General features: G+C 46.7%; 1 protein-coding gene across 2 annotated transcripts; it reads right to left on the bottom strand.

Annotated features, from left to right (window-relative positions):
- Positions 1–27,983: 27,983 nt before the first annotated feature.
- Positions 27,984–64,128, bottom strand: IGF2 (insulin like growth factor 2). 2 transcript variants are annotated; one of them, XM_069623941.1, is made up of 4 exons: positions 63,779–64,128; positions 40,536–40,695; positions 34,227–34,393; positions 27,984–33,396 (listed from the first exon to the last, which is right to left on the bottom strand). In XM_069623941.1, the coding sequence occupies exons 1-4, from the start codon at positions 63,881–63,883 to the stop codon at positions 33,157–33,159; spliced, it is 672 nt and encodes a 223-aa protein (XP_069480042.1). In that variant the 5' UTR covers positions 63,884–64,128; the 3' UTR covers positions 27,984–33,156. The 2 variants fall into 2 exon arrangements, with proteins under 2 accessions (XP_069480042.1, XP_069480041.1); XM_069623940.1 differs by lacking the exon at positions 63,779–64,128 and adding an exon at positions 55,451–55,653.
- Between the last annotated feature and the right edge of the window lie 7,961 nt (positions 64,129–72,089).

Below are 72,089 nucleotides of genomic sequence, written 5' to 3'. Positions count from 1 at the left end.
TACCTCCTTTGACTCCCGTATCTCCCAAGCTAGTTCAAACATGAAGGAACTATTATCTATTCTGAAAGAAGTCGAAACCCCCATAGCACCTCTAGATACCTGCATTAAAGATAAGAACTGGTGTACCGAATTCCAAAATGCCTTAGCTAACAAAATCACTACTCTACAAAATAAAATATCCTGTAAAAAAGTATCCTTGAACAACCCTGTCATGTCCAAGCTCCCCCGTGAAGCAGACTACAAGTGAATATACCCGATTCAACTTCACCAAAGTGACCACACTCGAAGTTGAAAAAATCATCTTGTCCCTGAAGCCCTCTAACTGCCAGGGAGACCTATGTACAGCACAGCTCATAAAAGACGCTGCCCGCGACCTCTCCCCATTTATCACTAAGCTTATCAATGCCTCCTTCTCCACTGGGTCCATCCCAACCAATCTAAAACAATCCTGGGTATTACCATCACTAAAAAAACCTACACTTGACCCAGCTACCCCTACCAATTACAGACCCATAACAACTGTACCATTCCTCCTGAAAATCCTGGACAAGGTTGCCTATGTTCAAATACAGAAGCACCTGGAAAAACATCACCTGTTAGGAGCCAGACAATCAGGTTTCTGACCCCAACATGGGACAGAGACAGCTCTTATTGACCTCAAAACACAAATTGATCTGCTCAGAGACAATGGCCAAACAGCCTTACTCCTCCTCCTCGACCTCTCTGCAGCATTTGACCTGGTCGACCACTCGGCCCTATGCACTCACCTACATACGGCCGCCCACTTCTCCCCCGAGGCCATTACATGGATCAGATCCTTCCTTAATGGCAGAACCATGAGGGTTTTTTCACCCACAGATGCTGCAGACTCCATACCCATCATCTGCGGCGTACCACAGGGTTCCCGTGTCTCCCCTACACTGTATAACATATTTACCAAGCCCCTTTACGATTATCTGGATGATCTCGGTATCACCTACACTAACTACGCGGATGATACCCAGATCCTCCTTCCGCTTTCTGGAGATTATGGAAAGGATTTGGTCTTGGTGAATAGGGTTTACATCATCATCCAGGCATGGATGGCCACTCATAGACTATGCCTGAATGATGATAAAACTGAACTCATCACCTTGGGTACCACTGCCAGCCTAAAGAAATTAAGCCCAGCTTATTCATCTTTTATAATCGATGGCAACACTATTAGAGTGGGACACGAAGTCAAAACATTAGGCTTCTACCTGGACTCCAACCTCTCCTTCAACAGACAGGTGAACTCACTAGCCTCCTCCACGGCTTACACATGTAAATTGATCCGTGCAGCCAAACCTTTTCTATCAGATACCAGTTGCCTGACCCTGGCCAGAGCCCTCATACTATCCCGCTTAGACTATTGTAATGCGCTTTATCTTGGGTCCTCCAAAGCCACCACCAGCAAGCTACAAATCCTCCAGAACAATGCACTCAGAGCGGCCCTGGGCATCTCGAGAAGAGACCACATCACAGCACATAGCCAGCGAAATAATTGGACCCCTATCATAGACAAAATTTCACTAAAGACTGTCTCACTCACCCACAAGTCCCTCAATAACGCGGCCCCTATCTACCTGATTGACAGATTTTACAGACAGACACCTTTGAGACCGATAAGGACAGCATACAGAGACTGCCTATCCGTCCCTTACTACAAACGTACTACCATAGGAGGTAGTAGCTTCCCAGTGAAAGCGGCTTATCTGTGGAACTCCCTACCACCCACTCTTAGAATGGACTTACCCTACCAAAATTTCCGTTCCAAGATGATGTCTTGGCTGAAGACAGCCGTTGTCTAAACATACGTACTGGACATACCGGACACACAACTGTTAACTGTATTTATGTATATTTTCCTTGTTTTCCTTCATTATTACAGTGTATATGCCATGTATATATTTTATTGTCTGCAACTAAGCTTCGCAAATTCCTGTATCTGCTGCCCTTGTTACCCTAGGGTATTCCGGCGCATTACAAATAATAAACAAACAAACAAACAAATAAACAAACCTGAGTCCATTCATCCTCAGACTCAGTACTGGCATTTGAACACCAGTCCCCCTCTAATAGGTGCTCTGTATCTCTTTGAGATTGGGAATATCTTTCAAAATCATGGGATCTGGACTCCTTTCACCTGTGCCGCCTTGAGCTCTCAGGGTCACTTTCTCTATCTTCACTTTTTGGTGCAGGATAGAACACTATCTCTTCTTCCGACTATTGCCAATTGTACTATCCCTCGTTCGAGGTAGTCTGGGTAATCTGCCCACTCACCTGAATACCTAGAGGTTTTTAAAATGCCCCTCCTGGGGTGAAGGTTTGGCTTTTCTCTTTCAGCTAAGCAATCTAGGTGTTCTCTTTGCAATAACATTTTCTGTAAACATAACTCTCTGATTATCTCTTCATATGAGTTTTCAGGGTCAGATGTACTCACAAACTATTTTTGGTCTCCCGTGACTCACTGGTCTGGCTACCTTCCCTTTTGTTTGGAAGAGGTGAATATTCATCATTGTCATATAAGGACTGGCTTTCCTGATCAGGTTGGCTAGGAATATGTGAGGCCACCTGCCTCATGTTTCCCTGTTCTATATAAGTGGAATGCATGAAGTCAGATCTAGTCTGTACCAAGGATTTCGTAGGTAACAGGCATAAGGTCCTCAATGGGAGAGGAATTTAACTTGGATTTAGGGCCCTATCCCATACCCTGATTGGTCAGGGTGTCTCAATTCCTGTTTATATATTCAGATGTCAGTATTTAATTTCTCACAGATGTTCTCTCTGCCAGGATTTCCTGCTTATATTAAAGGGAGTTGCACTTTTAACTCTGACACTAAGGCCTGGCAGGCTTTAATACATGGAGGTTTCTAAAATGCCCTTCCTAAGGTGAAAGTTTGGCTTTTCTCTTTCAGCTAAGTTGTCTAGGTGTTCTCTTTGCAATAACATTTTCTATAAATTGAACTCTCTGATTTTCTCATCATACGTGTTTTCACGGTCAGAGGTACTCACAGGACTATTTTTGGTCTCCCATGACTCACTGGTCTGGCCACCTTCCATTTTGTTTGGAAGAGGTGATTATTCATCAATGTCAGATAAGAATTGGCCTTCCTGATCAGGTTGGCTAGGAATATGCGTGACCACCTGCCTCATATTTCCCTGTTCTATATAAGTGGGATCTGTGAGGTCGATTCCAGTCTGTACCGGCGACTTTGTAAGTAACTGGCATAAGGTCCTTGACGGTAGAGGAATTTAACTTAGGCTTAGGACCATATCCTATACCCTGATTGGTCAGGGTGTCTCTATTATTGTTTACATATTCAAATTTCAGTATTTAATTTCCCACAGGTGTTTCTGTCTGCCAGGATTTCCTGCTTATATTCAGAGAGTTACGCTTTTAACTCTGACACTGAAGCCTGGCTGGCTTTAAGCACACTGCTCTGAGCCAAAAATCAATCACTCACTGCCTGAACCTCTTCCTGAAAGATTTCATATTCTCACTGAGAGGCTTGCATTATGTGTGCATGTTAACTGTGCTTTTCTTTCAAGCTGACAATTTCTCTCTCCCTACTATGCACTGCCTGTAATAGGTCAGCTTCTGCATGTCTGAAATGCTCCATAAGCTTTATACTGTCTTCCCTGATTCAGGTCAGTTCCTGTTAAACCCATCTGACCCTTTTCTGCGTCCATTGTCAACTGATTCACTTTTTGTAATGGGACACTGTTATCCTGGTTTAAGAGGTATTTCTCCTTAATCAGTTGTATTTTCTGTTGTTTCAGAATATTTAAATCTTGGTGCATCTTATCAAAATCGCTTTGAGAGTCAACCCCTTTTATAATTAACAGAATGGTTCCTTGTTTAAGCTCCTTTATGGACTGTTTGAAAGCCACAATGTCATCCAACAACACTCAATGGTGAATAATCCAGTCATTCAACTGGTGTTGAAGTTGGCTTATGGTTGTTGCATTCACTTTATATTTATCGTGCAGTGCTGTAAACTCCTTTTCTCAATCTGCACTCGACTGTAGGTAGGTGTTTACCTCATTTTGAAGTTTCATGTTTTAATTCTAAAATCTGGCTTTGCAGTACTTTTTCTTCCAATTGCATCAGTGATTCCTTGGCCTTTTCCAGGTCTCCAGTCTGACCTGACTCGGTATACTGACCTATTTATCTTGCACTCACTCGTCATCCCAGTCTCCACGAATGAACAGTTTGGCTAGGAGATGTGTTCTGGCCTGTTCCATTTTAATGGCACTAATTTTAAAGGTGGCTTTTTGGAACCTTTTAATCTCTCTATCTAGACAGGAACAAAAACCTTGCACTTTATTCCTGCTGGATTTCAACAATCAATACTAAATCAGATTACCATTGCATTACTCTGTACATCTCCCTGACTCTCAGGGTTCCAGCCAACATTGGTATTTTAACAACGCATGAACAATTGCCATGTACCCTACTGACTTTGCACTAGACTGAATAGTCTGTTAAAATGCACTTATCATGAAATAAAAATAGAGAGCTAGATCCCAGCCACAAGCCCCCATTTATATGTTGGAGATATTTATGCGGTAACAATCAATGCATGGAGTTCAGTCCCCCCAATCAAAAGCACAACACCAATATTCCTTTTCTGTTTAATCTAGCCCTATCTATGATTCATATAGAACCACATAGATCCCTCACCATTTAGCCATAGTTAAGCCAAGAACCAGGCTGGCACATAGAAAGAATATGCATGTATTAATGAATAGGAAAATCAATATTTATGCAAAATCACAAATCACACCAACTCACTCTGTGTCCAAAATGCTCTCTTTCCTAAGAAGTCTTTTTTTTTCACACAAACTGAACATCTAGTGGGTTCAGGATAACACATATCACAGAATCTTTAACTCCACAACATGTGTAGTCAAAACACTTTACATGTGGTTCACTTTTAATAACATCTAGCACCTTGAAACATGACCGGATCATACACGTAGTACAATAATGTACATAAAGTTTAATTTAAATGACATGCAACACTTTTCTATTTGCAAAAGCAATTTCACACATGCATCGCTGTGTCTTTTTAATCTCCCTGCACACTTGGAAATGCTAGCAGTGTTGGAGAAAAACAGACTTTAAAAACAAAACTCGTTTTTATAAATATAGAACCCTTCTTCCCTCACCAGAATTTAATAAAGAATCTCTCTTCTACCTGGAGTCACTTTCCCACTATCAATAGAGAGTATGCTTTTCAATCAGAGACTTCCCTTCATTGAATTTGGCAAGACACTTTTCTGCCCCAGCACAAAACCCAGATATTAAGTTTACATTCAGCACCCCTCTTCTTTAAGACAGGGTCTGAGGAACAGTTGGGATTTTATGTTTCAGCACCCCTCTCTTTAGGGAAGTTTGGAGTTGGCAATGAAAAATAGGAGTCTCCAATTGCATTACCAGACTACTTTTTTTATTCACAGTGGAAGCGATATTGTTGATTTCGAATTTCAACAAAATCACCCTGTGTTAGTTGGCTATAGGAGAGTTAATTAAGTTATAATATGGCAATAATACTAAGGATCTACTTCGTCTATCCACCCAATCAATAATGGGAAGATATTAAATACAACAGATCCCAACAAGACTTGGTTCAGTTGGACATGTTTACTTACATAGAATCTCTGGGTTTTTCTGTTCTCAGGGAAAAGGACACCACCTCAAGGCTCCTGGATATCTCATAGGGAAAAAACAAGCATCTGGTCGGATGCCCTCAGTCATGGGTAGACTCAGCATCAATCCCCTTGATTTGCCTCTCCTTGTATGGGCTCAGATAGCTTTTAGTATTTCCCTCATCCCCTCCAGCTGTTTAGACAGCATTTCCACCTCAAATCATATCAGACAGCTCTCCCTGATTCCCATTGTGTGTGACCTTATGTACCCACAATTACACCCCAAATTATTAAAATTAGAAAGTGGCAGTTTATTGGCTCTTCATATAGATTGGACATCTGCTGTGCTCCCCTTGAAATGATTGGTTCCTGAAGTTAATGGGTATCATCGCTCTGGACTCATAACTCAACTCTTAGGAAATTACAGTTTTTGTTTCTTCTGTTATGCCTTTAAAAACTACAATGTGATAACTTTCTCTAATTTCTAAATAGACCTAACAATACATATATTGTTTAATTCGTCTCATCATGCCGGTCTTAACTGAATGAGTCCCATGAGGTTGTAGGTTCAAATGATAGTGTTTCGTGGTTTACTCAAAAATAATAAAAGTCAGTGTCACAAACCTTTACATACTGTTACATACTTCACTAAGATACTGTATCCCAAAATCTTTGTTTCGTGACATTTGCTGGGAAGTCATAATTACATTTCAGGTTGTAACTCTTGCTGCCAAGGTTGAATTTTGATGAGAGTTAAATCATTGGATGTAGCTTTGCATAAGCTTTCTAAGAGATATTTGAATGATTTCTGTGTGACAGCTGGTTCCTGAGGAAATAACAAAATGTGATTGTCCATCTGAATGTATGCCAATCTCTAGACATATATGCACATTTTGACTTCAATTGCACATTACATTTAATTTCAACACTTAACATGGGATGTAGACCATCTGCTTATTTGTTGATTCTGCCTGCAATTAATCCATTTGGGCTCTTTCTCCCAGGACTAATGGATCATCTGTTGCATATCGTTGATGGCAGAGAGGCAAAGCTATACCTCCATGCTCATGTGTCATTTTCTGTAACCCATCACTTGTTAGTTAGGTCCTGTGCTACACTATGAAACACATTTAAACCCATGAATTTTTAAGAGATCAACCCATTAAGGGCTGCCTTTATTTACCCAGTTGCTGGCCCCAGCCCACCATAAGGTCCTTCCTGGTCATTGCTGTGGCTTCAAAAATATGTTTTTGATAGATAAAAGGTAGGGAGGAGGTGTGCAGTCCTTGTCCTGTGAATCTCCTTAAAAAAAGGTCTTTTGGGCTGAACCCAGCCTTTTTTCATGCACAAAAAACAGTGTTTTAAAGGTTAAAATTTCTTCACACAAGAGGGCTTTTTCTAATATCTCACATAAGCCATCAATGTTCATCTTTACATCCTGATATATCTTCACATTACTCTGGCAATGGAGATTCTCTTTCCATGTGTTCATTGTTCTAAACTGCAAATGCACCTCTTTGCATGGTAACTGTTTCTTTCGTTGCAAAGTGTGTTAGCAAGGCTACACATTAGACATCTGTAACATGTAATGCAAAGTAGTTTCAGGCCTTTGGCCTAGTCACTCAAATGCAAGGCCCATTTCGTTTTTATATTTATCTTGCTCTGAAAACAACATTCTGATATTTGGCACTTGCAAGTGAAATGCTGCCCTTTTGTCTGTCAGTCAACTGTGTGCCTTTGAATTTTCTTCTGCAGTGTAGTCTCATTTTCCATGTTCCTGGTTTTCAATTTGAAGAAGGCCCACATTTCCATGGCCTTTCTGCTGTATCCAAGAAAACAGTGTTTTCGTGTTCTGCAGTTTGAAAATAAATGAATTGATGGTCTCTTCTGTGCCAGTCCACAATGCGTCCAATGCTCTTCACTTTTAGGCCCAATGTCGCCAGGGCAGTTTACTTTTGTCTTGGGCCTGAATCTGAACCCCACAGATTGTAGAACATTCCATAGTTGTGGTCTGAGGACTCAGAAGTGACAGTTGCCTTGGTTTTCGCAGCTTGTCAATGTGGAGGTAAGGAGGTTCGAGTCTTCAGGTGCAGTTCCTTGCAGATATTTGTACATGAGGCAGAGGTTCTTGAAAATGGATCCTATAGTGGACTAAATATCAGCAGAGGTTCTGCAGCACATTGAACAGGCTGATTTTTGTGAGTACAATCATGCACACGTCAGCATTTCTTTACTTTTTGTAGCTTTTGAATCATGTTTCCTGTAATCAAGCATTAGGAAGCTTCCATAGTTGATGCAAGTTTATTATAACCCTACCAATACAAAATGAATTCCTGGATTTATAAAAGGAAGGATCTAGCTCACTAGCTTGAGGTGAAAGAAGGAGTTCTTAATGACAGTATTAATCTGATTATCAACGCTCAAGTCACAGTACCAGATAAATAAGAGTTTTTTTCACTTTTTCTTATTTGGACTGTTTGCACAAAAAAGGCCAGTCGAGGGTAGAGGTTGTAGATCTTTTTGAGAAGGAGTTTGGGAACAAAGAGTTTAGAAACAAGACCAAGGAGTGGAAGATCATTAATATTTGCTTATTCATACATTGTTTTTTCAGCTGGAGCTAGAGTTTTTTCAGCTAGAGCTGAGGAGGTATGTGGTCAAGTCTTTGAAGTGCAAACTGGGATCCCATCCACCTCTTAACTAAAGTGTGTGATTCTGTGAAAATCATTTAATCTCACTCTGCTGTATCTGCCAAAGTTGGTATGGGCTTTATGGTGTGAGAGGTGGTGTGTCAACAGGAGACCAGAATTGGGTTTTGTTTTATGCACGTGGGGCAGCAGGACTCCAGGTATGGGTCGTGATGTGGGTAATGGTGAGACGGGACACTAAATCTAGGATTTGTATTGTTGGGGGACAGAATGCCTTGTGTCATGGCCCAGGCTTTGGTTCTCCTCTACCTATGAATTATCTGGCACCACTCAACTTATTGTTGAAATTAATCTTGAGGTATTCTTTTATGTAGGAGTTGTGACAGGGTCAGGGGCTTACTGGCCAATACGGACGGCCAGCCAACATTAGGTGGAATGAACATAGATCCTGTGTTTGTAACGCAAACCTCAACTCAGCAGTGGCCAGACATTGGCATGAAAAGAGGCATATCTTATCCCAGATTAGTTTCCTGATAGTTGAAACTGTTACCAAATCCAACTCCCATGAAGACATCAGCATCACATTGGACAGAAGGGAAACATATTGGATCGGCCGGCTAGGAACTCTGACTCCTGATGGGATAAATGAGGAAGTTAACTATCTATGTTACATTTAACTGTCCATCTCATGATATGTTGTGATTCCCCACTATTACGCATTTCACTAATCACACATGAATGTTGGTATACTATGGTGATCAGAGGAACTACACTAGGGTTGCCATTATAAATACTCTTAACAGCACTGCTCTTAACCTTTTCACAATAGCCATTGTTGTGCACACTTTATATTATCTCATCATTAGGATGAAACTGGAGACATTTGCATGACTGTTTCTGACATTTTCTATCATCTGTCTTTTTATTACCGGCATTAGAATTGTTTACATAAGGAACGTAGTGACACAGACAGTGGCCATGCACAACACTGTGTGATTATAGTTACCTTTTGTTCTATGACTGCTTGTAAGGTTGCATGTCTTTATCACATTGAGTGTTGAATTCTAAGCTTTTTGTAGCATTCACATCCAACCGGGTATGTATTCATTTATTTGCTTATTCATTCATTCCCTGTCATTTTATTGACATTGGATGTTTTCATCAATGTATTAGATGTTTGTTTACATTAACTACAATGCTGAAATGATTCATCTGTGACTGCACCTAATAGGGCTCTGCCCTGATGAGGGAGGTTAACTCTGAAATGCTTTGGCTAATGAGCCCTTTCGGATGAGACGGGCCTTATCTGTTCTGTCATTAAAATTCATACAATTCTACTCAAAAGGATCCTGTGTTTAATTCAGGAGCATCTAACAGTGAACCATCAGCAATACAAAATGCTTTTTGAGCACCATTATTTCCTTCAGAATCTATTCCAATCTATATACAACTCCTTTTGGAGAGTAGAGTGAGAGCGACAGGCTGACTGTGCCGTTTCCACTCAGTTTTTTCTAAATTGTGACCTTTTGATCCTGGTGTCCCTGGATCATATTCTCTGGTCCGCTCCTTAGAACATATGCGTATCTATTTGGAACACTAATTTTATTGAAGATTAATAACTTGAATTAAGTCAAGTTGTGGTGCCCATCAGGGTCAGGGGCTTTACCATGTCAGGTGGAACAGGAGCCCCTCCAAATCTGGGGTAGGAGGCCTACTAGGGTGTATGCCTGAGCATGTTCTACCCTAGAGGTGAGGTGAGGAAGTTGGGAGGGCCTCAGTCCTTGAACCCCCTAACTCTGCCCTGATGACTGATCTTGGTACTGCTTGTCTGTCATCCAATGCCTTGACTATTAATGCTGGCCATACTTCTCTTTTCATTTCAGGGCCATACGAACCAACATGCAATGCAGCATTACAGGAAACAAGAGGACTGAAGAATGAAATCACTGACATAGAGAATTACTCCGGAACTGGTCCCTCTCCAGCAAAGGCCAAAGTGAAATAACGTCCAACTAAAAAAAGGCAGCCCACCAAGAAAACACCAGCCACAGCAAATAGAGACTGATTTGAAAGCCACGCTTGGAAAGGGGTTGCGGCTAAAATGGGATTTTCAAGACTCTGAATGTACAGACCCCAGTCCCTGAGGAACAGTGTAGGCATAGATTTGCCAATAGCGCAAGGTAAGACACAGAACCAGTGGAGGGGAAATAGGACAGAAACATTGAATTGCAGTTATAAAATAACTGTAGGAAGGAGACAGAGTGGAGTGTGTTCAGTGAGGTCACATGGTGTAGAGGAGGGCTGAAAGACAAGGTGAAAGATATAATATTAGGCAGAGTGCTGAAGAGTCTGTGGAGGAGTTGGATGAAGGTACATCTGAGGTATTATGTGTGAGAGAGTAGTACCAAGTGGAAAGGGTGTCACTGTGATTGTGAGCTTGTATGTATGGAGGAAAATGGGGAATTGAAAATGCTATGTACTACCCGGCTTAGCATTGCAGTATTATAGTGGCTAGGCCCTGTAATCTACCAAATCTATCATGGTATAGGATGTACTGCGAAAGTCTTTCCATTGAAAGCCACTCACCTAGCTTACTGGAATGCTCGCTTTTTCCATCTCTCACTTCTGATGTTTCCCTTTTGGCATATAAAAGCAGCATCTAGGCTTTGGCTTTCTTAAGAAAAGCAGCAAAGGGGAGCAGAAGTCGGCATAGTGTGAATGCTCTCACTTGCCTCAAAGCATATGGGAATCTTTAAGGAGTGTCGGCACCTTGACTAACTGTGTTACGACAGCATAACCCCACTGATAACACTGGGTTACATGAAAGAGCACAATTGGTGTCAATGGCTGATATAATGAGGCTTTGTTTTTTGCTAGCAGGATGAATTTAGTATGCAACCATGACCTTTTTTGATGACCCCTTCCATTGGAGAGCATGGGTCCTGTTGAGTGTAAAGATACAGTGCTTGAAGGGGAGGGGACACCCTCCAAATGTGGTGTCTTGTGTTGCTGTTGGGTTTGTGCTGTCACTGTTTTCTACTAATAAAGTGTTTACCAAACCGCCAAAAGTCATGAGTGATCCTTTTTCTTCGACATATGTGAGTGAGTGGTAGTAGAGAAGAGTATAGAGGTGAAGTGTGAGCATGTAGAGGGTGGAAGGAGATATTGTAGTGTGAGAGTATAGAGGGTAAAGACAGTAGCAGAGGGTGTGATTGTCAGAGAGTGAGACACCTGGAGAAAGAGGGAGGGGGAGGAGAGAGAGAGAAAAGGGTTTTAGAGGGGTTCATTGGAGGTAGGAGGAAGTAGTCCATGGAGGAGGGAAGTGATATAGATTTAAAAAAAGGTTAGGGGAGTTTGAGAAGACTGTAGACAGAAGAGGAGAGAGGTAGGAGAAGAGAGAAAAAGAGTGTGCCTGAGACTATACCGACACCATTCAGAACATTACTGAGACCAATCTGTTTTGTTTTGGTTTGCTTTGCTTTATTTATTTGGTGCACTTAACAAACTTATGTGTATCTAGGCGCAGATGTAAACAATGTGCAGAAAAAGAAGATGAATGGGATAGCTCAATACCAACGGGCTCCAGCAGTATCTAGAGGCTACCTACACATTATTCTAGTTTAACAGGTAGCTTTTTAAAGCTTTTACCAATGAACTATTAAAAGAGCATACCATTAAGAAGCCCCAGAGTAAGTAGGTTAGTTATGGCCCTGTTCTTCAGGCACCCCCTGACACACAGGGGTTAGCTTTGACAGTAGGGGATGATCGTTGAGCTACAGAATCCACACTAACCTTGGGTACTAGCGAAGCCTTGGCTAGGGAGCCCACAGGAGGTTGAGGGGCCGGGCAGAAACACATCTTAGCCAAGTAAACCTGTTAGTACAAACCCTGAACCATCTACTGGACGCTTGATATTTGTAATGCTATCTGTGAAATAGTGAAGATTAATTTTAGAGTGGCAAAAGAGGGGGAAGTGATGGCTTTAGGGTGAGGGAAATGTCATAATGTTAGGTTTGGCAGGGATTACAATTTGGGAGTGTGTGACCATCCGACATCTTATGGCAGAAAGGTCACCCTTTGGAATAGATTGGGTTGATTCTTTGATGAAGGGAAAGGAGACGGGAATATGTTTTTATCAATTAAGAAATTGCTGAATAATTTCAAAGAGAAAATATTGATGCCAACAGCTTTGAAATAAATGTTGAAAGCATAGGAATGCAGTAAGAATCTCTGGGGTTGTCCTGGTGGAGTGGGAGCAGAGCTAGCAGAACTCCAGGCAGCAAAAAGTATGTCTGTGAGGAATGGAGAGAGCTCTAGGTTCACTGGGTCAAAGGTTGGGAACAGAGGACTAGGTGGGTTAGAATGGAAGAGATGTAGTCATGGTGGGGGTAACTGATTAGGGCTGACACACGAAACAGGGCTCTTCTGTGAAGTGCAGTTTCGGGAATCCAGATTGAAGGGATCTGCGTGCGCTGATGGCAAGGTCAATTAACCACTGGCTAGATAGTAGGAGATAAAGAATAAATACATAGGTAATAGAGCTGTACAGTGCATCTCTGAATTCCTACAGCATAGAGAGCAGTGCTTAACCTCCGCCTTCGCTACCACTTAGATTAGCATGAAGATAAGCCTGACTGATATGGTTGCCGTTCATAAATGCCCCTCTGAGATATGAAGTTCTGAGCAGGAGAGTAACACGTCCCAGAACAATACCCTTGCATGAATATTATCTTACCATAGCCTAATTCTATCATGCAAGATTCCAATCAATGTGCTGTATTCAATGCTGGAAAATTCTCTCTGGTTCACCATTAAACCTTCCTAAGCTAGGTGTGTCTTGACCACAGATTGCGTGGTTGTGTTCTGGCATTAGGCCTTTGGGGCATACCTCGCTATTTTTCACATGATTCTGATTGTTTCTGCAATGGGAGGGACTGATCAGTGAATGACCCCATCAGAAATGGTGAAAAATATCAAAAGGGCAGATTTGTTAGTCTAATTTTTGGCACTACATTTCAAAATGTGGTGGAACTGTGTAGCATATTCTGAACAGGAATGGCGATATATGTGATTTTATGGGAAATGTATTTGTGCTACAATTGTTAAACTTTACACACACATCCCTATGATAAACACACATATTTGTGGAAATTTGGAGAAAGTTTGAAAAATGTTTTCATGGAGAAATGGACAAAATGCTGGAGAAAGGCGAAAAAAGATCTCACAGCTGCGGGATTTTGATGAACAGATACTACATACAATATGGAATCCTTGTATGTAATTTTCATAGAGGTTACAAATGTATAAATATGTATTTAGGACAAAATTTGATTTTGATACTAGTGGCTAGGGGAGGTTTCTACGGATTGTAAAAACCAAACCATAAACTTGACATCACCTGTGTTTGAGTCAATCACTCAGATGCAAGGCGGAGATGAGGCTCTGATCCAATCCTGGTAAACAGGGGTGAGTTTAGTTAAGCCGGCCCATACACCCATTTTTGTGATGTCATTTGAAAGGATAAATAGAGACAGCTGACAACACATAGGGACTCACTCTTCTGATTCCAGCGAAGCACTCTGAGCCAACATTCAACTTCCAGCATTCAACATCCTTCCAGATCCAGATGCCAAGGACCAGGCCAAGCAGTACCTGAACCATTTTTAGCAAGGGCAGCAATCCTCAAACTTGTCCTCACAACCCAGTGTAGTGCTGTGGTGTGGGAAAGCATCCTGAAACTAGAATCCTGAAACTATCTGGCTTGCTGCCATAATGCTTGTCTGATGAACTCGCCATCCTGCTGATTGAAATACCCAGAAACAAGAAGGGCAGATCCTGTGCAGTTCTGGTGACCGGCCTAGCTGATCCAGTCCCACGCCTGATGTGCTGTCTTTCCTTGATAGATCCAATCCATTGACCAGAACCATGACCGTCCAAAAATCTTAAAATCCCAGTGGATTGTGAGTATTAATAGGACGCTAGAGAACTATTGTATTTGTTGCTTTATCTTGTTCCTTTCTGATCTCTGAACTATCGCTACTTTCCCAGCCAGTAACTGTGTCAAAATCTTTAGTGCTATCTTATTCTGTCTAGTTGCTAAAGCACCATTTTTACAGCCATCTTTATTTGTGTAACTCTGATCCATAAATCCCACTTTGAGTGTTTGGACTGGTACCGCCGGGGAAGGTGATGGGGATCTGTTACTGGAGTCATGAATCAGTCTCAGAGCTTACTTTGTCCCGACTTGGTTGCCTAGCCTGAATGCTCTAGCCTTGAATGAAAACATAAGCCATATTTTCTGATTCTAAACTGAAGTCAGTGTCCAAATTTGTGTCTTTATTTTCGAAAAACACCTCTCACTAAAACCTCTGTATTTCCCTCAGTTTTTAAGATAGAAGCGAATTTCAACTCCTACGTGTACCTAACATCCTTAGCTACCTCTACGACTCTGATTGACCCATTATATCAAAAATCGTATAAGTAAAAGTTTGACGCAAATTGACATTTGGAAAAGTTTTACATGTGGGAATTACCTTTAAATTATTCCCCACTTGGCTTTTGAGATCCCAACTGTTTCCTTTTGATTAAATCATTGCTTGTGTTTGCTTGCATCTGTTCAAAGCGGCTCCTGTAGGAATTTATAATAATTTAAGCATTTTCAACATATTTTGTGTTTTTGCTCAGCCATTTTCAAAGCCAACCTGACAAGTGAAAAGTCAAATCCGTTTTTCTCTTGTGTTTAAGGGCGGAAGGTGGGATTGATATTCTGTTTGGTCTGCATTATTCCTGAATACCTGCCCTCTCCTCACATCTATTTAAATTGCCTATTGGTGTGTTGAGGAGTGTTGCCAGGGGAACCCCTAACCATAGTGCTATGTGTTCCAAACCAACTCAGAAGTATTATATTCTTTGCTGCATTATTTTTGTGTTCATTACTTCATTCCTAGTGCATTAAAGATATTATTCATTGTTCCTGTCACCCCATTGGTGATTGTTGTTACCTATTCAAATATATTGTGATTTTAAATTCTAAATAAATAAACAAATAATTACCTCTACAACTAGCAGGATTCCTGGTTCAGTGTAACCTGGGGGGTATTTTGAGGAGGGTGTGATATGAGAGGTATATCATTCAGAATATTGAACTTTTAGATAAAAATAAATAAGAGTTTCATTTGCGCACTACATGCTGGGTGAGACTTGGGTGTGTGCCCGATTGAAATCCCTTACAGCTGAAAGGAGGGGGGATTGGTTGCTGGGGTGTTGGGTGAGGGTGGGTGGTATTGTGTGCTAGGTTGTTGGGGGAGGGTGGGTGGAAGGTGTATTGTGTGCTGGGGTTTTGGGTGAGGATGGGGAGAGGGTATTGTGTGCTGGGGTATTGGTGGAGGGCAGGGGGAGGGGGGATTGCGTGCTGGGGCGTTGGGGGAGGCGGGAAGATTAATGATCAAACAAGTTACATAAAAATCAGTTGAACTTCAATTATGCAAGGACATTCATGTTTGTGCTCTTGTGCAATTTATTCACACTGTGATGGTAGTGGACAGAGTCTGTTAATCGTCCTAGAAGTAATTGTCCATTAGTACCTGCCGGGCCTGTCTCCCTTCCCTCACATCATCCCTGTGAGTGTCTGCTCTGTCACCTGCTACATGCTCATCATCTGCATCTTTCTCTGGGTTTGGCCAGCCTGAGTCGGAGGGTAGTGGCACATCCCTCCTCAGGCAAATGTTGTGTAGCATTGCACAAACCAATATTATTTTCCCAACTTTGTCAGGGGCATACATGAGGGCTCACCCAGTGAGATCTAGGCAAAGAAATCATGCCTTGAAGAGTCCAAAAGTGCACTCGATGCATAAGCGGGTACGGCTGTGGCCATGGCTGTAGGCAGTCCTGTGTGGTGTATGTGGGTCACGCACAGGGGTCATCAACCATGCCAGCTCTGGCTATCCAGAGTCACCTGCATGGTGTAGAATACAGACATCAGTCAATTGTCTTATGTATGGGTCTGCTGTCTCAATGCATCTGGGCATTGCCAGCTGTGAGCATTTATGTGTGCATCCTGCCCAGGCAATGTGTATGTTTGATGGGTGAGCAGCCTTCCTTGATGATGTCATGTATTTCTTGTCCTGTGCATGTAGTGGGTGTTCTGTGGCGTGTCCCAGGTGACTGCACATGGGCAGATGGCTGTGGCACGGGTGGACATGTTGTTTGGTGCTGTATGCATCTGTGATGTGCCACATTCAGGACGCATTGTGGTTCATGTGGTCTAATGTGTCATTGTGATGGCAGAGGTGTGTGTCCATCAGCATGCGCTATGTTCAGGTGTGTCAAACGTGTACATGCTCCCTTGGATGCTCCCCGTCATTGGTGCAGGTGCTTCCCAGGTGCTGGCAGTGTATTCGCTTGAAATGCAATGCTTTCTTTCAGTGTTGCTATTCCCACCACCCCCTTCTTCGTGTTATGCTACCCTGTGGATATTTGGCAGGGTTTGTACTCACCCACTATCCCGGTGTGTTGTCCTCTCCATAAATCCTGCCAGTGTGCTGTTGCAAAGCACCATGGAAAAGTGGATGAAACCTAGGTGTCTGGCGCAGCAGTGGGTAATGATGAGGTCAGGATCACAAGTCACCTGCACATTGAGAGAGTGGTAGTGCTTCCGGTTCCTGTAAACGGCTTCATGGGCAAGGGGACCACCAATGCAACATGGATGCAGTCGATGGCTGCTATCACATTGAGCAGTTGTGCAGAGGTATAAAACTGTGCCTTCATGTTGTTGATCTGGCCCTGGGTGGTGGGCAGTAAAATGTGTTGTTTGACATGGCACAGGAGGGCATCCAGCACCTGGCCTAGGACTGTGCTGAATGTTGACTGTGCAATGCCATGCATCATGGCCACAGAGTGCTGTAATGTGCCGGAACCCAGGAATTGCAGGACTGCCACCAGCTTCAGCAGTGGGGGCACAGCTGTTTGGATACTGATCCTGCTCTCAATGTAATTCTGGATTGTGGTCAGCAGTTCAGCGATGGTGTCACTGTTCAGGCGGTACTCAGTAAGCAACTGGGTGTCACTGAGGGCCCAGGGTGAGTGCCTGGCCCTGGGGATGGGTGCTCGCCTTGCTGATGCCATTTTTCCTCCTCTTCCTCCTCCTCACCCCTTCCTCCAACCCTGTGCTCCCTGTGCCCTGGCCTGGTTGACCTGCATCTCAAGCTCCAGGTGCAGCATGAGCAGCTGCCTGTTCCAACCTACGACATTCAATGGCAGCATGGTGTTAGAATCAATGTTTGCTGCCTGGATGTGTCTTATATAGCACTCTGGTGAGCATTGTGTACACCTGTGGCTTCATTCCTGGCACCTGGATTAATTTACCTCCAGCTGGATGCTGGAGGTACTTCTCGGCTGTATTGGCACTGGTTTTCAGCACTAATACCAACATATATGTACTTGGGATACGGCTGTAATTGCACTTTCTGTTGTCGGCACTATTAGCACCGGCTGTATTTGCACTGGCTGTAATAGCGCTGGTTCCATTTGGCTCTGGCGGTATTTGCGCTGACTCTTAATCTGGCGGAGCGGTATTGGTGGCGCTAATACTGTTACCGCCAGTTTTAAGGGCTACTGCCCAACTTGTGATGAGGCCCAGAGTCTTTTGGAGACTATTGGGCTCATGATAATTACACGTTTGCCAGTATGCCACCGGTAATCTGCCCCTACCGTTTCCCCCACCTGATATCCCAGTATTACTGGGATATTCCAGGTGGTGGAAACACCAGTAAATCCCCATTCCGTGGAGTCCCACGGGTAATTGCAGCATTTTTTTGCCAGTGGGGGTCTGATCTAACGGCAGGTCAGCCCTGGAGGAAGATCCATGGCCCCCACTAGGAAACTTGTGTTTACCAGATATGGTAAAAATGCTGGTGCTGGCATTACCGGCAATTATACCGGCATTGATACCGTACAAGAGAAACTGTAATTAGGACCAATGGCAGTGAAAGGACACCTGCTTCTGTATCACTTGATGCAGGCATTGTCAGAAGCTACACGGAGACAATGCCTTTGAGCAGATGCTAGTGTAGCACTTCAGGCCTTTGTTGAGCAGCACTCCTTACAGAAATGCAGCACAGAGTTCCAACAGTTGGCAAGGTGAATGGGTAAGGAGGCCTGCCTTCATTCCCCGCAAGAGGCAGAGAGTGAACACAGCACTGAACCACACACCAAGAATCATTCAAACTGAGGGGTGGTAAATCAATGACAGACCATCACACCAAATACACCAGTGCATTCGGGGAGGGCTCTCACACAAAGGAAGTGAAGCCACACTTTCCCAGGCAGGCATCGCCATATGCCTTTCAGAACATATTTCAGGCTGACTACAGCCCCTAGTGCTAGGATACAGGCATCCCTTGACCAAAGATGGTCACCTCTTCAAACATCCACAAAGAGGGAAAGGAGATAGTCGTGTGCCCCTCAAGTCTTCGAGGTAAAGAAAGGCAACTGCCATTTTGGTGAAATCGGGAGGGCGGGGTGGGTAAAAAATGACTCAGCTAGGTAAAATGGATCTACCCAGTGGAACCATATTACACAAGTGAAAGAACTACTACCAGCCTATTCACATGACTACCCGAGATGAGGTATGTTCTCTGGGACACTATGGGACATTGTTGTGGTACCTGTAACCTCCCCTCTCCCTTACGCCCCTCAAAATGGGAGCTTCCATGTAAGGCACGCTTGGAAAAAAGTAATATGATTTTGTGGTATAGCCTGGGATCCCTCAGGTCTGCAACTAAATTGAAAGGCCGCTCAGCATGTGTGGCACTCGAGGGACCATTCAAAGGGAAACACAAAGGAATCTGAAGAGAAGGGCTCAAGTTGAGGGAACTCTCAGTGGACGGAGAACCCCCAGTTTTTTCAGATGTCCCCCCACTTTTTTCAGAGGTCACCTTCATATGCTAATTTCTGGTGACTCCACATCCACTTGATGTGTTAATGAGTGCCCCCACTTTTTTTCTGGACCTGGCTCCTGGTGTGAAGCTTGGCATGTGCAGAGCGCCATTAAATGTGCGGAGTCTGACACTCACATTGGAAGGCCGAGCTGACACACCGCTCTACACCTCAAAACCGAAAAAACCTGGTTGATGCTGCCATTATCAGTGGTGCCCAATTTCCCAGGAGCGGTGCAGCAATTACTGCCACATCTGCCCAGGACTACAAGCACCAGCATGGCGACTCGTTGCCAGGAGTGGTGCTACACAACATCTCACTGTTGCAATCCTGACTCACAATGAGGCACTCCGGAAAGGGGGGGGTGCTGCATGGACAAATGCTGAGCATGCCTCTTCTCTCTGGCTGTATTGCCTCCATCCACAGATTGCCCATGGCATGCGGCCCGTGACACATGCGCCACCGGCCACTCCCACCTGCATAAAAAGCCCAGGCCGTTCTAGCATAGGTTCAGAGGACCCCTGCTGCTACTAATAAGCTGGACCCCTATCAGCATATGCAGCCGAGTCTGAAAGGTGTGAAGGACACCCCATACCATCAATACACTCCCTGGACCTCTCTTGATGTTCATGGCTCGAGCAGGATCTTTGTTGTGGGGGGGGGCTCCCTACAGTTGCTACTGCCCTGGGCTATCTAGCACATATTTAAGGCAGGCTTTGTAGTAAGCTTGGCTAGGAGAAAAGCCCTCCGAAGCCAGCACAAAGTACAGGGGCTAGCTGATCAGGTAAACAATTGGTTTCCACCTAACAGTATCCTCTAGAAGTCTCATGTCTTAGAAAGCTGCTAAGTGTTCTGTTCCAAATAATGTATGCTAGCATTGTCACTTTGAAACATTTACATGGTGCATGTTCAAAAATAACAACGAGCACCATAAGCCTTGACTCAATATATAAGCCACTGTAAAAGATGTGCATGCTGCTCGAAGTGTAAGATTCATGGAGCGGGGTGAGTGGTAAAGAGATGGTACACAGAGTGAGTGAGGGAGAGTGATTGAGTGAAATAATGTGATGAATGAGTGGTGTTAAGGTCTGCCTTGCCCCAGGACCCCCGCATGCAGGCCTTGTCCCACCCGTCCCTGAAAGGAACACACGGACACAGGTCCTGCCGTATCGGGCTCCCGGCGTGCACTGCCGTGGTGCGGGACCACCCTCTTTATTCATTACTACACGCGACGACAGAACGCTGTTGTCACGCCACATGACCACATCACATTCCTCCTTTTACATAAAAATGAAATAAACATTTTCTGAGTGTAGTCAGTGTAAACATGATGGTCTTAAACATATCAAAACATGGTAACATACCAAACTGGATTTGGCCCAACATGGGCAACATCGGGTGGCATGCTGTGGAGCATGTCCTTTCGAGCCTAGCCACCCATTTTGTAGTCTCAGAATCGCGCAGGGCATCTTTTGCTTTCTTGGCTGGGATATCTTTTCCTGCCTGCCTACTCAATGGGATATCCTTTTGCGCCGCCTGCTGTTGGCATATCGTCTTCTGCTCTACCTTCTGGTGTTGGTTCTGCACCTGAGGCTCCAGTCAGGGGAACTTCTTCCTCTTGTTCTCCTAGTCCCTCCTTTTCAGAGTCATTTTCCCCCTTCGATCGGCGGCAGTCACCATCGAGCCTTTGACTTGGACCGCCCCCATGGGGGAGGGCTCGTAGGTGAGGAATAATTTCCATTCTGGGTGACAATTACGCACCAGTATGGTATCTCCAACGGCTATGCCTGGTGGCTTAAGATGCCATCTAAGGTTTTCCTCGTCATTATGTATTCTCTGATCCTCTGACGTTCTTTCATCATCAATGGTACCCGGGGGTCGTCCTTACATCTCGGGAGGAGTCCTCAGGGGGCATCTCTTGAAAAGTGCCTCTGCTGGGGCCATATCAGTGGACCAGTGAGGTGTTGAGCTGTATTACCTCGGGAATTGGTACAGAGTTCTCCTTAGTACATTGCCTTGACCCTGCGCTATGCGGAACACTTTATTCAATGTCCTCATAAAACATTCTGTTTCCCTGTTGGCCCTGGGCCAGGGTAGTGTGACTCTCCGGTGTGTGGTCCCACCGTTTGTCATGAATTCTGCGAAGTTCTCCCATTGAAATGACAGCCCATTGTCCGAGCATATTATCCCGGGGAAGCCATGTGTTGCAAACATCTTCTCCCAGCACATTTGGTCAAATGATGTGGACTCCACTAGCTCCACCTCGGGATATCGAGACCATTGGTCTATCATCACTAGGAAGTTCAGCCCCTTGCCCGTGGACCCAAAGTCTGCGCGGACAATGTCCCACAGCTGGTCGCTGTGAGGCATGGACTCTATCCTCAGATCTTTGTTGACTGGGGCAGTTGCTTTATATCAGATGCAGTTGGCGATATACTCGTTCGCTCTTGCCTCCTGGACCAGGAACCAAACTTTCAGCCATAGTCTTGACTTCGTCTTGGCCATTCCCTTATGGCCACAGTGTGAAAGCTCCATCGCTCTTCCCACTAGTGCCTGCGGGATCAATAACTGGTGCCCACTTAATATCAGTCCTTCTTCAGTCGACAACAGTTTGTGTCTTATCCGCCACAGCTGCTCCAGGGCCTGTTGCACATCTTGACTCCTGTGGTTGGGGTTGGACAGGACGATCTTCCAATCGCCACTGGTCATGGCCGCTCTGACCACCTGAATACACTTGTCACTGTTTGAGGCATCTGATACCTCCTGAATTTTGAGTGCAACCGGTTTGTCAGCCTCCACCGCCAAGCGAACATGTTCTTCGACCGCTACCTGTGCCGTATCTTCTTGCCCACCTCTGCTCCTCAGATGACGAAAGTGGTAGTCCGCTGGATTGTGGGCTCCAGGTCTGTATATCAGCACCACCCCATACTCCATCAGGGCCAGCATCCATTGTTCGATCCTCGGGGGCGGCTTGGACGAGGACCCTGCCATGATGGGGAGTAAAGGTGTGTGATCAGTCACTACCGTAACAGGTTTGCCCAGTATGTAAATCCAAAAATGTCGGAAGCCCCATAGGACGGCAAGGGCTTCCCTTTTGATCTGGAAGTAGCGTTGCTCTGTGTTGGTTAGTGTCTTGCTGGCATACGCAATTGTCTCACCTGACCCTGCACATCCTGTTGCGTCAGAACTGCTCCCATGCTCTCTGACTCCTTCCTCCGATCAATAAATGCCATAGACTCCTTCCCCGTGAGTGCCCATTTGATGGTTTCGAAGGCATTTTGCTCTTTGGCAGTCCAGTCCCATTTTTTGTCCTTTCTCGTCATCAGCCTGAGGGGCTCGGAGAGAGTCACCAGGTTTGGTATAAAGCAACCACAATACATCACGATGCCCAAGAAGCTCCTAATTTCTGACACGTTCCCTGGTGGGCTCGCCTCCTGGATGTCACAAATTTTCTGCGGGTCCGGGAAGATGCCCTTCTCGTGAAATATGAATTCGAAAAATTCTATGCTATCCTTCAGGAACTTGCAATTCTCGCAATATAGAGTGAGCCCAAGCAGCTGGATCCTTTCTAGAGTCTTCTCGAGGCATGTCATATGTTCAGCCTCCGATGTGGCCTAGACCAAAATGTCAACACTGAGAATGATGACCCATTCAAGACCTGCCAATACTCCACATAATGTTTTTTAAATACTTCTGCTACGGAAGAGATCTCGAAGCTTAAGCGTGTGTATTGGTAGAGGCCTTGGTGGGTTGTGAAGTGGGTTGGTAATATAACGCGAGTCCGGGTGGAGCTCCAGCTGATGGTACACACAGATATAGCTTTGAAAATACTCTTGCATCCTGTGTAGTTCTCCCACCACATCGTCAGGAGTCAGGGTGATGTGCATTCACACTTAATAGCCTGATTAGGAAGTCTCTTGTCGACACAAATACGTACGAAACCTGGTTGCTTTGGCTTGCTCGCCACGACGATGGGAGATACCCATGGGGGGGAGGGGCTCTACTCTTTATATAATGTCCAATTTCACAAGGTTCTGCAATTCCAGTTCTACCTTTTGTCTGAGATGAAAAGGGATCCAAGGGTGTTTCAGTGCAGTCGGGCGTGCCGTTTCATTGATATGCAGCTTGACGGGCTCACCCCGTAGTTTGCCAACGTACTCAAACACTGTCTTGAACCTCTCAAGGACACCTCATTTATGTATTCGGCATAAACGCTAAAAGCAAAATGTATGATCCCAAGGGCCTCTGCTGCCACATAGCTCAGTAGTGCATGAGTGCTTATGTCGGTGACAAAGAATTTTGCCCCAATTTCCTTCCCTTCGTGGGCCACTTTGGTAACGAACATGTCTTTGAGAGGTATTGGTCGTGTGCCACCGCATGTGTAGATCTTCGCTCAGGCTTTTGACAGCACTGGAGGCCCCAGGAGTGCTTCGTAGTGACGGGTCGCCATCACGGACACAGACGCTCCAGTGTCTATGAGCACTGGCGTGCTTGCTCCTTCTACCGATGCTGTGCACATGTGTTGTTTCCTCTTTTTCTTTATGGAGTCTATGCTTGAGATGAAAAAGATTTCTTCTTCCTCCTATTCTGCCAGTTTATGACTTGGTGCCACCTGTTCGCCAACTGCTACGTGGCTCTGTCGCCGTGCAGTGTCACTGGGCGTCCTACTGGGCCCTCTGGGAATAGTCACTGGTGTGATGGCTTTACACATCTGCGAAAAGTGACCCGCTGTTCCACAGCATCCTCACACTCTCCCCCACATGTGGAAGGTCATAGCCGCACTTGGGGCAGGGCAGCAGTGTTTCAGTTTTCCTCGTGTTCCATCTGGGACTTGTCGGACCAGCATTTTGCAGGCGCACTATCGCGCACGCGTCCTCCACTTTCAGTGAAAGAATCACGGTGTCCATCTTTTTTGTACGACTTTTCGCCAGTTCATATGATGTGCCCATTTCCAGAATGTGGGCTAATGACAGACCAGGCTCACGCAGCACTTGGCGGCGCAGCTTCCCTGAAGCGCACCCTTGTATGAGTTGGTTTCTCACCATGCCGTTGTCATTCTCCCATGCACACGTACTTGCCAGATGACGGAGCCTGCTATAGAATTGCACCAGGGATTCCTCCTCCTTCTGCTTCTTGCTGCACATTATGAACCTTTTATTGTCCTGATTAGCCAGTGGCAAGAAGTGTTCTTTGAGGCTGTCTTTTGATGCTTGATAGGAATTGTTGATGGGAGTGAGGGACTTGAAAATCTTGTGAACCACCGACCCAGCGGAGTGTATGAGCGTTGCGATTTCTGCCTCATCATCGGTCTCGCTGGTTGCTCTAAAATATATGTCCAACTTCTCTATCCAGAAAAACCATTTCGGTCCCAGCTTCGAGGGATTGCCTGAGGTGTCAAATTCTGGTATTGGGGCCAGTGTCCCTTGTTGGTGTGGAGCCCTTCTCGCTCGCGGGTGCCTTGCAGCACCTTGACCGGCTCCCTGGAGGTCCTCTTCATTGCTCATGGTTGCAGATCGCACAGGCACCCCCTTAGCAAAAGAAGGCCGCAATTTGCACCTGCTGTCACCCTTCTGGGACATCTGGCACTGTGGTGCTCAAGCCCTGCTCCTTTTAGGTGACCATGCCATGGTGTGATGCACAGCAGCCCCTCGGGACCGTGACTCAGTGTGACTGAGAAAATACTGATGAAGGACAAAAGAGAAAAAAGAAGAAAAAAAAATTTCTTGTTTATTTATTTTTTTTTTTTTAAAGGGCCTTTTTGGACCTGCTTGCAGTCCAAAAATTGCCCACACGGTGCACGAGCACTCCACGTGTGGAGCCGCTGCCGTTGGAATCACAAATGGCGGTGTGTGCCTTACCGCGATGATCGATGCATCCGCCAGGCGTCGGATCAGGTTCCCGGAGATAAAATCAGCATCGGAATACCTTCCCCCTGCCCAGCTGCATACTCGTTGCCAATGTTGTGGTCTGCCTTGCCCCAAGACCCTGCATGCAGACCTTATCCAACCCATCCCTGAAAGGAACACACAGACATAGGTTCTGCCATATTGGGCTCCCAGCACGCGCTGCTGTGGTATGGGACCGCTCCCTTTGTTCATTAATACGCGCGACTGCAGAACGTTGCGTCACGCCACGTGAACATTTCACAAGTGGGAGTCTGAGTGCAAGAGACCAGTGAGTCTGACAGAAGTAAGCAACAGAGAAGAACAAGGCAATGTTTTATTGCATTTTTATAAAGCTAGAATGTCACTATTATTATAATAATAGCACAATTACTATAATTGAAAAAACACAAGAGGACAAACTAAAAAGCACATTAATTTAGGGATGCATTCAATGTGCTGGTGGATGTGTGTGTGCGACTGAGTGACGCACAGAAGGGTGTTGAGTGTCGTGCAGATACTAGAGTGAGTGATAGAGCGCTACAGAGACTGAGTTTGAAAAGAGTTTGAGCAGCGGAGTGCAAAAGTGAGCGAGTGCTGCAAAGCGAATCACCAAAAGAGAGCTGGAACGATAGATGCATGCGGGGATTTACAGTATCAGAGACTCCTGCTTGTTTATGGTATTGGGCAACTCACAGTGGCCTGTGGTTCCTTTGCGTTTGCCAGTTTATGAGCATGGGTGACCAAGGGTTCAGTTAGATATGAAATGAGTGATGTTGGGCACAGTTGCTAATGGATCTCTTTCCTTTGGTTTTGGCAGGGGTCGTTTGCTCAGAGGCGGCTTGGGGAATAGCCCCATGCCAGCCTGATAAGTGAACATTGACCCTTCTCTTTCTCGCGATGCTCCAGGCTTCTGTTCCCAAAGTGACTCCCACTATGCTGTCTGGTTGAGCTCTTCTCCCCTACCATTACCTTGCACCATGCCCTTCACCATTACCTTAACCTATCATGCACCCTCTTTCCTCGTCACACTCTCCTCTTCCCGTAGTCATCTATTGTCACCCCTTTCCGCCAGCATGCCTTCATTTCTTCTGTCCACGGTCCCCTTTGTCCTTGCTCCACCCACCCTTTCCTCTGTCCTACTTTTCATCCAATTTCATTCTGTTCGTTCTCTTCCACCCCAAGCTTTATCCCGCTCAGCTCTTGCTTTCAACAATGTTCCTCTCAGCCTTCCTAGTTCCCCGCCCTGCGTGCTCGTGCTGGCCCTTGTTTCTTTCTTTTCTCCTATACTTATTCCTAATATTTTCCCACTTTTTCTTCTCTCTCTTAACCATCCCCTGGCCGTCTTCTGCAACACCTGCCCCACACCCCAACCCTGTTCATCAGATAAGAAGTGACATGTACAAGGCTGGGCCTGATGGACACCCAAAATATAACTGTGCCCTCGCCGCCCAAATAAAAGGTCCAGCACGTGCTGCAGCTGCGAAACCGCCAGTTCACATAGGGGTTGCCTGCCTTTGTGGAACGTGCTGTCCACTGGGTGTCTATCAAGTTGGATGATGTCCTGTTCAAGATGCTTTTAACATCATACACTGCACTATTATCGGGGAAGCAAGTAGCAGAGACTGGGTGATCGGCCATTGGGCAGTCTCCCAGTGAGATTCGGGCATTGGAAGCCACACAATAGACCCTGTCCATCTGGGAGGGGATACCCCCTGCCATACTGGTCATCTGTTCAGTCATTGACTGACAGTTTGTTAGTCTATATCAGGGCTTTAAGTGGGCCCGGCAGTCACCGAAAAATGTTTGAGATGCCGCGCTGCAGGTGTTCCCTAAAGTCCCCTAGTAGGCCCAGCTTTTTCTTCCATAATTGTGGCACCAGACCCTGCAAGGCATTCCTTTAACTAAGAAATGTGCAGAGGCCAGCCCCACCATTATGGAAGAAAATGTGAGGGCGCGAGAAGCCAAAGCCTTTTCTCTGATGCATGAAGCTCTCATGCACAACCATTAAGGAGAAAAAGTGTAGCACTGACCCCCGGCAGGCATCCCTTTAGGTAAGAGATGCAGTGAACATCACCCTCTCGCCCAGAGTGCTAGGGCCATGACACCGGGAACTCTTAGTTAAAAGGATCCCTGGAGGGGGTCAATGGCACAATGAATGGAGCAAATCTGTGGCGCCGACCCCCGTCAGTCATCCCTTTAGGTAAGAGATGCAGGGATCATCACCCTCGCAACCGTGTGAGAGGGTGATGATCGCTGCAAAGGGATGCCTGGCGGGGGTCGCTGGCACTTAGCCGCATTCTACCTATTAGGCCCACCCCCTTTAGGCCATATTCCCTTACACAGCTCCCTCAATTTCGCATGCCACTTAAGGCACTGGTCTAGATGCACAGACAGTCTTTCTTGATGTCGATCGAGAATATTGGTAAAAGCTAAGGAACTCAAGGGCCAATGGCCTAACTTTGGAGTGGTTTGCATGAGAACCGTAAGTTCACTTTAACATAAACTATCTAGGATCATTGGACCACTGGCTGGTGATGAAATGACTACATGCACTTTGAAAAAAGGCACTGGCAGGCTGAGAGTGTTGGTGGGGCCCTTGGTGTGAGGGAGTGCATTCAGAGGAATCATTATGAATGCGGATTCGTCAGTTTGGTGGTTGGGGGAAGACCATTGTTTTAGCTGGCAGCATCTTTATGCAATAATAGGGTTGCTCTTCTATGGCGAATGGCAATGTGGAGCGAAGGGTCTAAAGACGGGCAGAGGCAATTAAGAAGATTTTTTTTACTTATTACCTTTCCAAAATGAAAACAGACTTGTACCCAAGTAATTATAGTAAACAAAAAAGGTTTTATGTTTTTATTTCCTTCATTTAAAAAATAAAAAGAAAACAGGTTTTATAATGTCTGTCTTGCTGTATGGTATTTTTTGGTACAAAGCATTTCAGAAAGGCTTGTTCTGTGTTTCTTTTTAAAAAGTTAAAACAAAGTATAAAAATTAAACATTTGTTTGGACCAAGCATCTCCCACCCTCCTTTAAGACCTCACAGATTTTTATCAGACAATAAATAAGGCAAGTTTTCTTTTCTTTTATTCTCATATTGCAGTGCCGTTTCTTTTTTTAAAAAAAGGCTGTATGGCTCAACATTGCATGAAAATATTAATAATAACATATAAAAAACGGATTACACATTAAAAAGGTCCCCAAACCCCCCCATCTTCACAATACCAAATATTTATACAATTCAAGTAGTCTTGTTTCCCCTCCCCCATTGTTATGAAGATATAGTGGCATAAGCAGAAACAGCTGTGTAACAGAGCGACAGGACTCCAGATGTGGAATGAAAAAAGTGTTTATAGAGCAAATATTATGGGGAGTCAGGTTTCCCGCTTTGCATTTCAAACCAGGTCTGTCTCCCCTCATCAGTCACTTGCAAGGGCCTTCTCACCCTTTCCTCGCGAAACAAAAACGTTTCCAGTTTTAAGGTAACACTGCTATTGAGGTTAACTGCATTCTGGAAGGTTTTCTGTTGCCATTGTAGAAAATAACATGTGCCTTGCATTGCTTGTGCTTGGCCAGTGCATGGCTTACATCCCCTAAAGGCAAGGGGCGCCTCCCACAGTGGTTCTCGAGAGCCCTACCCAATGTTTGCAGGATAAGCACCGACTATGTAAATCGCTCCCATTAAGAGCCCCTGGATTTAAATACTTTCTGTGGATATCCTCTAAACATGGCATGGATTTGGCTCTAAATGAACAGATTTGGAAACCCCAGCTGTAGAAAATACTGGAATAGCACTAGTCCGATATGCTTCCCTAGCTGACTTGGGCACTGCACTGCAGCTCTCCAGGCACCCGGCTTAAGGTGGGAGTTTCGAGCTACCATGTACAAGAGGCAGTTCTTCAAAGACAGTTTCTGGAGGGGGTGCGTGTGATGCTGTAGGATTCTCTACTACAGGTGGTAGGCTGAGAAGAAATCACCCTCTTATCCTGGGTACTGGCAACAAGTCCTTGCTCCCCAACATTTTTCTCCTTGTGAGCGGAAGGACCTTTTGAATTGGGGCTAGTGGACTTTCCTCTCCGCCTTAAAAAACCCAGGTCCCTTCTATGTCAATGTCACTCACTCTTTGCAAGGTGAAGGAGTGGGCCTATTAGGAAGCGCAATGCAATACTGGACACTTTCGTGAGGTTACTGTTAACCAGCGAATAGCACACCCGTGTTGGCTATTCTTGTGAAGCCTACCATCTCTGCAAGGGCAGGCATGGGACCTCTGGAAATAAGGGGTTGTGTGGGCACGTGAGCTTGGGTTATCTGTTTTGTTCCAGGGTTGCCCAGCTCCAGGTCACGAGGGCCGGAAACATGTCAGAATTTCAGGATATCCTTTTTAATAATCATGTCATAAATTCTAAAACAATGATTCTAAATTGATGCAAATTTATCTCATGCATATTAATGATGGATATCCTGAAAACCCATCAGGTTTGCAGCCCTCGAGGCCTGGGGTTGGACACCCCTGAGTCCGCCACTCTTTGGTGACTGTATTCGATCTTGGATTATGTTAACACAATGGTCAAATGAACACAATTGCCCCTTTCCCTCGTGCCTGGTAGGAAATAAAGAATGCAGTATTGTCCTGCACAACTCACATGCCTTTACAAAATGTCACACCTCAATGAACTCCAATCCCCTCTTCTTGGATACTCTTTGCTATTGGATGCCCATCATGCAAGCAAGTTACAATGCACAGATTACAGACGTGTCCACTCTGAGGTTTGTGGCATTTTGGAATACATGTAGCCAGCAAGTTAGGGTGGTCTTTTATCATTTCCAATAAAAGTACAATCATGCCCTTCAGCTCAACTCCTCAGCCGGCCACGTGTATGCTACTGCGTTCTAACTCATTAGAAATGGGTTCACTTGTAATTTCAGGGGCATTGTTTCATCAGGTGTGAGCCATACAATATCCCTTTGTGACCACATGGACGCACGGTCCCAGCCATCAGAATACAATGTGGCCTCGCAGGAGATGCATGTCCCACTCTTTCAAAGTAAGTCATGCCATACCGCCTCCAATACTGTATAACAAACAGCTCTGCATCATGAAACACTACACACCACATGATACACTTGAGAAATGACATCATATAACAATCCCACAATGCAGGGCCAGCTATCAAACACCAGAAGGCATCATGAAACAGCATCTTCACACCACAGTCACGCAAATGTGAAACCTGCTATCAAACAGCTGATGGCATCATGAAACAGAACTGTGAACACAAGTCCTCCCGTGCAGTCCCTGCTACCACACACCAGAAGGCATCATGAAACAGCATCTTCACACCACAGTCCTGCAAGTGTGAAATGTGCTATCAAACAGCTGATGGCATCAAGAAACAGAACTGCGAACACAAGTCCTCCCGTGCCGTCCCTGCTATCACACCAGAAGGCATCATGAAACAGCATCTTCACACCACAGTCCTGCACGTGTGTAATGTGCTATTAAACAGCTGATGGCATCATGAAACAGAACTGTGAACACAAGTCCTACCGTGCAGTTCCTGCTATCACACACCAGAAGGCATCATGAAACAGCATCTTCACACCACAGTCCTGCACATGTGAAATGTGCTATCAAACAGCTGATGGCATCATGAAACAGAACTGTGAACACAAGTCCTACCGTGCAGTTCCTGCTATCACACACCAGAAGGCATCATGAAACAGCATCTTCACACCACAGTCCTGCACATGTGAAATGTGCTATCAAACAGCTGATGGCATCATGAAACAGAACTGTGAACACAAGTCCTACCGTGCAGTTCCTGCTATCACACACCAGAAGGCATCATGAAACAGCATCTTCACACCACAGTCCTGCACATGTGAAATTTGCTATCAAACAGCTGATGGCATCATGAAACAGAACTGTGAACACAAGTCCTACCGTGCAGTTCCTGCTATCACACACCAGAAGGCATCATGAAACAGCATCTTCACACCACAGTCCTGCACATGTGAAATGTGCTATCAAACAGCTGATGGCATCATGAAACAGAACTGTGAACACAAGTCCTACCGTGCAGTTCCTGCTACCACACACCAGAAGGCATCATGAAGCAGCATCTTCACACCACAGTCCTGCACATGTGAAATGTGCTATCAAACAGCTGATGGCATCATGAAAACTCAAGCCCTCCCATACAGTCCCTGCTCCCACACACAAGAAGGCATCATGAAACAGCATCTTCAAGCTACAGTCCTGCAAATGCGAAACCTGTTCTCACACAACTGATGAGATCACAAAGCAGCACTACGAACAACAATGCAGCAATACCGAACCTGCCGTCAGTGAATGATGCCATACACAATGCTGTGACGCTGAGTCACCAAAAGCAGAACCTGCTATACTGTGTCAGCTGACTTCTTAAGTTAGAATCTTCAAACCATCGGCCCACACAGAAGGACCTGCCATCACACAACTGAGGACAGCATGAAACAGGAGCCACCATGTGCACCAGTGCACCCCCCATTGCACTCCTTAATGAGCTCAAAGTAAGCTGCGCACCAATGTTCTTCTCTGTTTTCCCTATAGCAAGGATGGTTTTGCGGCGTAGCTCGGGAGGGTACGGTTAAGTAGGGGCTTTTTAGGGGTACAGTGTGAGGGTGCTCATGTTTTAGGATTGGGTTGATGAGTGGAAGATCAGCCAAATGAAGACAGGTCTAGTGAAGTCACTGGGCGCGCGCACAGTTCAGCCCCTTGGTTCCCTCTCAAAAGGCTGACGGGTTCTTAAAGAGTAATCACTACCTTGCGAGACAGGCCCTGTGCCTGTGTGTCGGGGGTGGGAGGGGAGCTCGCGCCACACATATCTCGTGAGGCCCGCCGCAATTAAACAAAAATAAAATGCAATCGAACTTTTCCTAAAACGAAAAGCTAAACATTTTTAAGTTGGAAATGATCCCATGCTCCCGGGTCTCTCTCTTTCGCTCGCCCTCGAGTCTGGCCTCCCCTACATGATATTGTAGCACCAAAGCACATTATATGATTCAAGCAATCCTTCTTTTGCTGCTACACGAAATTTGTTCCATAAAAATAGTGCTTTTTGCCCAAAAAAGTAACATGATCTATCATATATATATATGCCTATAAACATATATATCAAAATAAACACATTCGGTGGCAAGTGTGCAAAGCAGACCGCGAAGCGCTAAAACTCCTCGGGGCTTTCTTTCCCTCCTCGATCTCCTCACGCTAATTACAAGGTGCAAATTGATTTGGATTTCTGTCATTAGGTACAAGTAAAAAAAAACGTTATTAAAATCTTTAAAGAATTCCTTGGAAACAAGGAAAAGGTGCAAAGATTTTAAAATAACAACAAACAATTGCAAAGGTTAAAACATGAATCATAAAAACATATGCTCCTCTTTTTGCAGTCCCCTCCTCTCCCCTCACATCTGCCCCCTGGCAAAGCTTGAAGACTAATGAGAAAGTGTATTTGAAAAAAGGCAGTGTGCCTTGTCAGTCTTCTGCTTTTCTTTGCTTTTTAGAGGGATGGGTGTTTTTTTTTGTTTTTTTGTGTGCGTTTTGTTGGCGCAACCAAGGTTCCTGTGCCATTTGTTGCTATGTATGCGCACTAGTCCCAGGGGAGAGGAGTCCACACATCCACCTATACAAAATAGTGCAGCTTGAAGAAAAAAAAAAGTGGGGGTACGGGAGACTGAAATATCCATGACACCACCAAAAAATCGTGAAATAAAAGGACACAATGCCATAGAAATATTGCCGCATGATAGAGGAAATGTTGATTTCTTTGTTCCTTACACAAGTTTCTCGGTGGTCTCGTTAAGTCTTGCCTCACTTTTCAGCAAGGGTTGAATGAGGAGCTTGGGTGTCCCACCCCTCCATGCCCTGCGCTGGCATACAGGGAGCAGGAGGGGGTGCATCCTCTTCTCTTGGCAGTCCCCAGGAGATAAAAGAGAAAGGAAGAACTAAATGTCCTGTGGCCGGGGCTTCCGGCTCATTTCCGCCTGTCCGATGTCTCTGGCAAAGCCCGCACAAGCAAGGTACTCTGGGTAGGCACGGTAACAAGTGGGCGGGAAAGCCGGCCTTCCTTGAAACTCTCCAGGGTGTCAGCTTGCCAACGGTAGTGTCGGGCGCGGAGGATGGCTGGAACCCCCCTCCGCAGGCGCTGCGTGGTCTTCCTCTGCCAAACGTCATACTTGGAATACTTTGCATGGGATGGCTTCCGGAAAATGTCCTGTGGAAAGAAGGATGTTTTAAGAGGTGCTGCCTGTGTACCTGGAATCACTCTGGGATATAGCGTTCTCCACTAAGCCGCCACCACCACCATCAAAACTAAGCACCCACGCCTCATTTCACACAGCTGCTGCCCACAAATGTGACTGTCAAAAAGCGATACTCCAAAATGTGAATGGATTTAAAATGGGTCCACTTCAGGACCAGATTAACAGCTCTTTGCTGGGACCCTATTGTGGAGGTGCTTAAAAGGCTTGCCCTATTGTTCTTTTTGTTCGGCAGAATACCACATTTTGTATATGTCGATTGTGAACACAAGTAGAGTGGGATGTACAGTTTATCAGCCAGCCTAGCCACACATCCCTTATGTTGTGACTAAAATCCACTAATTTGGCATTGCCGGATCTCGAACAGAATAGCTTTTATTTAAAGCTCTTGCTCCTCGTCCACGCCAGACTCTTGTTGCTAGTAGTATGACATATATTAAACTCAAATTGATGTCTACCAACTGGTGACTGCCTGCATCCATCCTATGTCCTCGTTCATATTAAACTCAAATTGATGTCTACCAACTGGCGACTGCCTGCATCAATCTTATGTCCTCATCCATATTAAACTTAAATTGATGTCTACCAGCTGGTGATTGCCTGCATCTATCCTATGCCCTCGCCCAGTGGCACACACTATCCCCAGTACATTGACTTTGTTTTCGTATCTTGTCCTGTTCTTCCCCAGTTAACTCTGTTCTGCCAACCTCCTACAGATAATTCACCTGGATCATACCCGCCTGATCTGTACGCATAAACAGCTGAGTTTTCTGCGAGATCCTACCTTGCTTAGTGGTGGCAGGGCGGTGAATGATGACGAAGACAGATCCCGCTCGTTCTTCAGTGGCTTGGCGCAGTATGTCTCCAATAGTGCAAGGTCGCAACTGCGAAAGCAGCATTCCTCCACAATGCCTCGTGTGAACCTCCGATGCAATCGCCCTGTGGGCCGACCTGCCAATACAAATTAAAGTACAGCATGAAAACCGTACCCTTCAATCCATTGTGTTTACATACTATACCATGGGACAATGCAAACAATAATGTGGCCATTACGACTGCTGCCATAATAGGAGAATTGGATGCCCTGAGAGAGATGGCAGGTCAAATTTTATGTGTTTTCCTAGAGAGACAACATCAACAAAATACCTGGACAATAGATTGCCCCTCACTCTCAGCAATCCTCGATCTTTGAATGATTTACTTTAGGAGCCCAAACAACAACTCATCCAACAATTAACCTGTGACAAGGCACTTCTGGGACAAAATGTATATGAACACAGAATAAGAGAGAAGGCGTCAGAACAGCAGGACTTGTGAGCGGAGATGGGACAGTATACAACAAACAATGACATCCATTCCTTACATTGGAACTCCTAATCCCCACCATTTTCATGTCCAGTGATGCACCCCCCCATGCATTTTTGACACAATACTCACCTATTACGGGGAGCCGCATTGGGCTGCCCAGCACACTGGGACCACTATTTAGAGAAAAGCAAGAGGAAGGGAAGACAGTAGCCTTGGTTGAGTGCAACTGGAAAGCAAAGAGAAGGAGAGCAGAGTGTAAGGGAGGCAGAACTGGGGAAGTGCCAGAAAGCAGAATGCAGTTTGTCAAAATCTGACATGCTTGATCTGAGTCGCTCTCGTCCCTGGAATCACCTGGAATCGCTCTCATAGGGGTCTGTGCTGACTCAAACCTCCAGACCAGCTCATGGAACAAATTCAACACAACTTTCCCAACAGCGGCTCTCAGCGAAGACCTTAAGTCAGCAACGTTTGAAGGTTAAAGGAGGAGATAAATTCTGCCTATAGGGGTGCACAGCAGCACGCTTGATTGGACTTAACTGTTCTATAAAGGAGGTGGCGCAAGCTGAGGCAAAACATGATATTTGCTATCTCCAGGAAGGGGATACAGGTAGAGGTCAAAAAAGCGTTCAACGCTATGGGGAGTCGACATCACATTTAGCATTAGCCGGTTTCTCCCTCCCTAGGGGGGGGCAGCGACAATGAAGGTGAAATATTGAATCCATATCTGGAACGTGGACGAAGTTGAGGGCATAACAAAATGTGAAATCTGGGAAGCTACAGTGGGAACCCAAGGGGCGCACAAACTCTCCTGCTGTGGGAATGTGCAAAGACGCGCCACATGAGATATGCGCTCGTTGTCTGGGAGTGGGACGTGTGCGGGACGGCCAAACGAGCTATCAACTTTGCCTTCAGTCTGGGCAGGTGAAGGCCCTATGAGATATCGACCCTCCAAGGGGTGGGGGAGAAGGGAGGGGAGTTGAGTCCATACGGTGAAGGCCGCATGCAATATGTACTCCCTTTCTGGTGGGGGAGGGTTGAGTGCAGGCGAAGGTCCCGTAAGAATGCCTGGTCTAGGGGACGCAGGTACCGGCCACGCAATATCAAAAGTCCATTAAGGGAGTGCATAAGAGCCATGGGGTCTTCTATTTATTCATTCATCGGAATCATTTCCCTGGAGTTGAAGTACTCAAGCACATTCGTGGTTGGTTTTGTTTTCGAAACTAAGAAGCGGCTATTGGCTTATTAACTTCTTGCCCATAGCAGTACACTAGCTCGTTCTCCGTTCACTTGTCAAGTAGCCCAATGTAGGGGAATTGACTTAATAGCAACACACATTATTCCACAGTCAGAAGGTCAAGATTTGACCTCCCAGGCAGCACGTGGGGTTATTGGTGATACATCCATTTCAATCTAGATCAATGTCTGGTGCCTAATTGAGCATCTTCTGAAATGTCTATTCTCCCTCAAAGACCTCTTCCTGCTACTAACAAAGTACTACTATGTCCAAGGAAAGAGGCACAAAAGCCAAGAATCCATTTTCCAAAATGGAGGCTTGTGAGCTAGACTGTGGCCTGCGCTGCTCAGAGCGTTTCTTCTACACCTCTTACGTCTGGCTGGGGCTCTTTTTTTTTCTTGTAGGATCTTAGTCTATAAAGACCTGCATACTCGCAGGACAGGTGCACAAAACTGCCATCTAGGAGGAGGGGACCACCAGGACAGGGTGGGAGCCGAAGGCCTCTGAAAGGCTCTCTTCGGTGGGCTTCTTGCAAAAGGATGGTGCGCATGAGATGTTTTGAGCCCCAACCTTTGCACAGGATACGTAAGACCTGGTGACCAATGCAGGCCTTTCGAAATCGTTTTTCAAAAATGCATTTAAAGTTAGGTTACCCAGTAAAATCCAGGGTTACAATGATTTACGCCTGACACATGGGAGTCACGGCTCTGCCTTTGGAGTACTTTATTTAGCAAAATATTACAATCCTATTTGGGACAGGGTCAGTCATCCGAAGACCATAGGCTGGTGGTTGTTGGTTGTGCCCCACGGGTGTGCAGCTGTCAGCACCTATTTAAATCGATTGGCACAGATGTGGCAGTCCATTTATGAATCTGTACACCTCTTTACGCGCCGACCAGCCTAGCCGTCACCTCTGAGAACGTAGTTAGGGAGAAGGCCCAGGAATTTTGCAGTCAGTCGAGTGGAAGGCTGGCTAGAAAGAATGCTGCCATCTCCTCTCCGCGGAATGCCAGGCGACACAAAGCGCCTTTGTCATGTTTGACGTGCCAGCCGGGCCACTGTCCCTCACTCGCACCCCTCCCTGACAGGGTCTTCTCGTCTCCCCCTGCCAACTTCACTTAGAAGGACACAGCCGAGGAATGTGCCCAGTCAGCACTGAGGGCCGACGAGGAGAGAAGGAGCGAGCTTGCCTCAGTTGCGCAGCGCACGAGCCAGCGCTTCACAGGTCTGCTATGGGCCTCGCCTTTGGAATCCTCGTTATAAGTCAACCCCCCCCCCCTGCCATCAAGCACCTTGTGCTCCCTATGTTCTGACCCAGAGGGTTTCCTCCAGTCCATAGAAAGCCTGCCTTACAGCACATCACACGCCATCCCTTTTGGATGTGGGGAACTGGACACAATAGGTGAACCAAGCAACTTTCACTGCCCGTCGAAGTCAACAGCCATGCACGAAAGTGCAGTTTTAAAAGCAATGTTTCTAAGGGTTGTGCATGTCAATAGAAGCCTCCTGCGCCTAGGCCCGTAAGACTTGGGATGAAGAGCCGCGAGCATAGCTTAACCACTGGGCAGCACCACATTCACTAAGAGGTCAAGTTAAGGGCGTCCTTTGCATCTGGTTCCATGGCAGGCAATTCAGAGTGGGTGCAGGCAGCCATTTTGTTCTGTGCCGGATAATGATGATCAAAGAATCCCTGCTGGTCCTGAATGAGTTTGGGAAACTGGTTAAGAAATAGAGAGGCCAGGGCGTTGCTAGGGGGGTGGCTGAGGGAGCTATAGACCCCGGTCTTTTGGTTGTAGCCCCGGATAGAAGCTCAGGACTACAACCAAAAGGCTATTGCTAGCCCGAGTCCCACCAGTCCCGACATTAGCTTAGCCCCTGATCTTTTCCAGACCTAGCAACACTGAGGTGCATGAGTCCTAGTATTCACATTTTGCTTGGGAACCACTGATTGGGGCGTCAAATCGAGCTCTCTTTGAGGTGCAAAAGGTCATTGATTTTCCCAACGGGAGGTATGTCATATTGTTGGGGCCCCTAAATGGCAAAAGTATTTACTTTACTATCTTTGCTCCAAATGTAACTGATGCGGCCTTTTACCCTGGATCATGGTGAAATCATTTTTGGAATAAAACTTGATTGCGGGATGTGATTTAATGACGCTATGGATCCTATAATGGTTCCCAGAGAGGTTGCATCAGACACCCTCAAAAAAGTAATGAAACCATGGCACCAACAGCATCCGAAGGACCAATGCATAATGTGCACACTAGATTGGATTATATACTCAAGGGAGACATTGTCATAGATTTGACAAACGACAGTAATATGGCAAAGCGGCATCGGACCATTCTCCCCATAATGGGAAAATACACCTAGGTGGCAACCGCCCTCTGATACCTTTATGGAGATTACCCCCTGGGGCGCCGAAAGAGGAACCTTTGGGGAGGGACTGAGGAGAGAGAAAAGTTAGTTTTATGAAGAAAAGAAGGGTTCTGTGAATAGTAAGGCCTCTATATGGGAGACATTTAAAGTGGTAATCAAGGGCCATTGTATCTCCTTAAAGCATGCGGTTCCCAAAACATTGCAAGTCAAACTTGCTGGATGCAAAGGGTGCATTCAATCCCTGAACTCCCTCACAAATCTTTCTCCCCACACAGATTCCAGAGTAGCTCATACAAAGGCCCTAGAATCGCCCCAAAAATGTGAATCCCACTCAAGAAATCGCACACAGCGAAATCAGGGAGAATCTTAGCCTGGCTGCTCAGAGGGTGGGGAGTTGGGACACAATGTCACTTAAATGGGATGGGACCTGAGGGCACGCTCGAGGAATAATCCGTGCTATGCTTGTGAATTGCTGCAAAAATGCATATATATACACCACCCCCCTTCTAATGGACGAAAAGAACATGTGTGAATAAAAATAAATTGCTATCACAGTAGAGAAACAAGCATTGGCAATGCCAACAGTTTTTGGCTTTTGTGTAGGCATGGAAAAGGCACTTGCCAGGCACTGCCGTAGGGCTATTAACTGGCCATTGATAGTAGTAGGTGCAAAATGGTGTGAGTACCTGGGCATCTAATAGCAGTGTCTGACAAGTGCCTGATATTTCTACACAAGCCAAAACTGTTGCTTTGCCAATGCTTGTTTTTAAGAGGACTTCCGTGAAGGACCTTCATCGTGCTTCTAAATTGAGTGGCTGAAGGCAGCCCTGATTAAGACATTTTTATTACACCAGTAGTAGGTTTACAGCTCCAAATAAGTCGTTAACGCTCAGAAGACTGCCTGAAAAAAATGATGGGAGGCACTTTGGCTGCAAAGTTTGAAGGCAAGGCTTAATAAAGTTAGCTCACGGAGATTAGAGGAGGTTGCGCTTTGGGCGGGCAGGGGCAAGAAGTTGGTGGGAATGGTCAGAAGGATTAGCATGGCCATGGGCAGTCAAGGGGTGGACAAATGACCAAAGAACACCTACAAGCTTTGAGCCCCTCTTCATACACCATTTCTCCCCATCTGTATCTGTACCCCAATGCAATAATTTCAGGTTGTAGGTGGCAAAAGCGCCACCCACTTAATAGCCCAAACTAAACAGGGACAAGAGGGACAGATTGCAACCCAGGAGATTCCAGACGTGCTCCAAGCCACGAGGAAAGGGAAAGCACCTGCCAGCGATTCATTATATTCTAAATGTACTGCTACACTAGCCTGCAAGATATTGGAAGTTTTTAGTGAAAGGTGTAAAGCGACAATTTGGGCGGGAAGATGGGGAAGGTGATAGTTTGATGTTAAATGCCCTGTTGCAGACATACATCCACCCTAAACTATCAATAAGGTTCTTCATGTCTCATCCTCATAGTACTCCATGCTATATCATGCACTTGGATGGGCTGCAATAGAGAGGATTCATATTATGTCTATATTTACGAAATGTGTACCTAATATTTAAATGACAGAGCGTACTAGGATGAGTGACCATCACCCCACCTCTTAAATTGTTTATGTTATCTGGTTTTGCCCTGATGTGGAGTCAGCTGCGCGTGGGGATCCCAGACAGGGCCAATGGTCACTTGACTTTTCGGAAGAAAGGGTAACTATGTCAACAGTCTCTTTTATAGAACAGGTGGTCTTCTTGTTCAAGCCATGGGAAAGATGGAGAAGCTCCCCAACCTGTTGGCCGGAACTGGAGTGGAGGAGCCAAGCATCCCGCTAATGTTGTTTGGGAGGTCACGCAGATTGGTTAGTGGATAATATATACATTGCGCAAAGTTGGCGTCTTCGGTGCATGCTGCTATGGGTCTGTGCAAAGGTGGGTGGGAGTACATGCATATAAATCCCCTTCCACCCACAGCATGCCAAGAGAAGGAGGAGTGTGTAGACGAGAGATCTCTGCGCCAGTCAGACTGCAACAAGGAAAACAGTGCCCCCTTCAGTGTTACCTTGCCGTAGGTGCTATACCCAGGTGACTTTGGTTACAATACTGTGTTGAGCGTGTCCAGCAGCTGGAGGAAGCATAGCATGTTCAGTGACAGACAAGCAATGTGGCAGTGGGCATTACTTACTGAAATAGAAGCCTCGGTCTCCACAGACGAACTGCAGTGTGTCAACGAGTTCTCCTCCACACAAGGTCTCAGGAGGTTGTGCGCTCACACAGTCCAGCGTGTACACCAGGAAGGAGAGAAGTAACAGGAGCAGCCGGCTTGCCACAGTCATTTTCGGCACCTGAGAATAATTGAACCAAAGCTGTCACATGAGCCCTTCAACCCCAGGCTCATCTCATTCCCATGCCCGATTCCCCTCTAGCACCCTTCCGACAGGTCAGCATATCACTCCTCCCACTGTAACTGGGCAATCTGAGACTAGGGTGAGTCACAGGAACTGAATTTAACTAACATCACTCATGGTTCGGGGCCGTTTCCTGGCAACACAGATGCTCATGTGCTAGAGCCAGGGTTGTCCAACTCCAGGTCTCGAGGGATGGAATCTCGACTGGTTTTCAGGATGTCCCTCAATTCTATTCATGAGAACAAATTTGCATTCATTTAGAATCATTGTATGCAAAATTATCTCATGAATATTAATGAGTTGTGGCCTGAAAATCCAACATGTTTCCGACCCTCAAGGCTGGAAGTTGGACAACCCCGTGCTAGACAATAAACAGACCTTGGGCTTCCCCTCACAAGGCCAGTGTGCTGCTCCATTGTGTTGCTTTGTGGTCAAAATGGCTCATAGGCATGTTAACAAAAGAGCTGGCAGTCCAGCCCAACAGGGCATGTGCCACCTACGGATCAAAAACTGACTTCCGCCTCTCCATTTTCTACTACCACTTATTTACTGTAACACTTAACTCGGAAAATGGCTCCAGCAAGATACCCAGTCCGACTGGCGACCAACTATTCATGCCTAAGGCGTGTATGTGGCACTGCATCCTATACATATATACAGAGGGTGGTTCATGTTATGTTATGTTCTAGGTACTTAAATAGCGCACCGTCACCAACTGAGTTGGAAAGTAAGAGTTTAGACATGTTGATTATTATAAGGTTACATCACAAACATTTCTCAAAGTATGTAAACTGTGGTAAAGTGCTAGTTGCCAATTCCATTCTAACAATAACACAGGTCATCAGTAGCAAGAGACGTTGCATAACTGTGCTTTATCATGTGATATATGCGTTCCAAAGAGTTACCACATAATAGCAGCAGACCACTGAATATACCCCAATTGTTTACATGTTCTCATAAACCTAATGTTTTCGAAACGGAAGGCCATTCACCCTAGACTCCTAATGTTCGTTTTTTTTTTTACTTCACAATGCTGTTATCTATGTTCTGTCCAAGTGGGTATATATGTCTTCCAATCTACAAACACACTTTTGTTAGGGTGAGTATTTTGACCAATCAAAAGAACAACCCCAAACTGACATTGCTCATTCAAAGGGTTTTTTGCTGAATCACTTCCACAGACATATTTGAATTATACAATTGTGGCCATTCTTTTGTTCCCAGCATGCTCTTTGCTTTTATGCAAATTTTCAGGTGTGGGTTTCATGAAGAGATAGGGCATGTTGTGACCTGTCGTGGACCACGCCCCTCCGCCCATCCTCACAAGGAGGAGGTGGTTCAGAGAGTATTTTTATTTCTATTTCCAGCACTGGATGGAGCTACTACAGTGTATAAGAGACTACAGTGTTCCAAGAGAGCATTCTATTGAATGTATCACTGACCTGTTCTGCATCACCTTCTATGCAAGTGAAGCATCCGTGGAATAAAGGGGCTGTAGTTAATGGGGAAAAACACAGTATAAAAAGAGCACATATACCACAGACACCTTTGATGCCATGTGCTTGGGGATAATACCGTGCCTACAACTAGATGGGTTCCTCCATCATAGGAGAAAGAGGTAAGTACAGTACTACATAACCGTGGGAGTCAATATTGATGCCAGTGAAAATGGGAATCATTTTGTGGGAGTGCAGCTGACAAGTGAGCGCCCTTCCAAGCGCACAGCCGATGCAAGCCACTTCGCCTATCAGAGGAGAGCACACCTGACATGTCAACCACAGCCCTGAAAAGTTTCCCTAGCACAAGGCCGAATGAACTGCCTTCCCTGGGCGGCTGCCAACTGGCGCGCCACTTGCAGCCCTCAGCAACGTGCACCCATCACTTTCACGAGAGCACAGGGCGTTCTTCAGGTCCCTTTTCGTTTTTATGGGAAAGAAGTACAGCCTCTCCTTTTCACGCGGAGGTCAGAGCACACAGGCATATCATGTAGACTGCACATGCAGCAGAACGGGAAGTTAGTTTTAGGACGGGCCACCTCTACACTGAACAGCATACGGACATCTGCAGTGAATCGAATTTGAACGAAAACAGACTTTTTAGCTAATTGGGGCCTGATAAAACTCTGGCCGTTTCTGCTGCCCTGCGATTTTAAGGCCGTCAGACCCGGATACTGTTTCAGAATATAAGTGAGTTGTTCGGAGCCAAACGAGTTTGGGTCAGAACTTCTCCTTAACACGAACCGACTCTGTTCTCACCTAGAGAAGATGGCGTCCCCTGTGTGAACGTTTTTCTGAAGGAGGCGAGGAACGTCCTGCGGCTGTGTTTTAGGCACTTACTGCAAAGGTTGAGAGGTAAGCAGGTGCAAAACAGTTGAAAAACACGATTACTGACTGCACTGTGTAGAAGCAAAACACAAGAGGTGATGGCTGGAAGGTTTAGAATGAATCTTAACCACTGGCATTGATTGCTCTGGGCAACCGGCCAGACCATTGTCCTTCGCCTGCCAGTCCATTACAGAAGGGGAAAGACCATATGAAAATTAGACTTGGTCCTACCCCAAAAGGGGCAGTCCAGCCCGAACTGCTAAGTCACATCCCCTTTGCAGGAGACCACAAGCACCCCCAGACATGTTTCAGCCTTGTTGGGCCTCATCAGTGAGGATGAGGAGTAGCTTGCGTCTCCAGGAGGTTTGGCCAGAGCAATGCCAGTGGTTAAGATTGAGTCTAAACCTTCCAGCCATCACCTCTTGTGTTTTGCACTGTGCAGAAACCAACGGGAATGTATTTTTCAATTGAATTGTTGTAGTTATCCCAACACACTTTTACTCAAGATGTGAGGTACTGCCATTTTGAAATCGAGACATTGGATGCGTGTGCAAAAGGGGGTTTGCTGTACAGTAAGGAATGTACTCTACAATCACTCCCCAAATCAGGGCCTCGGGTGGTAGGAGGCTTTCGGGAGGGAAGTATTAGACAGATCCACATGCCAGGCACCTGAAGTCCATGTGCCTTGGGCACATTACCCACACAAAGAATGTCCATGGTGGTAAACGTACCAACATTCATTTTTGGAAGATACCCTATTTTCCCTGAAAGGGGAATTGGCAGCACATATCACACACCTGCCGCATTGTTCATGCTGCGCGGCGCGAATGCGCCTGCTCCCTAGCATTGCACTAGCCATGGAAGGCCGTTCCATGTAGCTTGGGCTGCGGTCACTGGTCGGTACAACCACTGAGGAGAGAGTCAGTACTTGTTCTCCCTCTTGAAAGCTCATTAAGGAACAGACTCCATGCACAACAGGCCGAGAAGATGGTAAGAGAAGGGCACACAAGTCTCCAGGCTGCTGGCGGTGGCACACTGTCAGGCATTTTCGTGTTGGTGGCTAATTCACTCTAGAGACAGACATAAAGAAGCCAATGGAGGACTTTTCATGCTGTGGTGTCATGTTCTTATATTTTTTTTAGCAATCACAGACATTTAATGTAACAGACATTAATAATGTATTCACTGAACAAGCACAGCCGCCATTAACTGAAATATTTCATGAGCAGGATATTGTTTTCCAGTGGGAGGTTTACTATGCTTCCCGAACAGGCCTTTCAGCGTAATCCTTTTGGATATAATGTAATGTAAAGCAATTATAAAGCACAAGGAACCATGGCCAATAAATCATGTGGGCGCAGACCAACAGCAAAGATAATTGAACCCGAATTAAACAGACAGGCTGTGCTATGATTCGACTGGACCACTTTCTCATGTACTCAACTCATCCATAGACATGCATTCAAGCAGTCTCTACGGAGTGCCCTGTGGAATAGCTCTGTCGGAATCTATTCTAGCTGGAGAGACCTCCTGTAACCCTCAGTCACGGACAGCGTTGGGTTCTAGAAAAAACTCTTTCCAACACCCTTAAATGTGCCACTGGACCCTTCTCCAGTAGCCAAACCTGCAAGTGACTGACCGGTGGGAGATGGGGTGCAGCTGGCTGAGGGGGTGGGCTAGAACATAGAGGGGCAAACCTCATGGGAATCAAAGCTTCTGTTCATTTTCTGCGCTGATGATCCGTAACACAGAACGATAGATGTTGGAGCGCAGATAAGGACTGCTCGGTATATCTATTTTGCCTGTTTCCCTTTCTGTTTCATAATCGTATCTTTCAGTCATGAGACAATAATGAAATTAAAGAAGGGGTGAGGGAGTAGGATATCTATCCCACCGTCTGTGCTTCATCTGCAGTATTGTGATAACATTCCATAGAAAAAAAAACATCCACTAAAAGGTGATTGACTACCTCTGGTACTTGCTTAGATGTCCTCCCCACAGGAAGGGCCTCAGGGTGTAGACAGCAGGAGGGCTCAGGCTTAGAGAGGATGATATCTGAGGCTTATATCAGAGGTTGACTGAGGCTTAGACAACAGGAGGTTTCAGACCTCCACAGGAGAATGCCTAAGGCCCATCAAGGAGACTGGTTTAGACAACAGGAAGGACCATGGTTAGATAAAGGAGGGCTCAGTCCTAACCACTAGGGTGCCTAGGGGTTATCTAGAAGGCTTGTTCAGGTATAGACATCAGGAAGGGCTAAGACTAGATAGCAGGCAGGAACGGGCCTTGACATCAGGTACAGACAGACAACCAATGTTGCAGGCAGTTCATAGACATGTAGTGCCATTGCTTCTAACCACAGTATCAAGATGCAACTTGATGACCACAGAGAACCCTGGAATTCTTTGATTAGCTGTGTTTTACAAAAACAGGTGGTCCTTTTAAACAAGACCTTCAAAAGCAATACCATAACAGAGGTAATAGCAAATGTTGAGCTGAACCGCATTACGCCACCAAGAGATGCGGTCAGCAATAAAGAACGGCAGTGACAACTCGGTCGTTGTGTTGTGCCGGTTCCTGATTCCCACCTTCGGAGCCTGTGAGAACACCGGATCTCCTGACACAGGGCAGCATCACCTCTGCGGTGGCCACACCCAGCATGCCCTTGAAATGCAATCGCAACACACTCCGGATGCACTTGCCTGTGCCATACGTTTCTTATGTGCCACATCTCCTCCCGCTAGATCCACAGGACGCGCATGTGCCATGCTTCGCAACGTGTTGCAGAGATCACTGGCAGAAAGGAAAATGAGCTTCCTTTCCATGAACTGGATGTCCAAAAAAATGCACAAAATTATCTGAACTTGGAAAAATAGATATTCTACCTCTATCACAGAGTAATGGGCCTCATTCTGACTGTGCCGATCCAGTAACAGTGCTGGTAAGCATATCGGCACCGTTGTCACCGGACCGGCACAATACGACTTTGCGGGCGCGTGCTGTCCCTCTCACCAGGGTCAGACCTTGCGGGTGGAACGGCACCCACACGCAGAGTTACACGGAGGCACCGGCACCATTAACGGTGCCAGTACTTCCGTGTTCCCCACTCCATATGTAAATGGCAATTAACATTTTACCGGCGCCTGACTTCCCGGACCACTGGAGCTGTAATGCCCTGGTGTTTCCGGCACGCCACACGCTGGCAAAATTTGCAAGTTCGGCGGCAGCCTGACTGTTTTACCGACACGGTTATCGACAGACTTCTTCCTTCGGGTGTAGTAGTGTGGGATTTGGTGACTGGTGAAGGACGCCTTACTAGGACCAGTAGCGGGACCTCTGGCGCCTATTCAAAGACACGTTTGGAGGTCGTTTGGTTCTATACATGCACACTTGGCAAGATACTGCATTATTGCTTTGCAAATAACACAAAGGTGCTTGCTCCGTGTCTGGGGCAACTGCTTTGTGGCATCAGAAGCATATCCATCTCGCGCGTAGCAGAAGGTTGTTAGCTGGCTCTAATCCTACCCAATTAACCTTTCGCTCACTGGGCTGTGGGGTCATTTCCCTGACAGGCCTGCAGGGTAGTCCTAGTAACAGACACTTTCACCGCGCCTATTGATTGCTTCACTGCAGGTCCTTCCCCAAGCGCCGACTGTCGGGGCACGCAGGGGGTCACAATTGTCCGGTTTTTTTTCCTTTCTTTTTTTTCCACCGGCGGCCACACAGGTTTCAAGAAACGAGAGGAAAAAGATTCGCCTTTTACGAGCGCTCCATTATCGAGGATTTAGCGAGAGATTGGGTCCTTTACAAGCGCCTGTCTGCCCTCTGTAGACACATTCCTGGGTAAATGAGATTGGAGCATTCCACCCGACCGGCAACAGCACTGGCGAGGAATCGACCGGAAGCTCCTTATCGCAGTCCCCGCATAACGTTATTACAGAAGAGAAGACACTTGGCCTCACCTATGAACCCGGATCCGGTTATGGCCGTTCTAGGACTGGCCGTGCGCGTGCTTTGCATGCACGTAATCCTCGTAGGCGTGAAGAAAGCCCTTCTGCTGCTGGCGTCAACAAATAAAGAATTACTAGAAAGCGAGCCTCCTGGGCAAGCCGCCCAGGGGCATGCAAGGATACCACCACCCACGCAGGGGGTACAGAGAGACTACAGCCTTTTCGAATGCCAGGCCTTGTTCCCCTGTATACAAGCACGCAGAAGCAGGGCCCCAGAACCCCACCACCCCCACCCACACATACTGTTTGTATTAACATTTGTATTGAAATATTTACAATTCAGTACAGGCAAAAAAGCCCAGGCAAACTAAAAGTCACCTGTTTCTATGTCAGATCCAGAAACCTGCCCCAAATCTCCTCGTGCAGACCATTCCTCTCAGCACGTAATGGATTAATGTTCTCCCTCGAGCACTTGCCCCTGAATCTGGTGCTTTAAATCGGCAGGAACTTGCCGCCCCTGAGCACCTGCACTTCTTTATTTGAAATACATATTACCGCCACTTCTCATCAGGAAGTGAATAGCTTTTCTGGGTGAATACTGACACTTCTCAACAGTAAGAAGGTACTCTGGGACAGTGAGTACCTGCACTTCTGAGTTTCAATTCCAGGCACTGACTGAATCAGACAATGAACGAGTGTGTATGGGCCTTGTTTATTTATTTTATTTAGACATTTATAAAAATACATGCCACCCTGTAAAGGGCACTTCATGAAGTGCAAACGATCACATTACTTGCTGCCCCAAAGCCCCAGTTTAATATTAGACACTTTAATGCTATACAATTCATCAACCCCAGTGTAAAAAAAACAGAGTTGTCCTTTTCCGGGAAGATATACAAGTCTGCAGTTTGGTGGAACACTTTTGGTCAATTTCACCAAATACTTAAAAAATGTTATTTACATATTTATTAAACATTTCAATATTCCCATTATAAATCATCATATTAACAAATGAAATCACACAAAAACACCGTCCTACACGCTGCTGTATATACAAAAGCTGTTGAGTTGTTTCAATATATTATACCAAGGATTACAGATCCAAGAATCTTTCCCAAATTTGTTCAAATAGATTCCTTTTCTTATTCCTATACAGGATCATCCTCTCTATTTTCTTTAGCTGAAAGTGAAGCTCTGAAGAACCAACACCTTTGCGGAAATGACAACTCCGCTATCAACTCCTCCTCCCCCAGTACAATGCTTGCAAAATCATATTCCACATCAAGCATAACCAAATACTTATACATATACGTGCATAGGAGCAGGTATGCTATGATAGGTTATTTATAACGCGCTTAATATCCAGAGGTTTCTAAGCAGGGACTCTGGGATTGAACCAGTGCTGTTCCGTGTCGTCTTGCTTCCAAGGTGAGCACTTTGCCCCTGAGCTATCCTCCCGATAGCTCAGGGGCATCATCACCCACAGTGATGATATCCACATCACTGTAGGTGAGTACAGTGATGTGGATATGGGCATGGGGTAGGGAGAGAAAAGGTCAAATTCAGGTCCACCAAAACTAGTTGGAAAAAATGCAGACTTTCAAAAGAAATCATTTAAAACAAGTAGAACTTTCTGGGGTATACAGTCGTGACCGGCACTGTGGGCACAGATCCAGTAGCAAGAATGTACCCAGCGAACCATTGGACCTGCAAGCAAATAAAAGCTGTGGGGGGCGGGGTGGTAGTGGGGTAGATGACCCATTGCCAGCTATCGGTTTACACGTATGACTGTGGGAGGCATGTGTTGCACAAAGTGTCACAGGTACTCTAGTTCGACTGGCAAAGCGTTATTGTACTATTTTGTCTCAAATGAAGCAGTCCATGGCTTCAAGGAGAGTAGGGTTCATGATCTCACGCAGCAAGGCACCCCTAAAGGAGAAAGGGACCAGCTTGGCAGGCTTTGATGCTGCGGGCCATGTGAGCGAAAGCCCACCCACTTTAAATGAAAAGCCACCCCCAGAAAATGTGGCTGAGATGATGAGTACATGAAACAAGAGGGCATTTTGTGAAGGCTTCTACTGTCACAGACAGCCTTCATATGCCTAACTCTTGCCTCTTTTCGTTTAGTTTTAGCTGTTAGGCGGTGCTAAAAGACCACGAATAAGCCAAAAACGATTGCATTGAGATACAGTTAGGAAAGAGAGGGAATTTGAAAGGGGACACAGAGCATGTGGGTGTTGTTTGGCTATTTTCCCACTCCACTGATGTCCCATGGCCATGCAACCTCTTTAGCCATTCACAATAAACAACCCAGGCCTCCCTGCTCAAAACACACCCACCTGGGATCTTTTTGAGCTAGTTCTATGAAACAGTAACATCAAACTGTGTGCTTTATTGGCCTGCCAATGTTATTTCTAAGCAGCCTTCTGTAATTGAATGTCTTAGTTGGAGATGTATATCCATGATATAACAAAAAATCCCTTAACCACATGTGCCTTCAGTCCTTGAGTTATAAGCACTATGGGCCTGAATCACAAAAGTGTTTTATAATGGTGCAAATCCCATTGGCTATGTGAATAAGGCCCTGTGTGTCTTCACATTTGTTCCTTGCATTAAAGGCCAGTTAAAAACAAGTATTGGCAAAGCCAACCATTTTGGCACGTGTATCTATTAGGCATTTGTCGGGCACTGACATCATATGCACAAGTACTAAGACCATTTTGTCAGCCATTTCCATCTTTTGTCCGAGGTGTCATTATGCCAGGGGCTGGCAAAGTCCAAACCCATGCCTACTAAGAAGACAAAAGACAATGCATATTCCTCTTTCTCCACCTATAGAATGATATAATGCATTTTTGTCCTTGTTTGCCCCCCTAAAATCTCCCTCGGAAGTAGGGTGTCCAGGTTCTATTGACACAAATACCGACATTATTTAAGGCACAAGGCAGCATCGCAATCTTACGCAAGGAGAGGTCTGGAGAGCACACAGTATGTCCTCCCTCAGATTTAAGAGTGGGGTGGAGTACCCACATTCTTAATGGACAGTGATTCGGGGTGGAGAGGAGAGACAGAAGCAAAACAAAAGATGACCACTAAATACCTGACAAGTGGTTATATCACTTCATGCAGACTTTCCACACTGCTTCTGTGTCATGGCGGATCTGTCCCTCCTCCCTCTTGCCCCGGTTTCCAACACCCTCTAAGATGTGCGTCCCTCTCGCCTTTGTGCGCAGGGTTTCTGCATCTTGGGGTCTTTACGCCACTGTCCAGCCTCCCTTGGAATGCCTTGGCATTTGAGAGGGTCTGCGTGCGTCTCTGTGTGCTCTCCCTCCTGGTGGCCCTCCAGCACCTCATTGTGCTCCCGATTCCAGACCGGCCTAACACAGCTCTCGTGTTGCAGACAAGGCTCATTTGTCTGTGTGGAAGCCTGCAGAGACTCATTCTGGAAGACATGTTACAGACTGTGCTCTCAGACTCGTTTTACGGCGGAACATATTACTGGCCACCACGTATACCCCTTGTGTGTGTGTGTGTGTGGGGCCATCAGTAATGGCCAAATCCCATAAAAAGAGGTCTGACGGTGGTAAGGGTTTAAAAAGCAACCCCCTGGTGTGTGCAACTCTTCTGTCCTTCCAGCAGCAGCATAAACATGTGCCCGCTGGGGTCCCGCTTTCTCCGTGTTCCGTGACTCTTGCACACTTGATTAGAAGTGCTGCACTGCCAGTCTCTCATGAATTCCTACTTCTGACAACCCCTGCTCATTTAACTGGATCCAGCTGCCGCAACAACTGTCGGCACACATATGCAGCAGCCACAAACCTTTCCAGCAACCCCTGCACCAATGGACAGCAGTACTGCCTTGAAGGCACGGGAAGGCAGCTGTTTACATCATCAGGCTTCCTCTACTTTTCTTCGGCTAGACCGCAGCGGTTTAAGTGGCGAGGCTTGGCCCTAATCTTCGTGTGTTAGACACTAAGCCATGCGGCGCACCCTAGGGTGCTTACATTCCTAGGAGGAGGAATGGCCATGTCTTTTAATGGCACCCGGTGTGCTCCCGACATCACAACCCCTGATATATGAATGGCGTGATAGTCTTCTTGCATGTAGCATTCCATGTCTCCCGCTCTCAGGAGGTCGAAACCATTTGCCAATCTGAGCAGCTGAATGTGCAGTATGCCTCTGTGTGGTTGGTGGGCGTATGCACCGCACCCCCCCCCCCCACCACCACCCAAGGAGCTGTGACCTAAAACAGGCACCCGGGCCCAATGATAAACACGAATATCCACTCTGTCCCCACCTCAAATATCTCACCAGCGCTTGCAAGAGGTGTATTAAACATGAATATCAGGTGAGACGGCGGCGGCACGTTCGGCCCTAAAATCTCCACAATTGCTAAATGTGGTCACCTTAAAAAAAAGTCACCTCAGGAGCCCAAAAGAACAAGATGGTCGTAGACCAAAGACTGATGGAACACAGATAGAGAAGGACACAGCTTATAAAATGCTTAGGCCAAAAACTTAAGGAAAGGCAGTTGTCGCCATACACATGGGGGCTGCCACTTGTGGCTCTCCAGATGTATTGGACTACACCTCCCATGACCCCTCCCTATCAGCTATGCTGGCTAGGGCCGTTGGTAGGTCTAGTCCAAAACATCTGGAGATCCAGAGGTTGCAGACCCCTGCTGTACACTAACACAACCGATCCCTTGCATCCTCATCAAGAGGCCTACCATGCATGGCCATCCATTTTGTACCGGTCCTGACAATCGGCTGCAAAGAGTATCTTGGTCTGGGGTGGTGCATGGTTGTTAGACTAATGGGGGCAAAGGAGAGGTGGCGTCCATCTTACGCACATTGACCCTTTGCTGCTCTTAGGACCGGCAGGGTTTGCCAATGACTAATTGGGCACTTATAATGGTCAGACCAGTCCCCAGGGCGACCCCATCCTTTGCTTTAGGGCAGGTCGATAAGAGCAGGGAGTAAATCTTGGTACATCGAGGTTTGAGCCAAACAGTCATGCGCATCAGAAAAACAAATAAAAACAGCTGAAAAAAAGCTCTGTACAGTACAGAGCGTGAGGAGCTCCGTGGATGTTATTTCAACAATGGAATGCTTCTCTGGCTGCTTCCCTGTTTGGAAGCATTGCTTTGAGAGGAAAAGGCTTTCTGTGGTGCAGATGAGGAGTGGGGGCAGGGGAGATGTACCAGGAGGAAGTGGGAAAGTTGAGGGGGTACGAGGGAGGGGGCGGGGGGCGCTCAAGGGGCTTTGAGATTCTGAGCCCATGACCACAACAACAAATCCTGGACCATGAATACTGTGATTAGCTTACAGATTATGGCAATTAAGAAAAACACACGAGTACGCGTGTCTGCGTGTGTGTGTGTGTCAGGCCGATTGTGACATCATTGCTGCTGAGCTATAATTTGAGAGCTGCTTGGTCTAATGGGACAGCTTGGCTGCGTCGTCGCTCGGCTCTCGCTCCCCACTCGGCTTCCAGCCCTCGCGTTCCTGCTCTCATGAGGTGAGTGCTCGGTACAGAGAACCATTTCTCATGGCTGTGATCAAGCAGGGCGCGGGGAGCTGGAGGGGGCTAGGGGGACGCGGGGTGAGGGAGGGAGGCTGGGGGCAACTGAGGCTGCCTTCACTGGAGATCTGTCTTTGATCAACGTTGTTTGCTTGGGGAACTTTAGCCGTAGCACAGCCTGCCAGAAGGGTTAATAGAATCAACTTGTTACTTGCAAGCACACGCATTTTATTTGTTAACCCGTTGTTCTCTTCAGAAAGTATCACGTTTGCTCCAGCACTCTACGAGGGGCTGTTCAATGTTGTAACACTACTAGCTATTGTCACTCACATCTCCCAATCTCTAGTACCCTGCCCCAAAGTGAAAGGATTTTTGGAAGGGGGGTGGTTGTTCAAACATTCCCACTGGCTGGATACCCAAGTGGCTCGCTCGCATAGAAAGCCGCACGGCCATGTATGTGCATGGTAGAGGTGCACAACACATCTCACAGAGCATAACCCAGAACGCACACACTTCCCTTCCCTCTACATGGCTAACATCAAACCACCATGAGTCTTAATGCATCAATGTGTCCTGTTCCAATCTCTTGCTCATTCTTCAAGCCACCAACTCAGTGCAGTCGTTATACCCATCAGCACATCCAGCATGTTGTTACTCGAAGGAGTGTGTGGTAATTCCCGGAGCCCTCATTCTATTGGAGGAGTGTTCACCATCTGTCTATCATGGGGAGCCTACTAAGCTACTCAGAGGGTTTAAACTTTACCATAGCAATTGTAAAGACCACCCACCCGCCACACTCCAAACATTCCCAGTGCAACTCCTAGCAGGCCCTGTGTCAATCCTGGGACCTCAGGCACGGGTCTCACACGTCAGAGTTCTAGCTTAGAGATCTATCATGTAGAGGCCACTAAGCTACTCCGAGGGTTTAAACCTTAACATTGCAGTGGTTTAGACTACCTATCTCCCGCACTCCAAAAATTCTCAGTACCAATCCCGGCAGGCCCTGTGTCAATCCTGGGACCTCAGGCAGGGGTCCCACGTCAAACTTAGTTTAGAGATCTATCATGTAGAGGCCACTAAGCTACTCCGAAGGTTTAAACCTTAACATTACAATGGCTTAGACCACCCATCTCCCGCACTCCAAACATTCTCAGTGCTAATCCCGACAGGCCCTGTGTCAATACTGACACCTCCGGCAGGTGTCCCATGTGAGACTTCTAGCTTAGAGATCTATCATGTAGAGGCCACTAAGCTACTCCGAGGGTTTAAACCTTAACATTGCAGTGGTTTAGACTACCTATCTCCCGCACTCCAAAAATTCTCAGTACCAATCCCGGCAGGCCCTGTGTCAATCCTGGGACCTCAGGCAGGGGTCCCACGTCAGACTTAGTTTAGAGATCTATCATGTAGAGGCCACTAAGCTACTCCGAAGGTTTAAACCTTAACATTACAATGGCTTAGACCCCCATCTCCCGCACTCCAAACATTCTCAGTGCTAATCCCGACAGGCCCTGTGTCAATACTGACACCTCCGGCAGGTGACTTCTAGTTTAGAGACCTATCATGTACATGCCACTAACCTACTCCGAGGGTTTAAACCTTATCATTGCAGTGGTTTAGATCACCAAACTCCGGCACTCCAAACATTCTCAGTGCCAATCCCGGGAGGCCCTGTGCGAATCCTGGGACCTCAGGCAGGGGTCCCACGTCAGACTTCTAGTTTAGAAATCTATCATGTAGAGGCCGCTAAGCTACTCCGAGGGTTTAAACCTTAACATTGCAATGGTTTAGACCACCCATCTCCCGCACTCCAAACATTCTCAGTGCTAATCCCGGCAGGCCCTGTGTCAATACTGGGACCTCAGGCAGGCATCCCACGTCAGACTTCTAGTTTAGAGATCTATCATGTAGAGGCCACTAAGCTACACCGAGGGTTTAAACCTTAACATTGCAATGGTTTAGACGACCCATCTCCCGCACTCCAAACATTCTCAGTGCTAATTCCGGCAGGCCCTGTGACAATACTGGGACCTCAGGCACGAGTACCATGTCAGACTTCTAGTTTAGAGATCTATCATGTAGAGGTCACTAAGCTACACCGAGGGTTTAAACCTTAACATTGCAGTGGTTTAGACCACCCATCTCCGGCACTCCAAACATTCTCAGTGCCAATCCCAGCAGGCCCTGTGTCAATCCTGGTCCCACGTCAGACTTCTAGGTTAGAGATATATCATGTAGAGGCCAGTAAGCTACTCCGAAGGTTTAAACCTTAACATTGCAATGGTTTAGACCACCCATCTCCTGCACTCCAAACATTCTCAGTGCTAATCCTGGCAGGCCCTGTGTCGATACTGGGACCTCAGGCAGGGGTACCATGTCATACTTCTAGTTTAAAGATCTATCATGTAGAGGCCACTAAGCTACTCCGAAGGTTTAAACCTTAACATTGCAATAGTTTAGACCACCCATCTCCCGCACTCCAAACATTCTCAGTGCCAATCCCGGCAGGCCCTATGTCAATCCTGGGACCTCAGGCAGGGGTCCCACGCCAGGCTTCTAGTTTAGAGATCTATCATGTAGAGGCCACTAAGCTACTCCGAGGGTGTAAACCTTAACATTGCAATGGTTTAGACCGCCCATCTCCCTCACTCCAAACATTCTCAGTGCTAATCCCGGCAGGCCCTGTGTCAATCCTGGGACCTCAGGCACAGGCCTCATGCCAGACTTCTTGTTCAGAGAGTTAGACAAATCTGACAGGTGTACTTCAAAGTGTCGGGCGACTGGTTGTGTCGTGATAGAGGTGCCAGATCAACACATTTTCCAATGTGCGCAGACCGCCTTCTGTGTAAACCCCAAGAAGCCGAGCTTTGGGCCCACCACTAGATGTTTCCCTACCTTATTTCTCCAGATTCCTGGGCCGGCATACTCCCTGAAGGTGGCCTTTAGTCTGCTTTTCCCTTCCTTTCCCTCTTCCCAGCAGAGGCTGCTATTCCCGCATGTGTACCCCATGGATTCCCCCTGTTTGGCGCAATCTCAGATCATCTATACCCCACTACACCCTATGTCCCGCGCCGGGGGTAGGGGGCGCCCACTTTAAAACAAAATGACCTCCCTTGCAGCCAGAGTCCTGGGCATATAGACCTCACAATGCATTTGACTGACTGCTTATTGCCACCCAGTATATGAATTTCAGGAATAAATTATAGCTTGTACTTTACAATTGTCGCTTTTGTGTATGTGCGATTTTGTAGTTTTGAATCTTGGTGTATAATTAAAGTTGTGACCGGTTTCATGTGTTAGGTGTGACATGTCTGGAAGAGCTTCATCGTTGTCCCACACCCCCTTCCAGTGCCTCCACCCCACTCCACATCCACTTGTCTCATTAACCCTACGCTCTGGTTTCAGGCATCTCGGAAGGCGTGGTTTAGGGATACAAGTACCGCCCTCTACCGCCATAGAAACAGGACTTGATTTATCTCCAACTGTGACATCACCCAGTGAGTGAGTGAGCCTTGGTGACATGCCTGCCTGCTAGACTCTGGCATTGCGGGTCGTGCTGTTTCTGCACATTACTGTAGTGGTGCATTACCTTTCGCCACTTTTTTTGAAAATTAAGATTGAATTATTAAATTGTAGAATCAGGAAAAGTGGGCACATAAAGGATAATGCTACACCGCTGAACAGGTTCCCAGTAGAGACCAGCAACCTTTAATAGCAAGCAATGTCTATAGCAGAACACAGCCAGTCACCGTAAAAATATTTTTAAAAGGGGTCTTCAACACACAGGAGTGTATACGAGACATACATGTGGAATGCTCATCAATCAAAAAGAGCCAGATGTTAGTGCCAGGTGTTTTCGGAGGTAACCGTGTTTCTCGCCTGCAAAGTGGCTCTTTGCACAGTGGCCTGTGCCCTCGCTCCCTCAGTACTGCCTGGAGGGCTCGAATAGATGTTCACTTTTTCAGAACACCTTTTTCAATCAAACCAACCACCGAGTGCAGCCCTAGTCTAGCTGCCAAGACAGTGATTTTTGGGCAGAGACATACATTGTTCAGCAGGGCGTGGACTGGGCAGGATTTCAGCCGAACTTCCAGGACCAATCTTAATCTTGTACATAGAACAGTGCTCTGTAACCTCACCTTCTCACACTATACTGACATATGCATTTATGTCACGAATTGTAGGCATTTGTGAGATATTCCGATACTGGCAGACGCATGTTTTGTTGGGCGAAGCCAGACCTTCAGTTAATGCGACCTGTTGCTGATATCTGCCAGCATTTTACAACATGAAGCGCCAGGCAGATAAATGTTCAGTTCATTACACCAATCAACACTGCCCTAATCAAAGATTGACGCATATCCGACGGCGGAAGTAAATGGTAAGCACGCGATTATCACCCTTTGATTCCCTTTAAAAAGGCTGGAAATGCCTGGGCCCTAAACCTAGACTAGGCCCGCCATGAGAGCACCTATTCACAACACGACCACATACCCCGATAAACCAAGCCATCCTGGCTCAATGGACGACTGGGGAGAGAGAGGCCACCCAAGGTCGTGGTGCACTAACTCCACGTGTTGGGTAGTGCTGCCAAGGGCCATGATTGCGTCCATTGGCGCGTATTTGGACAGGGGTACTGGAGGGTAACATTTGGGTCCATTAGAGGCTGTGGGTAGTGACACTGTAGATCAGAAATGGGGTACGTTAGAATGTGTTTGTTTAGGAAGACTTTAATAGGAGGATTTTGGCACATTTCAGATGCTGGTGCCTTAGGCCACAGTGGGGCACTCCAATGTGATTGAAATGTGTGAGTCTCAGGTCGAATAGGTTGCAATTATGTATAATACAGTGTACCCTGATAAAAGCACTGTAGGTCACGACTGGGGTACCTCAGAGTGTGTTTAGGGGTGCAATATGCCATGTTTAGTAACAATAGAGTGTGCCTATGGTAATCTTGAAGGGCAAATCTGGGTCCATGTGAAGTTCTGGAGTAGGTGTGCTGAAGCTCAGAATGGGGTTACATTAGGGACGGTGTTTGGAGGGGTTCAATCGGGGTACATCAGGACCCAGCTTTACTGATGGAACGAGTACGTACCTACACGTGAGTGTGCGTATGTGGGCACTCAAAAGTTAAAATCGTAATGGACAGAACTACTTTTGGAACCAAGCCTGGGAAACGGGACACCAGTCCCAGTGCTCCCAGTCAGCTGTATACTGGGAGCAGCCCGAGCTGGGGATCCTGCGTGAGAGAAAGAGAAACATAGGGCATTATTCTAAGGAGTTCCCCCTCCCCCCCAAAAGGGGCTGTTCCCGGTTGCAGGTGATGTGTACATGGAAGGAAGCCTACTTCAGGAAGCTGGTCCTTGGAAGAGATTTGAGGTCAGAAGGATATTTCTCAGGGTCCAAGTTCTAAGTGCACATTCTGAAAATGCTCCGAAGCACAAACAAGCAGAGCTAGCTGCCCGAGTTTAACAGGGGCCGGGGGGGGGGGTCCCAGTACCCAGTAGTTGCCTGCACATGCAAAGGTGGGCCAAAATCAGCTTGCAGGCACACGCAGCTCTGGGAGCCAGAACACACACATGCATGGCCCCACCTAGAGCCATTCATTAACCCCAAACTCATCAACTAAGAGCCCGAGCTGCTGCTTACCAGAATGCCCCACCCCACAGGACGTTTCTATCACACCACAGCCTGCTGTCACAGAGGGGGTCAGTTAAGCCAAAGAAGAGAGTTATTTCAAGTACCCAGTTCTCTTTTCAACCTGCTGGCGCCGCCGCGTCACTGTTCCCTCTGCCCTCACTTATGTAGTGTAAGCAAGTCTTCCCAGCTACAGTGCATTCCAAAAGCAGTTAGGTTCCACACCAGATGTCATTATTTCCAGAATACTTCCTTTTGAGTATTCCAAGGGCCACGTAGATGCATTGGATTTAGTAGGAGAATGGTGTTGAGCATCGTACATGAGGTCAGTTATGCACGTCACCCACTTTTCTTCAACAGCAGAGGCAGGGCTTTAAGCGGGACAGGGCAAGCCAGGGCAGAGCCCATGTGGTCTCCAAAGACTGCTCCCAAGCCAGGCCTCTTCCAGGGCTTCCTCTGTTGCCTACTAATAAGCAGCCAGTTCCATTTCTCCTGTGCACGCATCTGCATAATGTTGACTCCATTAAATGAGACTGGAAGGACAACAATCCATTTACCAGGTGTAACAGGAATGCATTTAGGGAAATTGGATGTCACCCTCTACTCAAGTAGAGCAGCCAACACCTGAGGCTGTGCAACTGAGTATATACGTGGCGCATGGTTTGCACATTTTTTACTGTTACGGGGAACGTTTTGACAAATTAAATGATCAGGCAGCAAGCCCAGTGTGTATTACATGCTTGGAGGGGTTCACACGTGAATCACTATTACAGATATACTTGCAAATATACAAATCTGTACTCATTCTTATGCTCCCAAAATCCTCTTCCATTTAGCACAAAGCAGCCAAGAACCCACATTGGTGCTATTTGTGACCCTCTCCTTCTCCTAGCTTTTTTACAAAATGACTCACTGACTGAATTCCTTCTATGCCGGGTGAGTGATTTATTTGCAGTGATTTGCCTTTAATCCGAGCCAGGAGATGGATATACAATATGCAGACTGAATGCAAACAAGATCACTTGAGACCATGATAAGTGAACAAAAATACATCTGCATAGGGTTGCATGACGCATTGTTTGGGTCAGGCTGTGCGCGCTTTATGTGCATCCCACTTAAAGCAGTGCTCAGAATACACGTCTTACAACATAGGTAACCCGCTCATGCTTCGAAGTAGGTAACCAGTTTTAAAAAATGGGCAAAGCTTGCACCTATGTCTCACCCATGCAGGAGGACCCTGGAGGGCAGCCAATTGATGCACTCGCTGTTAATAATTACCAGCAGTGATAAGAATGTCAGATCCCCCAAAGCCCTCCCCTCCTTCTGACTACATCTGTACTTCATGTGCTAACCTAAAATCTGTTTTTTTTAATGCTAATATTTACCAGGCAAATACTCCAGCTGGACCGTCGAAGAACTGCTTCACAATTTAAGCAAAAGGGGGTTGCAGAGGAACATTGCCGGCTCTGAAATATTCCAAGAAAAATAGACGATAGCGAATGCTGGGAAAATGCCGTGACTCGGGCCGTCACCTTTTAAGAATTGATTTCAGTGTAGTCCGAGGCCAAAGGCAAACAGGCTTCTGATAAGCTGCACGAAATGTGCGGTAACTGGTCTCTTCAACTTGGCACCGCTCCAGTTGGATGGCCCCGCCAAAGCAGGCCACAGAGGCTCTTAGATTGCTTCAGATGGGTCCTGCGGCTGCGCAGAGAGGTTCTTATCGGAGAAAGTGGAGAAGAGAATTCCATTCATGCGGAGAGACTCTGGGGCAGTGGAAAGCGGGGATTGCATAGAGAGGGCGGCCAGGGATGTGGTGGTGGTGGGGGGGTTAGGGAGCTCTGAGCAGTGAAATGGTGAGGGAATCACACAGAGGGGTCTGATGTTCTTACCAGAGGAATGCAAACAGAGAACTGTGTCCATACAGAGGGCCGCTGGGGAGGGATATTATTAGTTAAACTGCCTTAAAACAAAATAACAGGGGCACGTTAGGGCCTTGGGGCGATGTTACATTCGTAAGGTGCATGGAAATGTTATTATCGGAGGTGTTATAAAAGAACTACATTTCAAGAAAGGGACACACTAGAGCTTCGGAGCGATGCCCTTATTACAGAATAGTCCTGAAAAATTATTGCATTCATAGAGATGCTCTTATTAGAGGAACATCTTCTCATAAGAGGCGCTGCTTCCATAGGGTCGGACACAGTGGGAGGCCGCGAGGCTCGTATCGCAGCAATGCCTTTGATGTGGCGGCACAGCGACCTATACAGCTGCCCAAGGCCTCTTATTGCACATGAGGAAAAATGTGAGTGAGCAACATCTGTTTGTCGAGTTGCGCCATGAAGTTTGAAAACTTTTTTCGCTCTGCATGGTCCAAATGGCTATTGCTCAACCCCCCCAGAATCCTTTCCGTGCCAATTATTCTCGCTCATTCAGCTATAACAATTCTGTACAGTCACAGCAGAAAGTTTAAAGACGTTGCAAAGAATAGACTCAGACACAAACAACGTGACGGGTCGCGCGCCAGCCCTCGACTCTCGCGATGCTTCACGGTGCGCGGACTTTTTTTTTTTGTTGTTGTTGCGGAAGACGGATCTGTTCCTCAGGGACGAGGGAATAGTTCAATATGCCTCGGCGCTCCACTTATTGGCGTGACTTTCTTAAGCCCCCTCCCTCACCCCCCATGCACTCCAACAGCAGGGGTGGGCCAGACCCCTCTACAGTTCAGCAGAAAACATAATGAAAAACACCCAAAGAAAATAACAGTGCCTGACATTCTCAGATTCCCGAAAAAGTCTCCCCCCTCCTCCCCCAGGTCGCGCTCGCCGGGCTCACATTCGCTGCTTCATCCAACCCCCAAATAAGACTCAGTGCTGGATGTAGCCGGGTGGGTATATACAGTTCCTTGTCTAGTGTTCAGAAAAGCAGACCAAGACCCCCGCTCCCTGCATTTAAACAAGACCCCCAGCAGCGGCAATGCGACAATAGACGGACCTACAAAGCGCCTGAAGCACAAAGACTGCATGCGGGGAACTCAAGAGAGCCACGGTGCGCTGCCAAATCATCCCAACTGAGGCAGGGGGGGGAGGGGAAGGGGGGTCTACATCAATGTGACGACGGACAAGAAGCAGCCTGCGTGAATGGAGTGGTCGAGGGTGCCCCCAACGTCGAGACAGGCCTGTGATGTGCAGTGTGCAGATATGCCTCTGTCCAGGGGCGCGTTATAAGTTGCGCTGGCGCTTTCTCCGTCAGTCAGATCCCCCCTTGCGATAGATAGCATCGCGGGAGAGCTGGGTCTGAGCAGCTGTGGACCTTGCTGATCCGCCAGACCAGGAGAGACAGGTGAGAGGGAGGGCGCCACCGTCCTTAACCCCCTCCAAAGTCGCAACTCACAACCAGGAACTGTTTACAAGATGCGAGCGATGGCAGAAGAGGGGGCTGGGGGGAGCTCGAATCCAGCGCTCCGCAAACGGGCGCAGCATATGGAAGGAGTGCGGCGGTCTGACAGGGATCGGTAACTCTGGACCCACTGCTTGGCCCTTTGGGCCCTAACTCGAGACTTCTCTGGACATGCCAATTACAGGTATAGCGGGCGGTCTTTTCCGCTGTATAGCGGAGTTTGGCCATTTTGTATGTGACTCGCTATAATCCCCTCACTAGCGCAGAAACGGGGTGATTGCGATCACAATTGAGTTGTGCGGTAAATCGGGATAGTACGTAGGTATGGGAGGGGTCTTCTACAGCTCGGCAACCTCCGACTTCTGCTTGTGTCTTCCTACAAGCAGAAAGAGGAGAGGCCGCATTCTAACCCCGGGTGACTATTGCAGAAAACATGAAAGTCTGGACGTTATCATAAGCACAGCCACACATGCATGGAATGTCTGCACTAAAGTCGGACCCCCCCTCTCCTCCCGCCCCCCATCTGTAAATGTGCGACTCGCCCAGAGCTCATATTCGTTCCAGCTCTGCAGCGCAGCATTACGAAATCTATTGCCTGAACTGTCCCAGTGCCCCCATCCCGGGAGTCTGGAAACCAACCCATTCCGGCTTCTGCCCATCTGTTCTCCATAAGGAATAATGGAGAACAGGAAATGTGTATATACCCCATGCGATGGGCTGAGCGGCGAAGGGCGGCCTTCCACCCTCCGCTTACACCTTGCTCACATATAGAGCCCTGCCTGTGTGCAGTCTTCTTTTGGGGGTTATAATGGTGGAGGGGGGGCTCGAATTCCACAGTCAAGACAAATATCGTATTCCTGTATGCGACCGGAAAACGCACAGGGTCCGGTCAGTGGAGGAGTTCACATTTCACTAACAGGCGGGTTTGGCTTGTCAGCAGTTTTGGGCGCAGGGCATTTTTTTTTTCTTTCTTTTTTTCTGTTGTTCCTTTTTATGTTTCCCCTTAAACTCGTCTTCCCTCTTCGGCAGTTTTCTGCATCAGCGACGAAAAACAAGCCAAACCTGGGATCCTAAGCATGTGGCAAGTACGCCCTCGTGTGCACATTGTGACAACTGCATCCACATCAACTTTTCCTTTTCAAAACAATCACGTCTCGGGAACTGCCCGGGCAAGAATCACACATGGTCTCAAGCTTTTGCAAACACTTCACGCCGGCTTTTCCCCTATTATCTAATCCCAGGGCTAATCAATGGATCCAGTGCAGAGATGTGGGTAGAACATGATCGCAGACATGTTTCTAAATGTTATTTCGGCTCTTGGCTGGTATGCCCTGGGGAAAGCCGTCCCCTAACCCCATACTGTAATGCTACGTGAATGGCATTTATAGTGGCTAAGCCCCAATTTGCATGGTATCCAGGCGCTCTGGCGTATCTTGTATGGTGAGCACTCGCAAAAAAAGTGAATTGCCAGTATCCGACGTCATTTGTACAACTTGAAGCTTACATTAAAAACGCATTTGACACGCACCTGCGCTACTATCTGGTGCTCCCGGACCACTTTCGGTGGGAGGAAAAACAAACTGCCCTTTCAGCCAGCGGATAGTTTGTCTTTCCTCCCACACGGGTGAGCAATACACACGGACTTCAGTCAAGGTGACGCGCTCTGGTGACTTCGCAGGCGGCGTTCTGTGGAGTCACCTCACGCACTGTGCCCAGGCATGTGCGCGAGAACGCGCAAACGTTCGGGCGGACACACAAGGAATCCACGAATGGGACATCAGCTGTCTAGGAATAAGCCAGGCCCGAGACCGGCGTGCCGGGGGCGAGCCCCGTTCCTGGGAGGGCCCCCTTGCCAGCCATTCAAACCAACTGCGGGCATACAAGCGTTATCACATTATATAGCAGAATAGCACACGGAAACGCAGCGTTGTCCTTTGGGAGTTCTAATTGCGTGAATTAAACGATGTCAGCTCTCTTGCACCAATAACACAATTATCCATTTTAAAAGGCGGAGACCGGGATTCATAGCGCTGTCCTGCAGCAAATGGCAGCTCAACCCAGCCAACCAACTCGACGACTTGGCCTAATGCCCCAGTGTGTCGGGTCGCTGTCTCGGGCGACCTTCTCCTCGGTCTCTGTGCCCCCCTCCACCCACGGCAGTATCGGTGCGGTGCCTCCTCGGACGCTTACCTTCGGCGCTGCTGCAGCAGCTTGGCGGTGCCGACAAGACGGTGCGGTATGCTGTGCCGGTCTGCAGCTGACTTCCTGGCACGGCGCGGCCCCCATGGCGTGCATTTTACCGGGTTCTTTTATTGTAGTTTCAGGTTCTGAGAAGAGAGAGCCGTGTCAGCAGGGGTTCGTTTCTCTGCGATAGTTTTTTTTACGCCCCCGCTGTTCCCTTGAGCTTGTGCGTTTCTTTGCTGGTGTGGGGGGTGGGAAGTGCTTCAGGGTGTTTTTCGTTTTAAGTAAAACTCGGGACACCCCCGCAACTGCACCGCTCTCTCGTTGAGCTGCTCCAGGAGTTGGGAGACAGGCTGAAAGGCTGCTCGTGCCCTCTTTTATACACACCGAGGCTGCGATCTGTACCGCCCCTTTCTCTAAAAAAGGACAAACACATAGATACGTTCCAATAAAAAAAAAACTTACACTCCCAGACGCAGTGCTGGGCATTTCTAGGGCATGTTTTTCTCGGCTTTTCATCGACTTTTTGAGAATTGAATGAGATTTTTTTTAGGGGGGGGGGGGGCTCTGTTGAGCATGATTGCCCCCCACTGTAAGAAAAAAAACGGCGAAAAAGACAACGGTCTATCTAACCCCTGGCATCTGGACACAGTCCTAACAACCGAACGCCACTTTGACCTGGGACACATGTTTAGTAAAACCATCTGCCATTGGCCAATATGGGGCGAGTGCGACCAGGCTTTGGTAGCCTGGACTGATTTCAACTGCGGCCTGCCTCTGATCGAACACGCCTTGCTAGATGCCTTCCTGCCGAAGCAGATCCATACCCTGCCGGGGACACCAGGGCCGGTCCCTGATCACAGTAGGGGCTGTGCTATTGGATGCTCCCTTGAGCAACAGCAGAGCCACGCTGTACTGGGCCCATTAGAACCCGCCAGTGATAATGCCACTAGCATCATCATGGCTGCAGTTATGCTATGCTAGTGCATTTAAAGTTGCACCAAATGTATGGGTGTGCATTAGAGACACGCAGGACTATTGACAGAAGGTATCATGTTATATATTCATTGATAGGCGATTCATACTGTATTAGCTCATTTGGAATCTGTCAGTGATTCCACCGGGAGATATGTCATGTTGTGTCTTATGTTGTAGCACATCCATTCTCTATGGTGTGCATTACATTCCAGCAGAGCTATTGACCGGACTTATGATATTATATATGAATGTATAGGCGATCCATATTGTGTTAGGCCATTTGAGATCTGTCAGTAATAACACCAGGAAGTATGTTATGTTGTGTCTTATGTTATTGCACATCCATGCTCTATGGTGTGCATTAGACCCCAACAGAGCTATTGACCAGAGTAATGATATTATATATTCATTGATAGGCGATTCATACTGTATTAGCTCATTTGGAATCTGTCAGTGATTCCACCGGGAGATATGTCATGTTGTGTCTTATGTTGTAGCACATCCATTCTCTATGGTGTGCATTACATTCCAGCAGAGCTATTGACCGGACTTATGATATTATATATGAATGTATAGGCGATCCATATTGTGTTAGGCCATTTGAGATCTGTCAGTAATAACACCAGGAAGTATGTTATGTTGTGTCTTATGTTATTGCACATCCATGCTCTATGGTGTGCATTAGACCCCAACAGAGCTATTGACCAGAGTAATGATATTATATATTCATTGATAGGCGATTCATACTGTATTAGCTCATTTGGAATCTGTCAGTGATTCCACCGGGAGATATGTCATGTTGTGTCTTATGTTGTAGCACATCCATTCTCTATGGTGTGCATTACATTCCAGCAGAGCTATTGACCGGACTTATGATATTATATATGAATGTATAGGCGATCCATATTGTGTTAGGCCATTTGAGATCTGTCAGTAATAACACCAGGAAGTATGTTATGTTGTGTCTTATGTTATTGCACATCCATGCTCTGTGGTGTGCATTAGACCCCAACAGAGCTATTGACCAGAGTAATGATATTATATATTAATTTATAGGAGATTCATACTGTATCAGGCCATTTGGAATCTATCAGTGATTCCACCAGGAAATATGTTATGTTGTTGTGTCTTATGTTGTTGCACAAGCATTCTCTATAGTGTGCATTAGACTCCAACAAGCCTATTGACCGGAGTAATGATATTATATATTAATTTATAGGAGATTCATACTGTATCAGGCCATTTGGAATCTGCCAGTGATAACACCAGGAGACATATATTGTATCTCATGTTCTAGCACATGCATCCTCTGTGCATTAGAGCCTGGCGCAGATATTCACCAGAGGTATAGCTTTCATTACTGGAGATTCATAATGCATTGTGCTATCTAGAACCTGTGAGTGATGATGGCACGATCTGTTATGTTATGTTCTTAAGTCACAGCAAAGTCATTCCATTGTGTAGACTAGAGCCTGCCAGGGATCATAACAGGCACTATAATAGTACTCTTCCTCTTCACAGTCCTAACGCGTGAGGTGGCCCCCCCCCTTGGGAAGGCCATTTTACACCACTAGCTTTGAAATACAGTTCATTCTATGAATGGCATGGAGGCTTTCTCATGTGCACTTCCTCTTTCGCCTCAAAGCAGCAACACGTGTAAGACAAGCCAACACTCCCACAATCCCCTCTTCCGAGTGATTCTCCCCTTTAGTGTCCTCCACCAATAGCGTCTGCCCATGTAGGGTATGCCCCATTCCAGGAAAGCGTAAGTCCTCTTTTCTTGTTGCTCCAGCATCACCTCCTTAAGAGGATTCTTCTATTCAATTTGAAATATTATTGTATTTCTTAAAGGAAGCCAAGGAAGCATTTTACACTAATACCGTGTTGATAAACTAGACATGTCACCACAGTCAGGTTTTCAGTGCAGCATAATGAAGCTGCCTACTGTCTGCACTTGTGTGCTCTTAAATGGAGAGCAAACCTGGTGGTCTCATCTGCCTGTCTCCTATCGCTGCTACACGTTGATTTGTCACCATTAGGAAGCAAGAACACACTCTCTCCAGGGCACAAGATGGCACGCATGCAGGGATGAAGCGGGAACGGAGCGCTTTGAAGCAGCCAGCCTTCCCCGTGGCTCAATAAAGAAATCAGAGTGAGGAGCTTCTCTGTTCCCTATGAATTGCGAATATCTTATGGGTCTACGTGAAACAGTCAACCTTGTTGCGTAGTGTGCAGAGTGACAGTGGCGCTCAGAGCCTTTCGGACAGGTGACGGTGGATACACCAGATCTCTAAGTGTAGTGGCTTTCCCAGAAGCAATCTTGACTGGAGTGTCTTGGGAAGTCCCACCCTACCCTCTCTTTGCTCCATGAGGGTGAGGTCGTGGTCGAATTGAGGTCATGACATCTGGCAAGGGTTACCCTCCGGAGGAGCCCAGCAGGGAGGGGTTGACGAAAAAGGAGGAGAGCCAGAACTTGGAAGCATGGAATAGTAGATCTCGCATGGAGAGGGAATGAAATGGGGAGTGATGAGTGGGGAATTAGGATGCGGTAGATAATGAGAACACTTGGCATAAGTGGAGTGCCGAAGAAGAAACCCCTACATGCACACCACTGAATAACATACAAAAGTGCTGCGTGAGCCTCACTTTGTTAACACTGAGTGGATTGTGACATTAGCTCGGCTGTACAGAGACATGGCGAAGGCACTGGATAAACAGAAGGGCCCACTATTGAGTGAAATCAAAAGTTTACTGCAAGCACAAGAGGGCTCTAAGCAGAATCAACAACAAACTGCGATGCAACTTCATTCCACACAAGAACCGGTGCAGCAGGTAGAAGATGCCCCAAACATGAAATCTGATTTACACATTATCTTCTGTGACGAATCAACTTCCGGGGCACCAGTGGTCCAGGGATGAATATCGGTTCTAAACCATGAATCAAACCCACACCTCTAGGGATCTGAACAGATTGGAATACAAGTGAATTATAAGACCTCCTTGTCCAATTTTGGTAACGTGGACGGAACGGCAGGTTTATCTCCGCAAGGTCATGGATCGTTGGTTAATTGCACTACAGCGAAAATACAGTTATTATCCAATGATAAAAGGGACTCTCCAGTCAAGGTTGTATACATATATCTACTTTATTATTGCTACAACAGACAGTTCTAGCACACTACAATTACGACCACCCTGTAAAGGAACACAGCCGACAGTTTCACAAAGGAAAGGGATGCACTCTACATACTGACAGGAGGGTAGTTGGTAAAGTAATCAGTCTTACTGTTCAAGGTTATTCAGTTCCTACCCCAAGGGGGCAAAGGGTCATAACTGTTTCTAGCGGCCTTCGGAGAAGGACCAGGGGGGCAGAACCATGATGTACCTAGTGCTGAAGAAGTTCTTGGTGCTCAACAGCATCAAGGCGGTTCCAGGGCGTTTAGCGGCCCTTTAGACAGAGTTATTGTCAGGAGACAGCTGTGGATACCAGGCGGCAGGCAGTTCGGCAGGCGAGGCTGGACGGACGTCTGCAGACTGCCTGGCGTGGCGGCTTGGGACCAAAAATCATTGGGCCTCATTACAACCCAGGTGGTAGAGGGTTAATGGCACCAGTAGAGCTGCCGACTCTGTTAACCCTCTACCGCCTCATTACGAGGTCTGCTTGCGGGTCCCGCTAAGGACGTCTGGTAAAACCAAGCGTCCTTAGCAGGACCCGCTAGCAGACCAGGATGCTAACAACAGCCCTGTCATTAACAGGCCCCTCGTTAGCATCCTCCCCATTCCCATTGAGCCCTATGGGGGCTGAAATGGGGATGGGGATGTACCGGATCCGGGTCCCGGGAAAGGGAATTACCGGGCCCTCCAAGGTTGAAATGGCCAGGTAATTCCCCAATCCAGGAACCCGGACCCGGTGTGGGGATAGCCATGCCACTAAAAGTGGCATGACTACCTCCATACTCATAATGAGGCCCATTGTCTCTCTGCTGTTTGGTGGATCTGGAATGCTCGACCTCTCTGGTGACTGCAGCGTGTCAACAGTCAGCACTGCAGCCGGTTGCGGTTCAAAGAATTGGCTGTCTCAAAAATGTCCTTAAAAGATGGATGCTGGATGATGCTTGTGTGGCACTCCTCCTAGCTTCTTCGCAGGGCTCGTGTCCTTTCAAGGTGGATGGCCCAAAGCTCAGGAGAGGGATTGCAGGCAATGGCCTTGTCCTTTGTCCAGAGACTCTCCGGCACTCCCACCAACCTAGCTACCGCCAAAGATAATAAACGTCATCACAGCCATGCAGGGGACACTCCCCCTCCACCTGTGTGATGGTAAGAGCCCCATAACATAGCAAAGTAGGCTAATAATGGCACTCATGCCTCGTCATTAGGACTTCATTTTGTACCAGGCCTAAACGCCATCCTTTTACTAGACCACTCTGTGAGGCTACAGCATTTGCACCCCCAGCCTCTCTCACAAACGGACCAAGCCATCCACACATCAGACCAGCTCCGCACGAGCCTTGTTCCAACGGAAGTTCATCCGTTCACTGTTCTTTCAATGTTTCAATTACCGAGTATCGTGGTTCAAATATTGCACTCTGCGGAGAACGTGGGACTGAGACAGGCCCCAGCACAAATGCCCATCCATCTCCACCAAAATGCCTGTGCCTCTCACCCTCCACCCAGCCAAGCCAGAACCTACTGGTCCCGACCCCCCAATTCCTTTTTTTTGATAAACATCTAACCCCCTTGCCATGGCCATTCCAGAAAACACACCATAGACCTAATCTCAAGCAGCAATATGGTCTCTCAAAAGTAACAACACGTCTGTTCGTATCACAAGGCACCAGGGAAGGTAGGCAGTAGATCAAGCCCTCAGGAGAGACACTTGGGTTCAGGGACTGCGGTATCAATGAAGCCCTGAATGTGGAGGTAGGCATGACAATATATTATACCCTCTCTGTTCAAAAGACCACTGTTGCATGTGATGTTCAGGTATCTGCCATTATTCATGATTTGTCAATTCCTGTTTTGTAGCTTAGATAGTTAGGAATGTAACACCCGCCGACCTGACCTTCACCGCGGTGATGAGCACAGCTGACCCACGTGCACCAAGATCGATTGGGAAACAACAGCCAATTAGGGCCGGCATCCCATATAGAGCTGGCCATTCCATAGCCCCCCCACCAACCAGCAACGCAATATCTGTCTTAGTTCAAATTGTCATCAGTGATGCGTTTGCCCTTTTTAATGTGCTGCCCGTGTAATTTTTGTCAGAGAGCTCTCGGGAAGCTGGCATTTTTATATACAATTTTGTTTTCCTTGCATGTGTGTTATATTATTTATTTATTATTGGGACACATGTATTGGGAGTGTGCCTTCAGAAGCTTGCTGGCAGAACCTAGCAGGGCATGCTGTGTGCTGCCTGGGGACCGTTTCTGGAGCTGCTGGAACGGGTCCTTTGAGTCCAGTATCTCCCTGGGTTCCCTGGGAGATGTTTCGGGGAGGGATATTGCTTTCCTCTTCGAACTCCTGTCCTTCCTTCACTGGCAGAAGATGTAAGGTAGACTGTACCTTCAGCCCAGGTCCAAAGGAGTCCTTCTTAATCCTTACAAAGCCGTTGGATGATCTGCTAAGTGAGGGGTTCTGACCTCTTTTAAAGCCAATTGGTCCCCAGTGATTGGTGCAGGCTAAGCCTACCTTAGTTAACCAATCCTGGGTCCCCATCAACAATCTTATGTTATGCATAATGTCAGGACCAGAGTGCTCTGCAACAGGACAGACAAGGGGTGACAACATATATCTAAGTCCCACCCATCCTCTTTTCTGTTGTAGATCAAAGCGTCTCTCTGGTTAACTGAGCCCTCTGTGACTCTATAATAAAGTGCAGGTCTCCCTTGAGGTTTGTGCTGGAAGCAGACTTCCTGTCTCCCCTAAATCACATCCTTCATCCCTCTGAAAGGGGTCTGCTCTGGAGGGAAACCTGTGGTGGCTGATGGACCCAGACATCCCATTCACTGCCTTTTATACAGAGAAGTGGGAACTAGCTTCAAGTTGACACATTGCATACCAAAGGGGTGTTATCCCCACCTTTACTGTTGTCTGTCCGGCAACCAAGCAATCAGGCTTGCCTTAATAATCTTGTTAGTATGCACTGCCACCAGCCGGATTAGACAAAGGGAGAGCAGATGCATGGGGTCTTTGATATTTACATTAGGCTGCCCATGGCTTGTGGAAGGTGTGCATTACCTCTTCTTGAGCTGTTTTGGTGTACGCATGGCTGTCACATTCTAGCTGAATATGACAGGGGAAGACGGCACATGTAGGTTGTGTCTTCCCGGAATAAACTTGACTATGCTTTTTGTGCGGGAAGCAGATGAAAGGTGCGTGGAATGGCCTCACACATTTCTCGGATGCTGATCTCCTATCATTCATTTTCATTATTAAAAAAAATCAAAGAAGCCCAGGCGAGCGCACTCTCCCCGTGTGGATGGTCGAATTCCTCACATGTTCTCTGAGATCAAGAAATAAATAAAAGACAGGCCAGAAAATTTGATAAGATCTATAGTGGAAATGGATATATATGTACTGGCAGAAGAAAGAAGGCTACAAGAGGTGGAAACCATCCTCTGTGATCAAGCGCATGAACAATCTGAGCTGTCGGTCGGAGATGGTCAAGGGGTTGGAACAACAGATGTATGTGCTTTCAAAGCAGGAGGACTCTGATAACAGACTATGGTAAAACAGCATCAGGTTGAGGGGCATGCCCAAACAAATCGCTGATAGAGAGCTGGAAGAGTATGTTACAGCTCTCTTTTGTTACATTCTAGACTTGCCAGAAGACTGTTATAGTGCGGGACAGAATGTATCAGGTATACTCGACATACCAACAGAATAGGGATTTGATTCCATTTGCTCTTTCAGCTTATTGACAGGATCATGGCCGTGTCTAGCAAACATAACCTGCTACGATTCAGAGGTCTTGATTTTGATTTTTCCAGGACTTTGCACAAGCAACATTGCAAAAGAGGAAAAGCCTATGGATGGTCACGAGTTGGCTTCGGGAGAGAGATGTTCAATATAAATGGGCCTATCCGTGTAGGATGATATTTGAATATGAGAGGAAATAATATAATGTCGCAAAAGAAAAGTAAGTGGCAGACCTTCTGGAAGAAGGGGAATCTACCTCACAATTGGAACTATACATGGAAAGAGGTCGAGACAAGCGGAGAGAGACTACAGGAGAAATAACGATGGAAGCAGGGTCGTCCATACCCCAAGGGAGAGGAAAGGAAGAACAAGCCTTGAGTGTTATTTGAAAGGGATGGGGGTTACGATTTAAAGTAAAGTTTTA

This window comes from Ambystoma mexicanum, chromosome 11 (genome assembly GCF_040938575.1).
Source record: "Ambystoma mexicanum isolate Mex_15411 chromosome 11, UKY_AmexF1_1, whole genome shotgun sequence".
NCBI classification, from domain to species: domain Eukaryota; kingdom Metazoa; phylum Chordata; class Amphibia; order Caudata; family Ambystomatidae; genus Ambystoma; species Ambystoma mexicanum.
The sequence above is the reverse complement of the archived record's forward strand: the minus strand, read 5'-3'. Positions and strand labels throughout refer to the sequence as shown.

Bases quoted from the DNA above. Each gene is read 5' to 3' on its own strand.
- IGF2 (XM_069623940.1), bottom strand. From the start codon at position 55,564: ATGGGGTACACATGCGGGAATAGCAGCCTCTGCTGGGAAGAGGGAAAG. The intron at 34,394-40,535 runs GTAAGTAATGCC...TTGTATTGGCAG, and splicing joins AGACCGAGGCTTCTATTTCA to GTCGGCCCACAGGGCGATTG. The intron at 33,397-34,226 runs GTAGGATCTCGC...TTCTTTCCACAG, and splicing joins CCCTGCCACCACTAAGCAAG to GACATTTTCCGGAAGCCATC.